Below are 72,089 nucleotides of genomic sequence, written 5' to 3' on the forward strand. Positions count from 1 at the left end.
TTTTATGGACCATCACACAAATCTACCTCCTTTATCAGATTTAAACTTGCACATGGTCTTCCCAGCCAATGGCCTCCTGTAGCAAACTAATTGTTGAAGACTCAGATTGCTGCCAACTTCAGGGACAATGATTTGGATAAACTTGAACAAAGCACCACAGAGGATTACCATTCAAGCCAAAAAGAAACTAAGATTTTTCAATTTTTAAAATCTCTTTCCCACTTTTTCCCTCTCCATCCTGAAATCTTTTTCTTCCCAGACTCAATACCTAATACCTAACCTGCAGTTTGGTTTTATTGCCGTGTCTGCCAAATTAAGGAAAGATAAAACTGTTTATTGACAATAGTGAAAACTTTTGTTTTGCATTCTATCCAGGCAAGTGTGACGTGCTGAATTTCAGAAAAAATAACTAAAATAGGATATATGCAGTTAAGGGGAGGGCATTGAGATACACAGAGGATCAGAGGGATCTTAGAGTTATGGTACAGAGTTCATTGAAGGTGGATTCCCACGTAGACAGGGTGGTTAAGAAGGCATATGATACGCTGGCCTTCATAAATCATTGTATAGGAGCTGGGAAATGATGCTCCGGCTGTTTAAGGCATTGGTGAGGCCAGGTTTGGAGTATTGTGTTCAGTTCTGGTCTCCAAATTATAATTATAATATAGATAAAGTGGAGAGGGTGCAGAGAAGATTCACAACGATGTTGGCTGGCTTACAGCATCTCGAGTACAAAGATTAAGGAGACTTGGACTTTATTCATTGGAACGTTGATGGTTGAGAGGGTATTTGATAGAGGTGTTTAAAATTATGAAGGGAATAGCTAGACTAGATGCAAGTAAACTCTTTCCCGAGGGCTGGGGAGGTTAGAACAAGAGGGAATAATTTAAGAATAAGGGGGCAAAAATTTAGGAGAAATGTTAAGAGGATGCTTTTTCACTCAGAGAGTGATGGCAGAACAGAATGATCTTCCAGAAGAGATAGCTACGGCAGGGTCCCTTCTGTAATTTAAGAGAAGGTTGGATGCGTACATGGATGTGAGGGGGTTGGAGGGTTATGGGCAGAGAGCGAGAGGGGAGAGCTAGTGGAGTTGTTCAAGTGAACCGGCGCGGACTTGAAGGGCCGACATGGCCTGTTTCCGCGCTGTAAATGGTTATGTCGACCCCCAATTTACACTAGGTAGTGAAACAAAATAAAGTGCAGAGTGGTATTAGAGAAAATATTCAGCTAAAATGGTGAGGGGCCATTATACTACTCATATGAAGTCTGATGACAGTGGGGAAGGAACTACATCTTCTCAACTGGCGGTACTTTTTTCCAAGTTCATCTACTACCCCACAGGAGAGAGATTGTGACCACAGTGGCATGGGTCTCTTCATTGCAAGGTTTTCAGTTTAAAACTGAACAGATGTGAAGGATTAATAAGATTCTCCCATATTTTATGTTCGGCAGATCAATAACAATCATCAAGATGTAGCAGCCGTGTAGCGGGCCAGGCGGGTGCACAGCGCAGTATCGTCAACTGTTGATGGCACGGTTCTGCAGGCGTGTGGAACCACAATATGGCCAGCTGAATACTCACCTAATGGACCGCTCGCGAGCGGTGCTGCGTGCCAAGGAACGGCACATTGACCTGTGGAGTCTTCTGCTAAAAGGCAAGGGATATTCACAGGGCTTAATTTAAACCTGCCGGTCCAGTGGATCAGTAGCAAACTCATAGTGATGTCCCACCTTGTCCCATGGGGTATATAAAATCTTGTAAAATCCGAATCAATCAGTCTTGTGTTGATTTATCTGGTGTGTGTGTGCACATTGCTTTAGTAGCCACAACAATAAACCACTTTCCTTGTAGACACATCTCTTTGTTTTCTCTTGAAACAAGAAAATACACAGACGTTGGGGTCAAGTGCAATATACAAAACATGCCTGAGAAACTCAGCAGGTCATGCAGCCTTGATGAAGGGCCCGGGCCTGAAGCATTGTTACCCTTTACTTCCTATGGATGCGTGTGACCTGCTGAGTTTCTCAGTCTGCAGCTCACAAATTTGATTCAGCTGGTTGTAAATCACTGTCTGTTTATATTTTGTATGCCTCTCAACAAGTGGTTAATGGTTCTTAAGTGCTCTACATTATTAATGATCAGAAATTAAAATGGTCTCAGATACATGACAGGACCGTAAATTAAAGAATGAGATCTTCCCACATTTTTCAATCAGCAAGATTTCAAACAAGCAGACAAATTGGAAAGAGTATTGACTCAAGTGTGAAGGCTTTTAATATTTTTGGATCTAAACGAATTGCTTTAATTTCTAAGCATTTGAAGCTTAGAGATGAAGCTGGAGATGTTTCTGCAAGAGCAGTTTCTGGGCCAGAAGCATAATTGAGAAGAGGAGAGGTTTCAATAAGAGCCAGCCAATTTACAACTCTAGCTCATGGCCACAAAGCAGCTGGTCTTTGTCCTCTGTTTACAGCAATGGATTTCAAATTGTCCCCTAAACTCGTATTCCAACAGAAGCAATCCCTATGCCATAAGTGCTCTGTGATTGGTAAGGGATTGCTTAAGGTGGGATGGGAAGATTGAGAATCACTGCTCCAGACCCAATTGTTACTGAAATATTTTGCTTGAGAAAAATTATCATTGGCCCAATTCCTTTGGAGTTCTGAAACCGAGCACATAATGAGTCAATTAGATAGGATTAAAACAGTGGTTTTCAAACTTCTTTCCACTCACAAACTACCTTAAGCAATCCCTTACTAATCTGAACACCTATGATATAGTGATTGCTTAAGGTAGAATTTGAGTTTTAGTTGCCCACCCATGGGCTACACGTTAGACAATTTCCTAACACGGGAAAATAGGAACTAGAGTAGGTCACCTGGCCCCTCCAGCCAGCCCCATCATCTTGTACAATCATGGATGTTCCACTTCAGGCCTTAATGCCTCTTCTGTAAAATTCCCAAATCCTTCAAAAGTTTCCCACCATTTAAATTGATGGTGGACTTTTCTTAATCCCCACCAAAAAACTGATGGTTTAGGTTAAATGATGTACCACAGATAAAGTTTAGAATTGGAACTTTCACAGAAGAAAGGCTCACTAGGAAACCCTAACTACAACGTACACAATCTGTGCACTTGCTTAATAGGGAAAGCCTGGAATCAACTAGAAATCATTGCACAATGCAATGGATTTAATTAAAGTTCACTTTATCCCCATGGGTGATTTGGATTCCTTGTCCAAAGGTGCAGATTTTTTGATCATGAAAGCCTTTTCATGCTTCAGTGATCTGCAGGAGCACTCAGTGGCTCTGTGCTGGGTTATCAATACCACCCACACCTTGGCTGAAGCAGACAGCTCCTGATATATCTTGCCAAGCTTTCACTACCACTGAAGTATGTTGCAAGAAAAATCCACATCTGATCAAAACAAAACTGAAACGGTGGATTCCTCTTCTGACATCTCCAGAAAGCTGTTGGTCAACCATCAAGTGGTTTTTGTACTGAATGAGTCATGGTCACAGCCAAGAGGAGCCTTCAGCAATGCAATTTATGGGTTGCTAGATAATCAACTGTCAGGTCATTTGTACTCACAGCCAAAAGAAAATGTCCCCGAGATTGAACAGTAATATAGAATGGGGAGCACAGCGCTGAGAGCTTCTGGGTCACAGCACTGGAAGTTGGTTCAATCCAGACCTCAAGTGTTGTCTATGTGGAGTTTCTACATTCTCTATTAGTCTGGGATCACATTAGGAATGGCTGATGGGACAGAGTGGAACTGCTTTTCTTCTCATGTTCCACAGGAGTGCTGCATCAACACAGTAGTCAAAAGAGCAAAGATGATCCTCACCTGTACTGAATACTCAGATTGGGGATAGTTTGTTGTCACTGAAGATTATCCAAGAAAAAAATTATTTTTCATCATTTGACACTGGGATACAAATCCAGCCTGATGCAATTTAACTTCTAATTCAGAATATGCCCAGTGCACACCAATTTAAACAGGGTATTTTTTTTAACTCCCAGATTCTAATTGCTTTCACTAATTGTCCTTTCTCTCTTATCAGCAGTTATATACCTGCAATTTCATTAAATGTTGGAACACAATGTGCAGTTCTGGTAATCAAGCTATAGGCAGGATGAGATTGCAGAGCAGATTCACTCGAGGTTGCCTGAATTGGATAAACAACATTTGTTTTCCTTGCAATGGAAGGAGCCAAGATGGGAGTTGATGGAGGCATGCCAATTATAAAAGAGCATGAATATAGTAATGTATTCCATGGTGGAGTCTCTGTGCAACTCTGAGAGCAACTGGATATGCACGAATGATAGCAAAATAGTGGAAGCGGTCAGCTGCTCAGACAAAGTGCTCCCATGAGAGGAGCCGAGTGATGTTTCAAGTCAAGGACACTTCAGCTTGAACTGGGAAAGTGCGTCCTCAGTTGAGATGGATGAGGAGTCCGAAAAAATCCTTTCGCAATGGCAAAAGCCAAGGGGTGGGAAAGATGAGGTCTGGGGCTGGAATCCTGTGGAAGGGTACAAAAATTACAGAGGACGTCCCATCATCAGCGGGCATTCACATTGCCAACTTGGATGAAAGTTACTGAGGCACCTGGGAGATGGTTGAGCTAGGACACTGCATTGAGCAAACTCTGCAACAATGTCCTGGGCGAGGTAGAGTTCAAGATGTAGCAACCATATCATTTAACTTTATGGTATGATTCCAGTTAGTGAAGTGTTTTCGCCCCAATTCATATTGGTTTCAATTATACCTCGACTATTTTTTTTTTAAATTTAAAGATAAAGTACATAATACAAGCCCATGCCACCAAAATACACTCGTGCCTCAAACAGCAAATACTCCCTTAATAACCTGATAAACCTAACCCGGAAAAAGGCAAGTTCTGATGTCACTACAATGAGAGCTCAAAAAATTTAAAGAAAACCTCATTACATTTGGGCATTTTCATTTTTATTAATCTTTGAAAAATCATCATTTATTGATATTTGTAACTTTGATTAATAGGATTTATGCTACAGAACTAACTATAGGGTCATGATGTCTCCTAAAAAAGATGCAATAACTCCAGCTCCAACTATTGGGCAAACTGGTCTCCAAATAGAGCAAAAAGACTGACACACAGTGATGCCGTCTGTAATTTTAGCAAAGAAGCTTGCCTGACAGAAACAGGATCAGAATTCACGTTGACGCCCTACTTCTCTAACCCACTGCTGCACGTGTATAATGCTGATCAAAATAAACGTTTTTTACCAGAATGATTTGCCACTTATAGCATTTGGATTTTGAGACAAACCTTTCACTCACCCAACAAGAATATTTTTAGAAAATATGCATTATAAATTAACAAAGTGTAAATTTCTTGAACCTCATTTGCTGAAAGTATGTCAACAGATTAATTATTTTTGCATTCTGGCCAGTTTTGTTCAGAACGTGGCCATGTGAAAAAGTGGCCAAAACTAGAGCAAAACCTGTGCTTTAACATTGCCACAGAAATGCTGTCAAAGCTCCACCAAAAGAATGATTCAGCCATGAGGGATCGATTCAGGGAATGAGAATCCAGGACCATTTCTGACTGGCAGTAATGCATGCTCCTTTAAGCCATTGGCAATTCATAACCAGCTGCATACCTTCCGGTCACATGATGATAGATCTAAAGAAAAATTAAACACAATTCAGCAAGAGGTGAGCAGGATTAAGCAGTCAATGTAAATTCTCAGCAGGTACAAGAAATTACCAAACAATCAGCATTGCAAAAGAAGTTACTGGAATCCTAACCTGTCTTTCAATGTCACAAAGTAAAGAACTAGCACCCAATCGGAAAAGTTCGGAGTCCAGCCAGCAATAACCCAGCTCTTCTTTGATCAGTGTCAGCCAGCTCAGTGCATCCTTCGCTGTGCGAATGCCACCTGCCGGTTTAAACCCAACCTGCAAAGCAAAATAGGATTGTGAGGGAACGCTATCCAAAGTGTGATCTCGCACGCAAGCCTCGGATTTCAAAATGGTGCTTGCCATTGGAGCCTGTTCTGCCATTCAGTAAAAATATTTACCCCGTTACAGCAATCCTTGACCACTTTAACCCTCTATTTTGACCATTGTTTTACAACATAACCACTAATGCTTTGTGTTACAAGCAGTCAGTGTGGCAAATTTTGGTTGCTGCAAGCAAGTCCAAATTGTATTCATCACATAGTCCTGTGAGGTCACTTTCAACTGCTTTTTATCTAAGCTGTGCTCCAGCCCAAGTCACTGACCAGCTAAATGAGGAGAAAGAAAAACTCCAATTGTTCAAAGGACATAACATGCAGAATAGTAACCAAAAATAATTTGAGATGAGTGAAATTACTGAAGGCTGTATAAAAATTTTCAGATTTTGCAACAGTTATCACCAAATATCCTTTCAGGAAATTCCAGTTTTATGACATTACAAGTACCCAGTGGCTCTTACACACACACAGACACAAAATTGTTATGAGAGGAAAATAAGACTAACTTAAATATGCCCTGGGCCCCATTGAGAATGGCTTCACTAGGACACAGAGATCTTTCTGAACTTTGTTCATTTAGTCTTTCTCAATTTAGATAATCCATCACTGATTCTTATCAGTGCAAGACTAAACTCCATTTGTCATGTTTTCATCCAATCACGATCAACATCCTGTTGCTTCGTTGAATAATCGAATAAGTTTTTTTCAAATAAGAACAATGCACAGATGTGAAAGCCTCATTGCCTCAGCTTCCCAGTTACAAATACAGGTACACGATCCTTTATCTGGAACCCTTGGGGGGAACAGTGTGTTCCAAATTTTGGATTTTTCTGTATTTCAGAAACCCCACCTGAATTGTGCTGCTGTATCCACCCCAACCCCCTTCCAGTCGCCCGGCCGCCTCCCTCAACTGCCGGCTGCCTCTCTCCCCACTTACCGAATTTTGGAGCTTTTCGGATTTTAGATGTCCGGATAAAGGATCATGTACCTGTACGTAGGCTTTCTTACAATTGTACAGCACTATGTCAGCAAGGCTGCACCTGGAATACTGTACATAGCTTTGTTCCCTTTGCTTAACAAAAGAATACAGTAGCATTGGTAGTAGTTCAAAGGAGATTCATCAGGCAAACAGCTTGGAATAGTATTTCTTGGGAGTTTAGGATAATGAGCATTCACTTTATTCAAGAGATTATGTGCCTGATGTGATGGAGGTCAGATCGTGAGAAATATTTACGGTCGTGTAAATGATAAATATTTGAAAGATTGAGGAATTGAGAGCTATGGGGAACTGCCACAAAAGAGGAGTCAAAATCAGTGTAGGTCATCAAGATCTTAATGAATGGCAGGACAGGCTTGTGGAATCTAGTGGTCTACACCAATTTTTTGATGTTATTAATTCTAGCATGGTAAACTCATAACACAAACCTGAACGTGTGGATCTGAAATGCTTATATTTAAATTATGGGATTCACATAAAACTGCAGAAAAATGTTAATCATTAATAATTAGTACATCTGTGGTCATGTCTCTGAGGGCGAAGCACATGAAGTATAGTAAAATCCCCATTATTTCGCACTCAAGCAACCAGCGAACACATCAAGGAAATCAGTAAATAAATAAAGTTTTAAATAAAACTTTACAATTGTAAAAGTAAATGTTCTTTGAACACACAACCTCTTCATGCCCATGAGAGCAAAGATTTAGACAGTGAAGCACCCTGGTCATGCCCCGCCCACAGCAGCTGTTTAAATAAAGTTGTGTTTGAATAAAATGGCAGCACCCAGTATGAAGAGCCAGCCCATGCCCCTTGCTGCTGGGTTGACTCTCCCAAAGTGGATCCCCATCCCTGCCTAATATATTGTACTAATAAAAATAAAAACTCCTGTTAAGTACATTGGTAAGGCTTTACCTGTAAGCTTAAGGAAGGGGGTCTTAATTATGACAGTGGGAATGGTTAGCTTAGTAGCTAATGCAACACTGTTATATAGAAACATAGAAGATAGGAGCAGGAGTAGGTCATTCGACGCTTCGAGCCTGCTCCGCCATTCAACGAGATCATAGCTGATCTTAAAGTTCAGTACCCCGTTCCCGCCTTCTCTCCGTAACCTTTAATACCCTTATACTGAAGAAATATATCTAATTCCCTCTTAAATAGATTTAGAACCTGCCTCCACTGCCCTCTGTGGCAATGAATTCCACAGATTCACCACCCTCTGGGTATAGAAATTCCTCCTCATCTCGGTCCTAAATGGTTTGCCTATTATCCTCAAACCATGGCCCCGGGTTCTGGATTTTCCCATCCTTGGAAACATCCCATCTGCATCCATTCTGTCCAGTCCTGCCAGAATTTTATACGTCTCTATGAGATCCCCTCTCAATCTTCTAAACTCCAGCGAGTACAATCCCAATTTGCGCAATCTTTCCTCATAAGTCATTCCTGCCATTCCAGGTATCAGCCTGGTGAATCGCCTCTGCACTCCCTCCATTGCAAGAACATCCTTCCTTAGATAAGGTGACCAAAACTGCACACAATACTCCAGGTGGGGTCTCACCAAGGCCCTGTACAGCTGCAGTAAGGTATCCTTGTTCCTCTACTCAAACCCTCTTGATATGAAGGCCAACATACCATTTGCCTTTTTTAACCGCCTGCTGTACCTGCATGCTCGCCTTCAGAGACTGATGTACAAGTACCCCTAGGTCTCTCTGCACTTCCCCATCTCTTAATCTATTGCCATTCAAATAGTAATCTGCCCTCCAGTTTGTATTACCAAAGTGGATAACCTCACATTTATCCACATTGTAGTGCATTTGCCATGTATCTGCCCAGTCCCTCAATTTATCTAAATCACACTGGAGCTTCCTGACCCCCTCTTCCGTGCAGTGTCTAGGGTTCGAATTCAAAGGAAGCTGCACCAAGGGTCTGTCTGGGACACTGGCGTAAAGGTGAGTTGGGTTGTCACTGTGAGGGGTTTAATTATTATGGCAGCACGTTTAGTGTAGCAGTTACTGCAACGCTGTTTCTACAAATTTTGCAAGTCACAGGAATTAGCTGATTAAAGTGATTTTTACACAAGACTACAAAACTGATTCTTTTTCCAAATAACTTTACAGTTTACACTGTCTTTTGAACAATGTATTCCTAATGTAGGTAGGAAAAAAAGCAAATGTAAAGACAGATTCTCCATAAAAGGTCAGAAGGCAAATGGACTGCTCGAATATGCTCCAGCTTCCATCTGCCGGGTTTGGGGGGGGGGGGGGGGAGGAAAGGGGGTACACTTAGCAGTGGAGTGAAATCGCTCTACCTCCTCCATAAAATGAATGGCACTGAAAGTCTATGATCCAGGAGCCACCACTCAGGGATCCCACGGTGATCAATACAACCTGATGAGCTGCTAATTATGGAGGGGCCAAGGCCCATCGCATGTGTCCCCCACCACGGAGCTCAGTCTTGGTCACATCACGAAGTGCCGAAGCAGCTTGGTGAGGCGCCAGAGTGGTGCTGCACCACTCACCCCACCTCCATCAGCTTGGGAAGCCGGTCGCTGACTCAACTGTGCATAGAGGGGATGTGGGATCAGCCTTATAGATCGTCATAAAAGGTGAATTTAAAAAACAGTGTTTTACCATAAAAAGGCCTTTAGTTAAGCTTTGGAGGAGTGAGACTCAGTCAGGCAGAAAATTTGCATATCCCCTTAGGTGCCAGATAATTGAGATTTTACTATACTTGGAATCTGGTTGACCAAGTCATATTTGAAACTATAGTTGCAAATACTTCCTTCATTGTGGTTGTACCTTGTAACCAGTCTTCCAGAAATAATCTCTGATGGCCCGCACCATCACCAGGGCCACAGGTAAAGTGGCGTTCACTCCTTCCTTTCCAGTGGAGGTTTTTATAAAATCAGAACCTTAAAATAGAGAAGGAAATGATCATTCACTATTATCCTTGAAGCTAATAAATGGCATCGCTTTGAAGAGAATTATTGTTGGATCCAATTCAGCATGATCATTTATAGAACAAGTTTCCGAACATAATTCAGTTGGAGGTAACTCTTTTGATGAAGGTTTTTATCTTTAGATTTCAGCAAATAATCTTGCCTGTTACACACGTGCGCTAATTCTCTTCTTATAGATGCATCAAAGATGTTAAACCAAGGACCTGGCTGCACTGCAAATAACGTCAAAAATACTGTTGACAATAGAGAAATGAGGCTTCCCTTCCAGAACACTGAATATGTAATCAAAATGAGCTATTGTATTTTGCCTGCCTCTGGAGGACAGAGAGCCCTCTCAGCACCTAGCATTTGCCCATCAACCACACTATTAGAATTTAAGTATTGGATCTTGCTGTGCTTAAATCTACTGCTACAATTAACTGCAACAATTCCCATCCTTCGAAGTAAAGACTGAACGTGAAGCACTTTGGGAGAACATGAGGATCTACTGAGATTTTGACAGAAAGCAACAAACGACATTTTTTTTTAATTTTGCAAAGTGCAAAATTTTTTTGGCAATAGATTTGCCCAGTTCTCATCAAATCATTTATGTGCAAATCCAGGGTAAAATTACTCTACATAGATCATTCATATTGAACCAATAAGATCCACCTTCCAGAAAAACAGCAATACAGCCCATTGTTTGCACTAAACTGTGTATTAAGTAATTTAAAAATAAACAGGCACCTTGGATGATATACACTGTTGGCCTTGTCCATGCTGGAGACATAAAAGCATTAGTCTCATGAAATATTTTCAACTGGATCAAAATATAGCCCAGCAAAAATCCATACATCATTTTTAGAGACATCAAATTTCTATGAAGTATTCTGGACAAGATCCTAAAGCAGCATTTCAGAGTTCAAAATGCAATATGTTATTGGGACCCCACCCCACTGGAGTGTCAAACTCTGACTCAGCATGCCGAAATGAGTGCAAAGTGACAGTTTTTAGTGTGTACAATCAAGGTCACAAGAAGCCATCTGCTCAAAAGGAAGCATACGTCTGCCTTGTAGAAGATGAAACTTCCATTGGTGCTGGGCTATTACACTTCCTAAGTACTTTCATAAGTCTCCATACATTGGATGCCATCCAACAGACGGTCCCTCTGTAGGAGTCTGGTTGGTCACAATGGTTGCCAAGTAAAGTAAGACTTGGGCATGATCGCTGGAGAATAAAACTGGAGAGTAAAATTACGTTGGTTTGGCCACAAACAGACTTCAGAATAAGCCTTCAAACATACTGCAATGAGTTTCTTTGAAGGAGGACATGCAGGAGAAAGTGAAATGAAGTGAAAAGGCCAACAAGCTGGACGAACTAACATGCAACATTTGCAATTGGGTTCATGACATTTGAGAAGAAAGAATTGCTGAAGGAACTCAGTAGGTCAGACAGCATCCCTGGGTAAAAATGGTTAGTCAACACTGAGTCATAACCCTTTTATGAAGATATTTTGAGGGTCTGCAGACCTTGACAAGCTGACAGCAGGTTGTGCCCTCCAATGTTCGCTTACAGAAAATAGCAGAGATGCTCTCACCCCCACCAATTAGTCTTCACTCCACAGATAACCGACATGGAAATTGTTTGTGACCTCTTCCAGCTGTACTTTTTTTTGGGGTGGTCGGGAGTCTAGTCAACTTTATTGTCATCTGAACCAGCATTCTCCAGTCATGCAGACACACAACCAGACATAACACATGCGACAAACAACGCACATGCAGGGACATGTATTCATATATACAAATAAATATACACAACTAAATAAATAGTTTCGTAAATACAAGAGTCTGGGATGGTTAGTGAGAGCAGTCCCTTTGGTCATTCAGCGTTCTCACTGCCTATGGGAAGAAGCTGTTCCTCAGCCTGGTGGTCCTGGGTCTGATCCTCCTGAATCTCTTTCCCAACAATAGCAGCTGATGCAATGTAGGGGGTGGAAGGGGTCCCCAAATGATTTTGTGCATCTTCTTCAGACGTTCCTGGTAGATCACGTTGATGTGGGAAGGGAGTAAACTTGCAGTCACTCCATAAAAGTGTCATAGTGAATAATGTAACCAGATTTCCACGCCAGGAAGTAGAAAAACTCAAAAGTAGTATTGCTTCAGATTTGTCAGAGTACATACAACCCTGAGGTTCTTTTTTCTGCAGGTCAGGCAGAATTTTCACTTATTAGTAGGGCAAGAAAATTGTATATAAATATATATATATATATATATATATATATATATATATTCAGAGCCAGCTCTTCAGCGCTTGACGTCCTGTTTTGCGGAAACTGCCAAAATGTTTGGCCTGGAAGTCAGCCTGAAGAAAACTGAGGTCCTCCATCAGCCAGCTCCCCACCATGACTACCAGCCCCCCCACATCTCCATCGGGCACACAAAACTCAAAACGGTCAACCAGTTTACCTATCTCGGCTGCACCATTTCATCAGATGCAAGGATCGACAATGAGATAGACAACAGACTCGCCAAGGCAAATAGCGCCTTTGGAAGACTACACAAAAGAGTCTGGAAAAACAACCAACTGAAAAACCTCACAAAGATAAGCGTATACAGAGCCGTTGTCATACCCACACTCCTGTTCGGCTCCGAATCATGGGTCCTCTACCGGCACCACCTACGGCTCCTAGAACGCTTCCACCAGCGTTGTCTCCGCTCCATCCTCAACATCCATTGGAGCGCTTACACCCCTAACGTCGAAGTACTCGAGATGGCAGAGGTCGACAGCATCGAGTCCACGCTGCTGAAGATCCAGCTGCGCTGGATGGGTCACGTCTCCAGAATGGAGGACCATCGCCTTCCCAAGATCGTGTTATATGGCGAGCTCTCCACTGGCCACCGTGACAGAGGTGCACCAAAGAAAAGGTACAAGGACTGCCTAAAGAAATCTCTTGGTGCCTGCCACATTGACCACCGCCAGTGGGCTGATAACGCCTCAAACCGTGCATCTTGGCGCCTCACAGTTTGGCGGGCAGCAACCTCCTTTGAAGAAGACCGCAGAGCCCACCTCACTGACAAAAGGCAAAGGAGGAAAAACCCAACACCCAACCCCAACCAACAAATTTTCCCTTGCAACCGCTGCAATCGTGTCTGCCTGTCCCGCATCGGACTTGTCAGCCACAAACGAGCCTGCAGCTGACGTGGACTTTTTACCCCCTCCATAAATCTTCGTCCGCGAAGCCAAGCCAAAGAAGAAATATAAATGTAAACCAATAAAGGACTGTAAAAAAAGTAATGAATATAAACAAACTGTGCAACACAAAGAGAATTTTTTTTAAAAGTGTACAAATAAGAGTTCTTAAATGAGTGTTTGTTGTTGAGGAGTCTGAGGGTGGAGAGGTAGCAAATGTTCCTGAACCTGGTGGTGCGAGTCTTGCAGCACCTATACTTCTTTCCTGATAGCAGCAGTGAAAACAGCGTGTGCTGGGTGGTGTGGATCCTTGATGATTGCTGCTGCTCTCCAACAACAGCATTCCCTGAAGATGTTCTCGAAAGTGGGGAGGGTTTTGCCTGTGATGCCCTGGGTTGCATCCATTACCTTTCAGAAGGCCTTACAATCAGGGGCATTGGTGTCCTCACACCAGACTGTGATGTAGCCAATCAGCACCCTTTCCTCCACACTTCTTGAAATTTGCCAGGGTTTCTGGTGTCATACCAAACCTCCACAAACTCCTGAGAAAGTAGTCGCACTGATGAGCTTTCTTCATGATGCCATTGGTGTGTTGGGTCCGGAAAGATCCTCTAAGATAGTGACTCCCAAGAACTTAAAATTTGCTCACCCTCTCCACCTCTGATCTCCCAATGATCACTGGATTGTACACCTCTGGTTTTCACTTCCTGAAATCAACAAATCAGTTCTTTAGTTTGGGCGACATTTGAGTGCAAGGTTGTTGTTGGTCCACCATTCAGCCAAGTTTTCATTCTCCATCCTGTATGCTGTCTCATCTCCTTCCTTTATACAACCCACTACCATGGTATAGTCGGCAAATTTGTAGATGGTGTTATTGTCGTACCGAGCCACACAGTCATATGTATAAAATGAGTAGAGCAGGGCTAAGAACACAGCTCTGTGGTGCTCCAGTACTGATGGAGATTGTGGAGGAGAAGTTCTTACCAATCCTCACTAATTGTGATCTGGAGGTGAGGAAATTCATGATCCAATTACACAGTAAGGTGTAGAGTCCAAGGTCTTGGAGTTTGCTGATCAATTTTGAGGGGGATGATGTTAAATGGCAAATTGTAGTCGATAAAGAACATCCTGATATATGAATCTTTACAGTCCAGACGTTTCAGGGCTTTGGGATAGCCAGTGAGATGGCATCCGCCATAGATCTTCTGCTCCGATAAGCAACCTGGAACTTATCGATGTTGCTGCTCAGTCAGGAGATAATTTGCTTCAACACCAGCTTTTCAAAGGACCATCACTGTTGATTTAAGTGCTACTGGTCGTTAGTTATTATGGCAGGTTACTATGCATTTATTGGGTACTGGTATGACTGATACCTATTTGAAGCAGGTGGGTACCACACACTGCCAGTGAGATGTTGAAGATATCCATGAATACATTGGTAAGTTTGTCAGCACAGATTTTTTAAATTCGGCCAGGTACTCTGTCCAGGCCAGATGTTTTACCCAGATTTACTGAAGTTTTAGGGCGAAGATAAATATTTAAACTGTCCAGAATACCTCTGCTTGCTGGCTGGCATGTTGGGCAAAACTATTGTTAGCCCCCCCCCAACCACCGTTCAAATCTGTTCCCCACCCCATGTCTCAGATGGAATCATTACTCCAAGAATTAGCAACTGGAATATTGAATCTTTGGAATCTTCTGAACAAGGGAGCAGGCAAAGTTCAAGGCAAGGATTGATCAATTTTAGAGTCTTAATGGAAGGAAGGAGGGAGGGATATGCCATTAGTGAAGGTAAATGTTGATGACTCACAGTGCTGGCACAAGAGGCCATCCAGCGAGATTTAGATGCATTTATTGCTGGCACATCTCTCAAGAGAAAGAAAAACTAGCAGAGACTCCATGTTCCAGCACAATCTTGCTAAGAATAAAAGAGAAACAGCCCCCACAGAGGCAGTGAGTGCCTACTCCTACATTCCATTTCTTATTTTAAACTGATTCAAGATTCAATTTATTGTCATGCAATAAAGACAGTGTAATATTACATTAAACTGGTTTTCTGCTAAGGCAGACAGAAATTGCCTGAAGCACATCTTACAGTCAAGAGAAAGACGAGCAAAAGAGTGTTTTCAGAATATCTTCCAGCACTCTTGCAGCCCCTTAGTCCAGTCCAAACCATCAGCACCCTGAGCTCCAGATCCAAACCTCCGACAAGATCAGGAAACCTTCAGCATCCTCAGCCCCCTCTTGCATCCCAATTCCAATACCTGGTACCCTCTTCAGCCAGTCTCCAACAGCCTAGTGCGAGACCCTGGAGTCTGCAGCCTGCATGGGTGCCTCACCTCAAAAAATGACATAGTCCAACATAAAGCATGGGAATTCAGAGATGAGATCATCTATCCCATTGAATGGGGGAAAAAAGGCTACTTTTTAAAAATAGTGAGATTGACATTCATTAGTGTTGAGAGGGAAATGGGTGTCATTGCACATCACTGAAACAAAGCATGCAGATCCAACAAGCAATTAGGAAGGCAAACAATATGTTAGCCTTTATTACAGGTGGGGTTAAATGCAAGTATAGAGAAATTTTGTTCCAATTATATGTAGCCCAGAGAGATCATATTTGGAATATTGTGTACAGATCTGGTCTCTGTACCAAAAGAGGGATCTACTTGAAGAGATAATGCATCTGATGCAAAGGTTTAGAAGAATAAGGGAGGGAGCAATAGGCTCAGTGAAATGTAAAATTCTTAAGGGGTTTACAGGTTAGACTTGGACCTAACATTTCCTGTGGCTTGGAGGTTTAGAACCAGCATTCAAAGATGAGAAAATATTTCTGCACCTTTGAAAGTCTATTGAAGAGGGCTGCAAAGGTTCAATGGATGACAATATTCAAGATGGAGACCGATAATTTTCTTAATAAATAAATATACTAAAATGGGGGATGACTGCAGGGTCGTGGTGCTGAGGTGAAAGATCAACCCTGATCATTTTGAATGGTGGAGCAGGGTACAAAAGTTATAATTGACTACTTCCACACCATTTCTTATTCTCTTATGTTCAGCAGTGAATGAATACTTTTTTTTTTAAATCACTGAAAATTACTCTTCTAAACCAATTTTTCCTCACTCAATTTACAGAATATTAAAACTGCGTGTCTTGGCCTTTTGACATGGCATCCAACTTTTAAATTGGTAAATGAAAGTCTCTGTTAAAATATATTTCTGTCGGCGTTTGTAGCTGAAAATTATACAATGACTTTTTGTGAGAGGCTTTTTACTTAATTTTATCATGGGCAAATTCATCTCAAGATTGTTTAATGCAGCCCACTACCAGACCTTTTACTTTTGACATTTAATAATCAGCTTTTGATGAAATAGATAGATAACAATGTGTCTTAATTACATCCACTACCAAATTCATTTGCTTCCAATTCTCCAAGGGTTTTGGCTGCAATTCTGCACCTCATCACTAAACAGGACAAGATTAACATTTTTCAGTTCATTCAAGAGACGTTCTGTGCATTATTTCCTTTGTACTCATCTTTCTTAATTATCACGTAATGGCTAATGCTTTTTAAAATACATTTTTTGAGAATTAAAACACAATTCATTTGCAAACCAAAGACTGTGAAGGGTGATATAAAAATTACCGACTCCGAAGATTAATCTATCAAATTATTACTCTAATTTTAAAATTCTAAGTCACGAATTATTTAACAAAAGAACAGATGAAAAAAATCCATTTGTAAGAAAGTTAAATTAATTTCCAAAGTAGATCAGTACGCAATTAGTTATAATCAAGCTTTAACTGCAATTATGATAAAATGACAAATTATTCATCAGCCCTTTGAGGACTAGCTTTCCTTTTCATAACTGATTCCAAAAATGTAATTCTGGTCTCACGCAACTGGAGAGCAGCAGTTTCTCCAATGAGAACATTCCTATTCAACAGTGCTGAAGGCGTGGGTGGGAAAGAGGTATTAGAAGGGGGAAGAACATTTTCAAAAATATCCGAAGCAAATTCAATATTATAAGTTTTTAATCCCTTATGGTAAAAATTGAATACAAGATCATCAGGATCCAATTAAAAGCAACTGTCTTAGCGATTTAGCAGACGATTAAGAATCAAAAATAAGAGATCATTAAACTCTGGTACATGATTTTTATTAAACCACTGCAAATTATTATCAATATTTGACTTAATTTAGATGTTCTTGAGAAAGCAAAGAGCATCCCCACCAAATCATTCAGGGTTTACCCCAAACAGAAGCCCTGGATGAACATTGAAATACAGAACCTGCTGATAGCTGGATCACAGACATTTAACCGTGGAGAGCCATGCCACTACAGAAGGAGCAGGTTGGACCTTCGGAAAGCCATCTCCCAAGCAAAGTGGATATCCGACAGCTGGGGCAGGGCCTAAATGACATATCCTGCTGCAGGACCAAATCCAGAGCAGTCGGATATGGCAAAGCTTCTCTCCCAGATGAGCTCAACGCCTTCTACATCAGATTCAACAGGAAAAATGAGGAAGAACCACCACTGTGCTCTCCCATGTCCCTTTATGATCCTTTCCTGTCCCTATACGAAGATGACATACCTTCAGGAGAGCAAATCCAAGGAAAGCATCCGACCCAGTTGGAGCACCCGGCCAAGTATTAAAAATCTGTGCTGACCAACTTGCCGATGTAGCCACTGAGATCTTCAACATCTCACTCCTTTAAAATAATAAATATTCAAAAAATCTCACTCCAGCAGGGTGTGGTACCCATTTGTTTCAAGCAGGCGTCAATCATACTGGTGCCCAAGAGTATGATAACCTGCTTAAATTACTATCGACCAACAGCACTTGCACCAACAGTGATAAAGTGTTTTTAAAGGCTGGTTTTGAAGCATATCAGTGCCCATCTGAGTGGTGTCATGGAGGCATTCCAATTCACCTATCAAAGCAATAGGTCTACCACAGATAATGTGGTACCTCACTGGCTCTACACAAAGCCTTGAAACAGCTGGTCAGCAAAGATGCATACATCAGGATGCTCTTTTTTGACTACAGTTCAGCATTTAACACCATCATCCCCTTAAACCTGATCAGAAAACTCCAAGGTATGGGACTCAACACCTCATCATGTAATTGGATCCTGGATTTACTCACCTCCAGACCATAATCAGAGAGGATTGGTAAAAACATCTCCACAATCTCCATCAATACAGGAGCACCTCAGGGCTGTGTTCGTAGTCCCCTTCTCTATGTGCTATATACCTATGATTGTATGGTTTGGTAGGACAACAATACCATCTACAAATTCACTGGCAAAACCACAATAGTGTGTTGTATAAAAATGGACAATGAGCCAGCACACAGGAGGGAGAGTGAAAACGTGGCTGAATGATGTACTAATAACAACCTTGCATTCCAGGTCTCCAAAACCAAGGATCTGATCGTTGACTTCAGGAAGGGAAAACCAGAGGTGTACTGTCCAGTGATCGGAGGGAATCAGAGGTGGAGAGGATGAGCAAATTTGAGTCAGGATCTCAGAGGACCTTTCCTGGACCCAACACACCAATGGCATCATGAAGAAAGCACGTGAGCACCTCGAGTTCCTCAGGACTTTGCGGAGATTCGGTAGGACATCAGAAACCCTGGCAAATATGTGGTGGAAAGTGTACGGATTGGCTGGATCACAGTCTAGTATGAGGACACCAGTACCCTGGAGCACAATACCCTGCAAAAAGTAGAGGACACAGTCCAGGACATTACATTAAAAACTCTCCTCACTATTGAGCACATCTACAGGGAACACTGCCATCAGAGAGCAGCAGCAATCATCAAAATCCACATCACCCAGCGCACGCTCTGTTCTCGCTGCTGCCATCAGTATAGGTGCCTCAAGACTCGCACCACCAGCTTCAGGAACAGCTGCTACCCCTTTTCCATCAGACTCCTCAACAACAAACTCAATCAGGGGCTTATTTTTGCACTACTGATTTTTTTTTCCTATCTCTGTATTGCAGTTAATTTGCTTACATTTTTTTAGTTGTTTACATGGGTAAGTTGAATCAGTTTTCAGTTGGACTGCCAATTAGTGGTAATTCTGCATGCCCATAGGAAAAAAAGAATCTCAGTGTTGAATGTGATGTCATGTATGTACTTTGGAAACATATGAAAAATAATTAGTCATTTTAAGTAAAAGCAAAACAGACATTATCTATAATTTTACCATTCAGATTACATTTACTTGGAGGATAAACTAATGCAAGAGATTCACTCCAGATTACCTAAAGTACATCAAATGTAATTGAAGTTATCGTCAACTCTCGGCACAATCTGCTGATTATTTTCAAAACGTGCATCAAAAAGATATTTTTCCCAGAGATGGAACACAATCTAAGAATGAAGGTAAATAATCCGCCCTAGAATTGTTCCTTCTTCCCCACCACCCCTCCCACCTTTAAAAGCTGTGAACATATGTTGTTTATGGCCACCACAATCTCCATCTCTCAGGACAAGAATAAACTCCATAGGGTTGTTAAATCAGCCTGCAACATCACAGGCACCAGACTCCACTCCATTGAAGACATCTACATGAGGTGGTGCTTTAAAAAAAAAAGCAGCCTCTATCCTCAAAATGGATCACTATTACCCTATTGGTGGGAACAACAGTAGAAGCACATCTCTTGATAATTAAAAGGGCCTGAACTGAAGAAAGCAAGAAAGAGCAAGGACTAGAGACAATAGTTCCTTCAGTGAACTGACAGTTATAATGGGTCAAATAGGACAAAAGAAATTCTGATTTTACAGCAAACCATACACATCTGCATGGACGTTCTCTTACAATAACAATTTCTCATTTTCTCCCCTTCTTTGATGGAGCCTTGGTTTTCTATTCAATGTTTTTTTGGAAGTTGCTCAGTGTATGTCATACTCAGTGTAAGTCATACCAGGAAAGATCAACAGACTCTCCCTCAGGTTTATCACACCATTTTCTAGTATTGCTGGGATCTTCTTTTGTGCCTTTTCCCATCAATGTCATTACATATCACCAATACTTAATGGATATTCAATATTATGAAGCACTTTGACAGAGAAAATATTCCCACTGGGAGGAGAATCAGAAATCAGAGGGGACAAGATTAAGATAAATGGTGGAAGAGATGAGAATCTATTCATGAGCCCCACTTCCAACTGAAAAGGAAGAAGATTCAAATGTAAGCTTTATAAATTACAAATTGTTGAAAAAGAATAAAAATCTCAGGGCTAATTGAAAACCGTGGTGAAGTTAGTTAAAATGAATAGGACTATCAGATATGTTTTTTTTTAAAATCAACTTTGCATGATTTTACAGTCTGAAGAATGTCCAACGTGCCCACATCGGTTGTTCACACACGAATGACCAAAACTCCAAATCAGTTTCTTTACGCGAGTTTAGACAGCATACCGGAGTGCAGCAAGAGGCGGGAATTGCAACGCCACTGCAGTGATGTCCTATTCATTCGCCCGTTGTTCACGGAATGCCTGCAGTTCACTTTAGGCTGCTAGCGTTCCGGGAAATTGACAAGGGATCTCGGAGGTAAAATGTCAGAACAGGTATGGCACATTCATTCCCGTTCCATGCTTTTTACACAGCATGTGTTCCGGGAAAATCTTCCTGGAATGCAGCGGCTGTGTTAAAAAACATGAGGCACAATGATTTACTTCAACATCTTGCTTCTATTTCTGTACAGCAAAACAGGTCAGAGCTCTTCCTCGCTGTCTGGTTCAGCTCGCATTCTAATGTCAACATTATACTCACAGCTCATGTAAATTTCTGTTCTTTCCCATCACTCTTTTTTTTAAATTTAAAATCACACCTTTCTGTGCAAAATGTCAAGGACTTGAAAAATCCTCCTGAGCCTCTGGCAATGTAGAATGAGCAAACCCCTCAGAATTTCAGGCCCAGCCAAATTATTTCTCTCACTTCTCAGAAAAGACACATTGCTTCACTGAAAGGTTCAGACATGGAACTGGATGCAAAATTAACGATTCTGTTTTGTTAATGTGTGACAGCTCATCAGCATTTTAAATTCATTGCAAACATGTTTTTACATTCTTGAAGAAATTTTGCTAAAGTAGTGAACTTTCATGAAAAATTCACATTGTGTTACTTTAGTTTGAAAATTCCTTCAGAAAGCTTGATGAACAATGATGTCTACCAGAGTCAACATGGAGACAGTAGGATCATGCAAACCTAAACCACAATTTTTATGATTTTTGCTGTAAAAATATTAATCAGTGCAGTGACAAAATAATTTGCTGATTTCAAATTAAACCCACATGATGTATAGTGACTGGAACCAAGACTAGTTCTAGATTTAACTCTCATCCAAATGTTGAGAATACAATTCTCCCTCTGCTAACATCAATTAACGAGTTGAAACATCAATTATGTTTTCAACGTCAAGAGACTTTATGCAAACATTGAATGGAAATTCATGTTACCTGCCATCATGGCAACCAGACTTGCTTTGTAGACATTTGTCAAAGATCCCAGTTCTCCTGTTCCAAGTATGGTTTTCATGTACACATTTTCACAAGCCTCTCGACATTCCTGAATTTCCTTGTACAATTCTAAAGTGTCAAACAAGAACATAAAATGCATAAAACACAATCAGGGAACTGATGCCAACTTCAAAAGTTTTAAACACAAGAAACACTGAATATGGTTAGGCCTTGGTAAACCAGGTGTTACTGTTTTGTTGACATTATATACTGAGAAACTTCTTGAACAAACTTTGAAATATGAAGTTTAATCTTGTCATAATATTTAAAAATTGCATCAGTTTAATTCAGTTTTTAATTCATCCCACATGTGATCTAATTAATACGCACATGGCCCCACTGACAACATTTGCAAACAACGCTCAAATTTACTGGAAAAATTCACCTTCCCTTTTTTATTTTATGCATCAGGGAAATTAGCTTTCCTTTGCTCCAATCAATATCCCATTTAATTCAATGCGATGGAATGACAGGAAATTTTGTGGTAGGTGAGGTATGATTTTCTTGTGTGCTCACCACAGTAAAGCTTAGCATCAAAACTAGTATTTTCAAAAGATCTGGTCTCAGTGCGGACACCATTTAAGATAAAGAACCTAAAAAAAAAGCTATCTCCTTTTTATGAAGCCTGGCTCAGAACATTGATAGACTATCACAGGAACACAAAATATATATTTTTAAAACTAATTACACCATCTAATCAGTTGTTACTTATTTATAAAGGAACAGCCCTCACCTTCCCATTCACCCTTCAGTACCAAAGTTCTGTTAATGACAATATCAATTTCTGTAGCACCATCTTTCAACGCCATCGTAATCTCCTGCAAACGTACAGATAGTGGTGTCTGTCCAGCAGGAAAGCCAGTTGCCACTGTTGGATATATTTTTTTTTTAAAAATGGTTTTAGTTTTCACAAAGAAACAAGTTGTCTTCCCCTTGGTCAGGAGCGTACTTCAGATGACTAAACAATCAAAACCACAAAAGAGGATCTGGAATTAATTGAAAACTAGGCAGAGAATGACTGAGGGCAAGATCACAGCTAAGAGAATTCCAGTGGTGGCGGCGAGAAGGCAGTGAAATCTCGTTTTAGAGAAGCAGGAAGGATAGATACAGGAGATGAAACACGATGGGCTGCAGATGTTGTGATTGCAGTCAACACACCAGAATGCTGGAGAGGCTCAGTTGGTCTTTTTAGCCTTTAAAGGAGATGATATATTGCCGACATTTCAGGTCTGAGCCCTTCTTCGGGGGGGGGGGGGGGGGGTTGGAAGAGAGAGGGGGGGAAAATAAAAAAATCAGAAAAGGCAACCTTGAAGAGCTCAGGCCCGAAACATCTTTGTCTCCTTTTGATGCTGAAAAGACTGGCCGAGTTCCTCTAGCATTTCAGTGTGCATACAGGAGCTGTCTGGCAGCAGATGAATACGGCAGGGAAAGAACCAAGCCTTCTGATTTGATATCAGGCACAAGCGAAAATTAACTCTGCAGGGAGACTTGAAGCTGGAGAAGATGAAGGAGGAAGAAAGAACTTACTACAGGGAAAGACGCATAGAGATAGACCTTTCAGTAAGATGTTACCCAAGGATGGCTGCAGAGGGAATCAAACAAGTCCTGAGTTAATGACAGGCTGCATTAGCGGCTCAGAAAAAAGTCTGAATGGTGGAGATAGAAATTCCTGCGTTGGAGAATGTAATGTTTAGTAATGCTGAGCAGGATGTGGAACTAGATGAAGTGATTTAATGCCAACACCCTAACATACACCCATCATTTCCATTGAACAGATTGTTACCATCATACCGGAGGCAACAGGAATATTGCAGTGTATATTCCTCAGTACTTGTACTGCGTCAGCCACTCTTGATGGATAAACACACACTGCACCAACAGTAATACCTATAAACAAAACAAAAACACTTTGAAGGGTAATTCCTTGAAAATAAACTCTGCCTACATTACAGGGAAAGCCTGTGTTAAGCGAAGCACTGCAAATTCTTCACACCACCTTGTGCCACATACTTTGATCTGCAGGTTATAAATCCTGACAAGGCCTCCTTGTTCAGACAATTTTCCTTCACTTGCCCTTTCTTGCATATTGTTTCATCCCATTAACAAATTCATTGGACTGAATGTATTAAAATCTGCAGAGACTTAAGATTATCTCTGACCAATGTTGTAAAAGGACCTTCAAAACTAAAAGCTTGAGCTCCCCTACAAAACAAGTTCTGGGTTCACACAGACCTTGCATTGCTTCCTGAATGCTCTACTTTTTGTAGGGGACACAAGGATCAAGGTGGAATAACAGAAACACAAGACTATTCATGTTCTGTATTTTAGTTTGGATTCCAGAACTGCCAAGTCAGAATCTTCACTCAATGTTGAGTTTACTTTGGAATGGGCAGAATGTTTTAAAAGGTGGCCAGAGGGTTTAAGAGGCATTCAAGAGGTCATATTTTTTTTAAATTTAAACTCACAGCCTTTCCGGCCCACAAACCCATGCCGCCCTAATACCCTAATTAACTTACAACCCCTGTACATTTTTAAGAGTGGGAAAGAACCCATGAAGACACGGGGAGAACGCACAAACTCCTTACAGACAGCGCCAGATTCAAACCCCAGTCGCTAATGCTGTAACAGAGTTGCACTAACTGCCATGCTAATGGGGCCACCTTAATATAAACAGATTAAAGGTTTTAGTGATTGACATGAATACCAAAATAGTTAGTTGATGCGTTTTATGCATCATTTATATTTGACACAAAGGATTCAGAAGAAAAAAAGATGGGATCAATACAAATATAAAACTCTTTAGGTATTATAACTTTGTTAATTCTAAAAAGGATGTACATCAGCCTACTGAATATGGCAGAAACAAATCTCATTCTCTGTCATGTCCATAAACTATGAAACAAGAACTCCTGCAAGAAGCTACAAACTTCAGTGGCTAATTTTGGAAAATGATTGAAAATTGTGTGACCTCCAAAGAGGTGCAAGCTCTAAGGGAGACAATGATCTCTCGTGTATCACGAGACACAACTTGCCCTCTCTGAAGAAGACTAATGCAATACACACTGGGTTGTGAACGGGGCTCAGGCTATCACCCAACTCACTTCCCTCCATTGACTTCATCTACAACTCCTGCTGCCTTGGAAAAGCAGCCAACATATTAAAAGACTCATCCCAGCCCAGCCACTCTCCATTCACTTCGCATCAGGAAGAGGAGTCACCATTAACAGACACCATTAAAGCGCTACAGCACAGAAAACAGGCCATTCAGCCCTCGAGTCTGTGCCAATCATCTCCCATTCCATAACCCTCCAGGCCTCTCCCATCCATGTACATATCCAATTTATTCTTAAAATACACGATTGAGCGGACACTCACATCATCAGATGGCAGCTCATTCCACACTCCCACCACTCTCTGAGTGAAGAACTTCCCCCTAATGTTCCTCCTCAACCTTTCCCCTTTCAGCTTAATCTCGTATTTCTCTCCATCAATCCATGAAAAAAGCCTATTCAATACATCCTGTCTCAACCTCTCAAAATCTTGTAAACCTCTCTCCAATCTCCCCTCATTCTTCTTCGCTCCAAAGAATAAAGTCCCAACCGGTTTAATCTTTCCCCGTAACTCAACTCCTGAAGACCCGGCAATATCCTAGTTAATCTCTGTACTTTTTCCCAATCTTTCGGATATCCTTCCTGCAGTTAGGCACTAAGAACTGCACACAACATTCCAAATTTGGCCTCACCAATGTCTTAAACAACCAACATAACATCCCAACTCCTATACTCAATACTCTGATTTATAAAGGCTAAGATGCAAAAAGTTTTCTTTACCACCCTGTCCACATTCAACGCCACCTTCAGGGAATAATATATTTGTATTCACAGATCTCTCTGCTCCTCCACACTCTTCAGTGCCCTAACATCTAGGTTTGCCCTTTCAAAATGCATCACCTTACACTCCATCTGCCATTTTTTGGCCCATTCTCCAAGCTGGTCCAGATCCCTCTGCAAGCTTTGAAAATCTTCCTCACTGTTCATAACACCTATCTTTGTGTCATCACCAAACCTGCTGATCCAATTCACCACATTATCATCCAGATCAATGATATATACAACAAACAATAATGGTCCCAACATGGGATCCCCTGAGGCACACCACTAGCCACAGGCCTCCAAACTGAGAAGCAACCATCCACTACCACCCTGTCTTCTCCCACACAGCCAATTTCAAATCCAGTTTATAACCCTCCTTGAATATCTAGTGTCATAACCTCCTGAACTAACTTCCTATGTGGGACCTTGTCGAAGGCTTTACTGAAGTCCAAGAAGATAACATCCACAACCCTTCCTTCATCTACCTTCTTGGTAACCTCAAAACTCTGCAAGATTCACTAAACACGACCCATCACGCACAAACTCATGCTGACTATCCTTAATCAGCCCACGACTGTCCAAATACCTACTTATCCTGCCTCTCAGAACTCCTTCCAACAATTTACCCACTACTGGCTCAAGGCTCACCGGCCTAGAAGTACCTGGCTTATTTTTAGAGCCCTTTCTAAACAACGGGACAACACGAGCTACCTTCCAATCCTCTGGAACCTCACCCGTGGCCAAGGACATTTTGAATACATCAGCCAGGGCCCCTGAAATTTCTACCCTACTCTCCCTCAAGGTCCAAGAGAATAATTATGATGCCTTTGATTATCAACTGATCTTTGTAGCTCTGCACTTTTGTACTGAGTCTTACTTGCTACACTATATTTATTGGTTTACTAACAACTTCTATCATTGCTTCTTGGTACATGCAACAATCATCATAATCTGACAATTCCTTATTCAAAAAGATAAGAGGTTATTTAATTGAAAACAACTAGGACCAGAGTCCATTAAACATTGTTCCAGCCCACATACCTTCATCCTGCATGTTTAAATGCTTCAGCAGGTCTTCCCTGATGGGGTGCTTGGCTTTGTAGCAGAGCCTCTGAATATTCGAAGGTGTGTCATCACCAGAGAGCGTGGTGAGGTCAATACAGGTGACGGCCTTCAAAAGCCATGCAGCCTACAAAATGACAAAAGGGGTACTGGACTAATATTGATGTGGATTACACAAAGAGAAAACCTGAGTGACAAAATACATTGCAGGGGAGAGTACTGCAGTACTCATTTTCTGCCACTAGATAGAGATCCCTCATTTATAACCAGCACCGTAAGCTTTACAACAGTAAAAACACAATGCGGGAAATACTTGAAGCCCAAAACATTCGTTATGCATCTTTACCTTTACAACATAAAGCACACGGTTTCTCCAGCATTGTGTTTTTACTTCAACAATGGTGTCTGCAGATATTCCTGCTTTACTTTTAGACTCCTGTTTGGCTCCGAATCATGGGTCCTCTACCGGCATCACCTACGGCTCCTAGAACGCTTCCACCAGCGTTGTCTCCGCTCCATCCTCAACATTCATTGGAGCAACTTAATCCCTAACATCGAAGTACTCGACATGGCAGAGGCCGACAGCATCGAATCCACGCTGTTGAAGATCCAACTGCGCTGGGTAGGTCACGTCTCCAGAATGGAGGACCATCGCCTTCCCAAGATTGTGTTATATGCGAGCTCTCCACTGGCCATCGTGTCAGAGGTGCACCAAAGAAGAGGTACAAGGACTGCCTAAAGAAATCTCTTGGTGCCTGCCCCATTGATCACCGCCAGTGGGCTGATATCGCCTCAAACCGTGCATCTTGGCGCCTCACAGTTCGGCGGGCAGCAACCTCCTTTGAAGAAGACTGCAGAGCCCACCTCACTGTCAAAAGACAAAGGAGGAAAAACCCAACACCCAACCCAACCAACTAATTTTCCCCTGCAACCGTGTCTGCCTGTCCCACATCGGACTTGTCAGCCACAAACGAGCCTGCAGCTGACGTGAACATTTACCCCTCCATAAGTCTTCGTCCGCGAAGCCAAGCCAAAGAAAGAAAGACAATAGTCCTGCTTGCTGCATTCCAGGTCCAATGTGTTTTTTAGTCCTCTCTGACCAAGATTATTACAGCATCACTGAAATAGGCTTCTGTTTTGAATAGTAAGAGCACATTTTTATGGTGCCAGTCCAATTCTCATTCAAACTATTAGATGTTGAAAGGATGTGTAAATATCCTATTATAGGCTAAAACAAGCCTTTACAGCTTGTAACACAGAGCATTTTAATTCTCGAACTACAATGTAGTTGGTAATCAAGTATTCTCAAAAGCAACTAAAGGATTAAATGCTAGCTCTCAGTCATTCAATCCATTTGATCCATCTTTTCAACACTGCATAAAATGACCAAAGATGGCCAATGTATACAATGGTAGCAAACACTGGATACTGTAAATCAAAAATAAATTTGAAACATCTTCCACAGGTCTGTTCACTAAAGTTATTAGAAGAGTGTGCTCAAGGAAGGGTCCACACATATCCTCACCTATCATCTTCTGAAACAATTAGCAAAATTGTGCAAGAAAAAAAAAGATAAAAATTTCAACTGAAATTTCTACATAAATGCACAAACATCTTCATTCTATAGTTATTGAATAGATATCTGTAGCAATTCTTTGACTGAACAATTTCCTATTCTACCCACCCTATGTTAGCCCTGGAAATATCTCCAATTACCTCTTTTTTTTAAAAAAGTCACCATGCATATGCATTTACCACTCCTACAGGTGTGTTGAAGGCCAGATCATCAGGTTGCTGGATATATAGTACTCTTGGTCTATAAAACAGTTTCTTCTGAAAACCATTCTCAGTGGAGGGTTTCTCTGCATTTCTTCACTGAGAACTATCCTTTCACCTTGACTGTTCCAAGGAGGATAATTCCAATTTCTCAATCTTCTTCAAATATTAGTTTTAAGTGTTCAAAATCTCCTCTGCACCCTCTCCAAGGTTTTGACATACTTCCCAAAAATTATTGGCTGGAAAATAATCTAACTAGCCATAAATAACGGTTCAGCACAACATCCTTGCTTTCAAACTAGTCTTTTCTTTTTAAAAATAAAGAATTATGTTGTTAGTTAAGGGTTTTTTTTAAGTTTGGGTCTCAATTATAATGAAGGAATGGTGATAGATTTCCACATTAATTTGGTTTGTGACTCAAAAGCCCAGCTTGCTTTCTGGTTTTCACTAGTTGTCAGAATAAAAGTCCTGAGAAAGATGCTTTCGTGACAGCACCTCTTGTAGTTAACACCACCACCAAAATGCATATTTAACAGATTTCTACATTAAACTTCATTTTGTGTGTTTCAGTTGATTTCAATCGTCCATCCATAAACTACTTGCCTGTGACATTGCTTAGCAAAGTTCCATCTTCAGACTGCAACATTCGATTCTCGTATCAAATATAGAGATCATTAAGTTACCAAACACACCAACGTTAGGAAAGTCTTTTGCTGGACTAAGTTTCTTCCCTCCAATGTGGAGATCAACAACTTCCCATTAAATTTGTCTTCCATTTCATAGCAAATTTCACATCCACATAGCTCTAACTCTGAGTTTCAACATCACCAACAAAACCATCATGGATAAAAGCCTACTTAAATACATACCTGCCATTCCTTAGACAAACACCTCCGTGTCTGAAGATGATCGGCACACCTCAGAACAGCAGGTTGATTCACCCGAATTCTGGAGATCCAGCCCAAATCTGAAAAGGCAGTTAGAAGATAAAAACTTGTCCTTCACAAGCCCATAAAACAATGCAAAATCAACAGGGTTTTATTGATGTAATCTTTAAAAGTGTTGAACATTTTCACAAGCATATCAACATGAAAACTGTTCTTCCATTTTAGATACTGGCCGAATGATTCACTTACCAAAAACCTGAACAATGTGCCTAAATGTCACAATATAGTTATCTGGAATTCAAGCAACCAGCCAAAAAAAAGAAGAAACAAACAAACAAATAAATAAGAATGATAAAGAATAAATAAAAGTTTTAAATTGTAAATGTTCTCCAAAGCAATACACAACCCTTTGGTGAAGATGGAGGAAAACATTCAGCCAGTGGAGCACTTTGGTCAAGCCCTGCCCACAGCAGCTCTTTGAATAAATTTGTGTTTGAATAAAATGGCAGCACCCAGGATGAAGAACTTGCCAATGCCACTTGGGCAATTCTCCCAAAGCATCTCCCTATCCCTGCCTAGTAAGACTCTTATTAGTAATAACATTAATTATATTAGCAAGGCTTTATCAGTTAAAATGGGGTGGGATTAAGTATGACAGAGACACTGTTAGTGCAATGCTATTATAGCACCCAAGGTTCTCATTTAAATTTTGTTATGGGAAACACCTGAATAAAGTGAACTTTACACGTGATTTTTTTTCCCCCCACAAAATTACTTCATATTTTGTACTTTTGTCTTTTAAACGGTTTATTTTTAATGCAGGTGTATTAATTAGGCATTGTAAGAGTGAGTCTCAGGCAACCAGACGATTCACATTTCCAGCATCCACATTAACCGTAGATGCCGTATACCAGGGGCTTTGCTGTACTGGCATTTACACACAATACATCGGTGCAAAAAAATCTTCCACTTCATACCAATTCTTAGGCAGCTTTGAGGTAATAAAAGGATGATTTGCTCCCACTTCAGTTTAGTGGATTGGGATGAGCCAAATATGGAAATCTCATCCTTCCACAAAGTTGGTGTGAGGGCCAGACAGTTGGGTTGACTGAGAAGTGGAGTGTTCCTTCCATGATTTAAACAATATTTCTCGGTATTGAGCAACACTGTTTGAAACACAGTTGTTGCAATACTACTAATGCACACAGGAGGGAGATTCCACAAGATGTTCAGGTTTCATTTTATGGCACTAATATTGGTTCCTTGTTAAAAATAACAACCTCAAACAATGCAATTAATTTCAGTCTATAAACTCACCACAGAACTTAGAAATAAATCTTCTTTTTCCCTTCCATGCTCATACCAAATTCAAAATTCCACTTTGTTAAGCTTGCATCAAAACAAAGACTCAAGTCTTATGTCAATTCACTAGTTGCCCAAAATTACAGGACCTTTTATTCAATCATGGTGAAACACAAACCTTTTCTCAGTAAGGAACCACTGCACAAATGGTGTACTTTAGTTAAAGTTCGTTTATAGACCAGAACAAGCTTCAGTTTAAAATGTCATTAAATCGAAACAAATGAGAGAAGGGCCATAAATACCTTTCTCCTTGCCAAACTAGGTTTTGATCAGATGTTAAATTTCAAATTAAGCTTCAAACTTTTACAGATTTTAGTTTACATACACCATTAAAAATGTATGTGGTCTCAAACATGCTGGACACTTATACCATGCCAACAACTTTTATTGCCAACTTCCCAAAAGCTTGCCACAAAGATTTATTTGCCTTTTATTTTTAATTCTCAGTTATCTCTGCTGCAGATGGCTGCTTGTTATGGTCCAATTTGCAGATATATACAATTGCAAATATCATTCGAACCACTTCAAAAAATTTAACAACTGATCCACAAATCTTTTGCGACCTAAATTTCACCAGTTAGCAATAGAATCTCTCAAAATTTGCTTCGAATATACTTAATTTATAAGCCCAACAGTCCAATGGTCTGTTTTGTTGTTGGGGAGTAATTATTCTATACCATCACCAACAAAGAAATCTCAAATGCTCTTTGATAACCATAATTATATTTGGCATCCACTAAACGTACAGACTAAACAAGGAGATTTAATATGACGCACAATGCTCATCAACATCAACTCTCAGGCAGAATTTCCATTTATATTTCAGAAAAAAAACACTCAAGTCACTTTTAAGATGTCTCAAATATTGATTAATGTAGACACTATTGCAGAAAGAAACTAATCTGTAAACACAAAAGTGCTTGACTACTTTTATGTATTTTCTACATCTACAGACTTTCACAGCAACCAATCTGTGCAGGACAAGCTACAAAATACTATGCAGTAATGATCAAGCTTGGGATGTTTGCTCAGGAATAATGGACAGGATTGAAGCTGGGTCACTGGAGCAACCTGCTGCACCACTGTACACGCAAGGTTTTTATTTCAGTAACTTCAGGGTTATCATGTTTGAGATTTTTTGTACTTATTAAAATTAATTAACTGAAGTTGATTCTCTCAGCCACAAGATTTGCTTACTTCCCTTCAAATCATAATTCCAAACCTTTGGTTTACCAGTCCAGTAATATGATCAACAAGATCTCTGAACATTTAACAATACAGCATTGTACAACTGGTCCTTCAGCCCTCAATGCTGCGCTGAACCATATATTCCTTTAAAAAAACAAATACTAAACCCTCATAAGCTTCTATTTTTCTTCCATCCATGTGCCTCTCTAAAATGTCCCAAATGTTTCAACCTCCACCATCATCCTTGCCAAGGAATTCAAGGCACCCACAACTATGAGTAAAAAAAAACTTTCCAATTATATATTTTTTTAAAAAACATAAATAACGTTATTTTTCCGAAAACAGCAGTTCAGTTTAGACAGCAGGCAGTCCACAATAACATCTAGGGGTGTCTCAGGTAAAATTTCGGAGCGGGAATGAGGGACTTATTCCCGTTCTGATCTTTTGACACAGACTGCGTTCACAGAATTTGGGAACCCTTCCCCCTCAGCGCGCCCCTTCCCCCTCAGCGCGCCCCTTCCCCCTCAGCGCGCCCCTTCCCCCTCAGCGCGCCCCTTCCCCCTCAGCGCGCCCCTTCCCCCTCAGCGCGCCCCTTCCCCCTCAGCGCGCCCCTTCCCCCTCAGCGCGCCCCTTCCCCCTCAGCGCGCCCCTTCCCCCTCAGCGCGCCCCTTCCCCCTCAGCGCGCCCCTTCCCCCTCAGCGCGCCCCTTCCCCCTCAGCGCGCCCCTTCCCCCTCAGCGCGCCCCTTCCCCCTCAGCGCGCCCCTTCCCCCTCAGCGCGCCCCTTCCCCCTCAGCGCGCCCCTTCCCCCTCAGCGCGCCCCTTCCCCCTCAGCGCGCCCCTTCCCCCTCAGCGCGCCCCTTCCCCCTCAGCGCGCCCCTTCCCCCTCAGCGCGCCCCTTCCCCCTCAGCGCGCCCCTTCCCCCTCAGCGCGCCCCTTCCCCCTCAGCGCGCCCCTTCCCCCTCAGCGCGCCCCTTCCCCCTCAGCGCGCCCCTTCCCCCTCAGCGCGCCCCTTCCCCCTCAGCGCGCCCCTTCCCCCTCAGCGCGCCCCTTCCCCCTCAGCGCGCCCCTTCCCCCTCAGCGCGCCCCTTCCCCCTCAGCGCGCCCCTTCCCCCTCAGCGCGCCCCTTCCCCCTCAGCGCGCCCCTTCCCCCTCAGCGCGCCCCTTCCCCCTCAGCGCGCCCCTTCCCCCTCAGCGCGCCCCTTCCCCCTCAGCGCGCCCCTTCCCCCTCAGCGCGCCCCTTCCCCCTCAGCGCGCCCCTTCCCCCTCAGCGCGCCCCTTCCCCCTCAGCGCGCCCCTTCCCCCTCAGCGCGCCCCTTCCCCCTCAGCGCGCCCCTTCCCCCTCAGCGCGCCCCTTCCCCCTCAGCGCGCCCCTTCCCCCTCAGCGCGCCCCTTCCCCCTCAGCGCGCCCCTTCCCCCTCAGCGCGCCCCTTCCCCCTCAGCGCGCCCCTTCCCCCTCAGCGCGCCCCTTCCCCCTCAGCGCGCCCCTTCCCCCTCAGCGCGCCCCTTCCCCCTCAGCGCGCCAGTGTCCTCATCAGGCTCTCAGTGCTCCTTCCTTTAAATTCAAACCCCGTTTGCCAGCACCGCAACATCATTGCATGAGCCACTACACTTAAGACTGTGCCGCCTTCATAACTAACACCCCTTCCCCAAATTTACAGTTAAAAGCTTCATAATATACCAATGAAGACGTACCAGGCAGGGATTGGGAAACGTTTTGGGAGAGTTGCCCCCACAGTGAACAACACCAGTCATCTCTTCATCCTGTACGCCGCCATTTTATGCAATCACAACTTTATTCAAACAGCAGTTGCTGGCAAGGCACCACTGGCTGAATGTTTGCTCCCAATGGTTAGGGTGTTGCTTTGAAGAACATTTACTTTTACAATTTTAAACTTTTACTTCAAACTTTACTTATTTATTGCATTTTACTATTCATTTCCTCAATGTTTCAGTTTCCAGTTGATTGAATACAGGATAATGGTGATTTTACCGTATGTAGCAAATGTAGCATACAACATATATAAGCTAAGAACTCTCAGGCAATGGACTGACTTTAAGCTCTGATGACTCCAACATTCCCAACCTCTCTGATGATGGGTCCAGCTCGAATGCTTAAAAAGAGGGGGAAAACAGCTGGAGAATTCCTACCAACATTCAGTCAGAAATTCCAAATAGTTGATCCAGCTTTCTTTCAGGATCCCCACCATCACATAAAGCAGGCTCTAGCCAATTTGATTAACTCCTTGTGATGTCAGGAAACAGTGAGCGTTGGATGTCACGAAGATAATGGGGCCAGCTAAAAAATCCCCAATATTACTAATCAGAGCCAGCTGTTCCTTTAACTAAGTTGTTGCAGTTCATTTACAACACTGCCAATGCACTTGACATTGAGGGCAAATCCAAACATCATGCTCACAAGGTGGAGAAATGAAAACTAGCTAATTATTGCCAATTCTCCTCCTCATTAAAAGATAAGTGATGGTGGCCATCATCAACAATGCAATTAAGCAGTGTTACCAATGTCTAATCTAGATTCCACCAGGACATTTGGCTTCAAATAGGGACCAAAGAGCCAAATTGAAGATGAAAGTGACAGCCCTTGACATCAGTGGTAAAACTGAAGTCAACGGGCCTCAAATAATAATTGCACGAAGGAAGGTGGTTGTCATCGTCAGAAGTCAGTCATTTCAGCCCGAGAACACCCATGCAGGAACTCCTCAGGGCAGTGATCTACTCCCAAAGTCTTCAGCCAATTAATAAGTGACCTTCCTTTCATCAGGTCATAAGCAGTGAAGTTAGCCGACGATTGCACGATTGGCAGCTTCTCACCAAATACAATGGTCCATGGTTTCATGAAGCAAGAACTAGAGTTTATTTAGGATTGGGCTGATTAAGAACAAGGGTGCCACAATTCTTCAACAAGAGAAAGTTTAACCACCTCTCCTTGTATTAAAGTTTGCTTTTCAATCTGAGAAAAAATTTCAGGACCACATTATTAAGAGTACCACTTTATTCGTTCTGCAAGACTTGCAAACTCAGTTAACACAGGGTGCCCTGATATCAAACAGCTGGACCTCCAGTGAGTGAGTCTGCTTGTATCCTGTCTTTATAACTTCAGTTATATTTTTCCCAGGTATTGGCTTTGTAAGTCACGTGATCGGGAGAACTCCAGGCTAGTGGAAGTTTACGAGCTCAGAGAGGGTTGCATGAGGCCCATCGCTTCTCTTAAAAGTATTTCCAACCCTCACAGCATTCTTTCACAAAGTAGGAAGGCACATTAATCAACCTGCATCAGTTCTGCACCACACAAGTGACGCACTTGAACATCTAAAGATATTACGATCAACATCTTGATATTAATCAAGAAGCTCAACTGGGCCAGCCTCCTAAACACAAAGTCTCAGCATTTCAATATCCCTCGGATACTGCAAAAGCTTTGCATTACTTGCACAAGACGAGTTCAATAGACATGAATGAGTACAACTTCAACAACTCATTAAACCCTGGAAGAATTCAGCTGACCCAGCAGTACCAATGGGAGAAAAACAAGTTGAGGCTGGATCACCTCATCACCCAGTCTCCATGAAGGGTTCTGACCAAACACAGTGACAACTATTTCCCCGCCACCACCCCCCCCCCCCCTCCTCCACTCCACTCCACTCCCACTCCCTTTATCATTGCTTCCTGGAGATGCCGTGTGGCCTGCTGAGAGCCTCCAGCACTTTGGTTGAATTGCACTGCAACCCCCGCGGGCCTCCCTGTTTATTGACAATTATTTTGCTGCTCTCTCGTAACTTGGCTACAGCCCTTTATTTCCTCTCGTCCTAACACGTTGACCATTATTCTCTCTTCCCCCCCCCCCCCCGCCCCCCCTTGGCTTCCTCTGCGCGGGTTGCTCCAGCACTTTCGTGCATTGCCCTGCCACCCCGGCGACTGCACACTCCCCTCCTCTTTTAGCCCGGACCTTCACCAAGTCCAGCCTCTCTCACTGTGGGCCCGCGCCTCCTTTTTGCATGGACTCCAACTTGGGGCCGGCCTGCAGACGCCCTCCCCCCTCCCTCCCTCCTTCCTTTCCCCCAGCCTGCAGACGTCCCCCTCCCCCCCCTTCCCCCGGCCTGCAGACGCCTCCCTCCTTTCTCCTGGCCTGCAGACGCCCCCCTCCCTCCTTTCCCCCGGCAAACAGACGCCCCCTCCCTCCTTTCCCCCGGCCTACAGACGCCTCCCTCCCTCCTTTCCCCCGGCCTACAGACGCCTCCCTCCCTCCTTTCCCCCGGCCTACAGACGCCTCCCTCCCTCCTTTCCCCCGGCCTGCAGACGCCCCCCTCCCTCCCTCCTTTCCCCGTCCTGCAGTCGCCCCCCTCCCTCCTTTCCCCCGGCCTGCAGACGTCCCCCTCCCCCCCCGGCCTGCAGACGCCCCCCTCCTTTCCCCCGGCCTACTGACGCCTCCCTCCCTCCTTTCCCCCGGCCTGCAGGCGCCCCCCTCCTTTCCCCCGGCCTGCAGGCGCCCCCCTCCTTTCCCCCGGCCTGCAGGCGCCCCCCTCCTTTCCCCCGGCCTGCAGGCGCCCCCCTCCTTTCCCCCGGCCTGCAGGCGCCCCCCTCCTTTCCCCCGGCCTGCAGGCGCCCCCCTCCTTTCCCCCGGCCTGCAGGCGCCCCCCTCCCTCCTTCCTTTCCCCCGGCCTGCAGACGCCCCCCTCCCTCCCTCCTTTCCCCGTCCTGCAGTCGCCCCCTTCCCTCCCTCCCTCCCTCCCTTCCCCGGCCTGCAGACGCCCCCCCTCCCTCCCTTCCCCGGCCTGCAGACGCCCCCCCCTCCCTCCCTTCCCCGGCCTGCAGACGCCCCCCCTCCCTCCCTCTTCCCCGGCCTGCAGACGCCCCCCCCCCCTCCCTCCCTTCCCCGGCCTGCAGACGCCCCCCCCTCCCTCCCTCCCTCCCTCCTTCCTTTCCCCGGCCTGCAGTCACCCCCCTTCCTCCTTTCCCCGGCCTGCAGACGCCCCCCTCCCTCCCTCCTTTCCCCGGCCTGCAGACGCCCCCCTCCCCATGCCCACTCTAACCGGCTTCTTACCCAGTGGAACGCCGGCATTTCTTGCTGCCATGATGCTCGACCCGAATCGCCACCTCCCTCTCGTCACTGCCGGCCACCTCGGGGCAAAAGACCCAATCACTGCAAACCCTCCCCCACACACACACACACAAAATTCCCTCTGGCGCGGCTAACGCGACAATTGACCTGAGGAGCGACCAATCACAGCAGCCCACCCCCGAACGTACACACACCCAATCGCAGAAGAGCAGCTGGGCTGCCCCTTCCCGGCACAGTCCAATCACGGGAGCTCCCGAGGACGGCCCCCGGCACAGCCAATCACAGCACCCCGTTGTCCTCTTCCCCTCTACCACCCTGCAGAACACCAGTCAGTCATCCCTCTGTCTGCCTCCGAGATGCTGCAGCTCCAAGCGCTATGTTCCTCCACCAGTTCAGTTTGGCTCGAGGGAAGGTGTTTGTAATGCAGCCCATATATCACCACCCCAGCCAACATGCTCCTCAAATCCCTCTTGGACGTGATTTATTTGCTATCGTATCCAATTAACACCCCTTGATGGTCAAGACTCCTTCCCCAGCCAGCATTGTCTGTATTGTTTTTCACTCATTCTGCTTATTCCTTGAAGAAACGTCTGCAATTTGTCTCCTAAAAGACCAGTTGATTTCCTCTGTTTTTACTACAATCACAGTGTCTGCAGACTTTCAATGTTTTCCTTATTTGCAAAGTGATCCATCTGATTTTAAGTTCCCCTAATCGATGGATTTCTCGTTCTAATAATAGTTCCATCTACATTACAACGCGTCTCCTATCCAACTCTCACTTGTTTATCGTCTAATACCTGCACATCTGCCCTGGCCCTCTCTATCCCCACCAGCCTCCATGTCCAGGTATCCATCCACTTTCTCCCTCCCCACCCTTGTGACCGCAGGAGGTGTTCTACTTGCACCCACATCTCTGCCATCACCATCATTCGGGGCCCCAAACAGCCCTCCCCTCCCCTCCCTCCCCCCCCCCCCCAAGTTAAACATTTCACTTCTGAATCCACAGGAATAATCCAGTGCTCCCATTGTAGTGGTATCCTCTACATTAGAGACTGGAAGATGGCTTTTTTTTCTGAGTTTATCTGAGCATCTCACTCTACCACAATCGCATGGTTCTCCCTGTGACCACCTATTTCCATTCCCTTGCTGACATGTCTGCCCATGGACTCATGCACTGCCAGACTCAGACCACCTGCCAAGTGGAAGAATAACACCATCTTCTGTGAGCACTCTCCAACCAGGTGGCATTAACATTTGAATTCTCCCATTTAACCCTGCCCTTTTTTCCCTTCCAGAAAAATCAATTCTTCAGTTTGACACCTTCCTCTTTTCTTATTCCTTGAAGAAGGGCTCAGGCATGAAACGTCAGTATTATATCATTACCTCCTATGGATGCTGAGACCGATTGAGGTCCTCAGATGGAGGAACATTACCCCACAAGATCACGCAAAATGGCTATGCAAGGTCATGTCATGTTTAAACTTTTTTTTAAATTAGATACTTAATTTCCAATTTGAATGTAATTTTTCAAACACTGTGGAGACCCTTTTTAAATTACTTTTATAAACTTTGATTTGTTATGGTAGAAGAATTGACTAAAAAGATGATTTATCACTGATAAGAATTGTCTTCCTTTTGTTTTTTTTATAGCTAAACAGCTTCTTTCTTGGTAATGGGTGTAGATTTTCCTTTTTTTTTAAGTAAAATATCAATACCATAGAATCTGTTTGATTAAACTGTGGAATACCTTGGATGAAGTTCCACAAGTGCAAAGTATCCTTTTGAATTTTAACATATCCACAATTTCAAAGTTAATAAAAATATTGAAAAAGCTTTATCAATTTAAGATAAAACATGCAAAATTATATTTCTTAAACTGCAATCTCTCTAATTTTCTTGCATTGTATGGTACAATCCCATGCCACCTCACATTCGTGATTTTTATTCTATGGAATTCACTCAAAACAAGGTTGCCCAAAGCAGACACTCTCAACCTCTTTCTTCCAGTTATGTCCTCCTTAGGATAGCACTAAATTTAGGGGTCCTTGTCCCTGTGAAGCAGTAAAGTTTTGGTTTCTTCCATGGCCACCCATTTCAATCACCCTTTCTGACCAACGACATAAAAATATTTTTTAAAAATTATGGTACACCAGGTGAAGAGAAAATAAAAGGCTTTTACTTAAAAGTGTTGTGGTCGCTAGCGGCCCTCATTGAGAATGGCTAGCCCAAACTAAAACAAAAATTCAATTTGACTTCCAAAAGATGAATAGAGAATGGAGAGGGGGTGTGAAAAATTAATGAGTCCCATGACTAAAGCTGTATTTGAGCCTTTTCCCACTGGAAGGCTTGTTTAAAATTTAAAGCTTCATTGGCAAACATATGATAATAATTACCAACTTGTATAGACAATAAACCAATGTATGCAGCAATCTTTACAATCGAAAAAGTTAATGGTTTGTGAATCTGGTTTGCTATTCATGTTGAAACAATGACTATAGGCTGTAACTTTAAAAGTAAAATTCAGATCTTGACCCACCAATTTATCAACATATTTTAAGAATTTTATAACAACAAAAATCAGTGTTCTGAAGAATGCCTTGAACAAGGCCTTCAACATTGCTCCAGATATCATTTATGCAAATTGTTCCAAATGGTGACAAATTGCAGATAACTTGAAATGAATGACAAATTGAACCAGTTTAACTGTAAATCAAAATTTAGCTCTGAACTTTTATGAATAAGCTTCTCAGGGACCACCAACCTTTATACCATGACAGATTTACAGCAAAAAAAAAACTGGGTGAAACTCAAGATTACATGTAAAGATCTGATAAAGATGCACATGATTTAAATTCACTGTAACTATCATTATAAAACCCTCGAACACATCTCAATACTCCAAAGCCAGTTCAGGCTTAGGGAAAAAATGATAGGTGTGCAGCCAACCATTCTAGAAATACATTTTCAACGACTTGACCATTAGGAACCAAATATGTAATGTTGGACACAAAAGGTCAGATGAGGTTGGATTCACCAGCCATCCCCATGCAATTACTGTAATTAATTACTGTCCCACTTTGAGAAGTCAAAGCAGACTATTTCCAAATCATTATACATCAGAACACCATTTTTTTTAGTTGCAGATATCAAACTATGACAAGGTCAAAGTTTTCAGGAGTACAGCAATGTTAAGGATGCTTTGCTTGATAACCTGCAAGGGCCAGTTCAACATTGCTGCAGATATCATTTATGCAAATTGTTGCAAATGGTGACAAATTGCAGATAACTTAAAATGAATGAAAAACTGAACCAGTTTAACTGTAAATCAAAATTTAGCTCTGAACTTTTATGAATAAACATAAAGGAAAACATTTGAATCCATATTACCACTAAAACCTCTGCACTTTGTGAACAGAAATTTGTTGATACTTATGTACAGATATCATTGAGCAGATTCAATTAAACACCAAGATGCAAAGCAGCTGCACTGAATATGCACAGGTCTACAACTTTACTCGCAGACACCAGGTGCTCATCTTTTATACAGTTAACTAGACGTCTTCAGAGTGAATTATTTGATATAATTCCATTTCGCTGTCTGCATTTGACATAACCATATATAATGGAAAGCATGTCCCTCTGGTTTTCAATTCACAAATTTCTCCACATCCTGCTCCCAAGTTGATAGTTCAAGCTTTTACTTCTGGAGGAGTGCCATAGACAGAATCAGAATTTTCAGACCCAAGCTCCTCTGTAATTCAAAAGACACAGGTGTGAAATATATGCAATTCAATGACAAATTAAATCCAAGTATTTCAGCCGATTTCTCGAATTGTACCCAAAATTTAGAAAATTAAGTGATTCAATGTCACAAGGTGACAGATGCAAGATGCAGTTTAAAAAATATGCACCTAAACACCAATATGTACCTACCGGGAAGTACACATTTCCATAATCCATAGGTTTTTCCAACAGTAGTCTGCCAGAGACGAAGGGTTCCATCTTCAGAACCACTGGCGTACAGCTCTCCATCGGGGCTGAACCTTACACAGTGAACTGGACCAAAATGACCTTTATAGGACTCTGATTTTAAAGAAAAGAAATGTTTATCTTAGAATGATGACAAAGAAATAGTAGCCAACCTACTTAATAACTAATGTATCCAACTATCAGAAGCACAGAGTTTTTATTTTCAGGTCATTATGAACATTGCAGTAATTGGAACTTTAATACTTGTTTGGTGCGAAGCTGTTATCATCAAGCACAAGATAAAATTAAAATCCACAAGTGAAGTGCACTACTGCAGCTAGAGAATTGGAATTAGAAGCAGAGTAATGCTTCTTTTCCTCAGAGAAGGAACAAAATAGTCCCAGAATGCTAGCATGTTTTTTTTTTACATCTAAAACAACATCCATGAACAGCAAAACCACGAAGCTTCCAAATGAGCAGAAACACAAGATTTCCAATGTAAAGATGCAAACAAAAAAGCTATTTAATTTATTCCCTTGCCACTGACTGAGTCACTGTCGAGCCACTGTCGAGTCTCCCAATTCACAGCACTTACTGGGATATGTTCTTACTAAGTGGACCTCAACGACTTTCAAAAAGCATACACAAATAGAAAATTTAAAGGAATTACTAAAGTGGAAGCTTTGAAAACAATTCTGCCTACCAGACACAGTAGTCACTGAGACGCGTTAAACAGAAAAGTCCAGAGATGCTGCAATTGTAGCGCAACACACAGATATGCTTGAAAAACACAGCAGGTCATCAGCATCCATAGGAAGCAAAGGATAACCAACGTTTCAAGGTATAAGTAGCAAAATGGAAAGTGCCTGAATAAAAAAAGAGTGGGGGCAGGGGTGAGGAGAGGAAGGCTCAGGAGCATAGGGCCAGAGGCAAGAGGTCATAGATGGATGTTGGCAGGAGAGCAGAAGACAAAAAGCTGAGAAGTGATACAGGGAGGGAGGTAGCTCTCTGAATGAAGAGGGAAGGGGTGGGCATCTGGGGGAGTAGACAGAGATATAGGGAGAGAGATAGGGGAGGGATCCAACAGCAACTAGAGAAGTTGATATTAATGTCATCTAGTTAGAGAGTAGCTGTTGTTCCTCCAATTTGTGGTAGCCCCATTTTGACAGTGCATGAGACCCTAACCTTTCCCCCGAATGCTATTGTTTTATGTCCCTTATGTGAGAGAGTCTGATTCACTGTGGCGATTTTCCCTTGTTGGCAAATAAAGACTTTTGCTACAAGCATCTGTGTCTTGTTGAACTGTTCCTTAAGTGATGTGAGGGAAATAGTCGCATCGGACGGAACTAATCAATAATTATAAACTGTGCTTTATGTAAATATAATGTGGAGGAAGAGGAAACAACAGTACCCACCTCCCCTCGACTTGGTGCAGGTATGGGACTAGATTAGTTATGTAAAATGATGGTTGGTTAGTGTGCACCCATTACTGACACACATCTTGATATCGATTCTCCAGTATCGGCTCTGAATCGTGACCTGGACTGGAGCTTGGGTTCATTCCTTGGGGAAAAGACAGCGAGCTGCTCCACGTATTATACCCCCCCCCCCCCACTGGTCCAAGTATGCCCAAAATAGGGCAGATAATATCAGTCAGTGGCAAGGTGTTTATTTTTAAAAGGCCAAATACAAGGCAAATGCTCAGCATGGGTGGTCTTGACCTTGAATGACAGATGTTCTGGCTTCTGATCAGGTTCCTGTTGGAGCAATCACATGACCCTCAAAACTGCAGCCCCTTCTAACTAACGTATTTAACAGAAATGAAGACCTACCCAAATCCTCGCCTGTATTGTAGTCAAACTTGTACAATTTGAAGTCATCACCTCCTGCCACAAAAACATCTTTCTCAGGGTGAAGAGAAGCAGAGTTGATTGAAGCTGGTGCGTCAAAAGATTTGATCAGCTCTAGACTGGAAAATAAAAAGCACCAAACCTCAGAATGCACCCATATTTTTGGGACTAATGCAGGTGTTATTCTCCAAACATTTTTAATTTGGAGAAAACTAGATTCCCAAATTTGGCTTGTTTTCACTCTTGTAACTTGCACCTAGAAAGACCACAACTCTTATGGATAATGGAAATTTGGAGGGAGGATAATGGAAGAAGGGAAAATGGGGTATCAGAAATAACCAAAAGGGATAATGGCCCAAAAATATTCTAAGAGCAGAAACTTCTCAATTTGGTGTCAAAAATTGGACTGATCAAGAATCTAATGCAAGATCTTAACCCAAAACATTCACTTACACCCCATGTTTCCAAAAAGTACTGCTTGATCAGCTAAGTTCTTCCAGCATTTTCTGTCCCAATTCAAACATCTACAGTCTCTTCATCTCAGGAAAAAAAACAATGTATGGACTGTTAAATCCTATTTAGAATTAAACTGCAACAAAATTTCAACTCATGATGGTTCAAACATACAATATAGAGGAGCAAAAGGAAATAGGAGTTGACCCTCAAGTCTGCCCCTATCCCTCATTTAATATGATCATATCTGATCCATGCTGACCTCAATGCCTCTTCTATGCCATTTCTCCAATTCAAAATTGATTAATTGCACTAGACATGTGTTAGGTCTGCTTTGTTCATGAATGAGTGAGACAAACACCAGACTGAGTCGAAATCAGGGTTCTTTGTTCTTTATTACCGGATTGTAACACTTGCAACTAACCATGTTAGTCGGAGAATGCATTCTGCCGTTATCAGCAAAATGGTAATTTTTTATACCCTTGGATACATGCTTAGAACATCATCATATCATTACTTGTCCAATGACTAAAACTGTTGCTATCCTTTCCCTGCTAGCTTCCTGCCTCTCAATCCATCAATGTCTCTCTTATCTTGTAAGTACAAGGATGCATTCACATCTTGTTACAGCCCTGTACATTCCCATCTCATGATGTTTTACCTAACAGGAGTACAAGGACACCTCCCCTTCTTGTTACTGCCCTGTACAGGGTAACTCCCTACACATTCCCATCTCATGATGTTTTACCTTACACATGAAAAACAGTATGCTTCAATTGCCAAGAAATAATTCAACTTGCCTGAGTGCATTGTGAAAAGCAATTGTTTTTCCATAGGTTAACACTAGTATCTCGCCATCAGGTATGTATTCTACACTGCTTACAGATGAAGCTACATTCAGAGTCTTCACTTCAGTCATACTAATCCTGTCCCAGAGCCTATAAAAGTTAAAGTTTCAAATTAGATTTACAATTTGCATTTCATTATTTTCTATTCAAGCATTAGAACTTCATGAATCTTGTTACCACAATTTTCCAGCAGAGTAAAAAAGCAATTAAGATGCCAAAATTATTGTATGTTGCACCCTTTTCAAAGATTGCCAAGTTAGGCCTGTTTCGGCACTGTAAACTGTTATATGGTTATAGAATATTCAATAGTTCTAATTATGATAGGAGTGAAGAACCAAATGTATTAATCAGATTCAAAACAGAAGCTTCAGAATTGGAATGTGACATTGATCTAATCAATTTTTCAGAAAGCTATCCATCTCAGTTAGTGCGGCGGGGAGCTGGCTGCAAGGTTCTCCTTAGCGGTTTCCTGGACCAATGCTGGAGTTGACTCAACTCTATCCATATTGAGGAAGGTCAAAAGCAAAGGGATGTCATACCACGAGGCCAGAGACAACAGGGATTCGTTATGAGGCATGGAAAGAAATGCACAGCCGGATATGGGGCAAATATGGGAGATATACAGGCCCCTTGCTGTTGGAAAACATGTGGGAACACAGGTAATAAACAACAGCAGCTACTTGTGCTAGTTAGAGGAAGATACATTGGAAGATGTGGCATGATCCTCAACTACTTTCTGTCTCACAGGGATTTTCTTTCCTTGTTTTTTTGCAAAATAGCATTGGACCATGGGAACTCTTTACTACCTTTGAATGGCATGCAACTTAAAGATTTCCATTATATTTTGGTAGATGTGACAATAATAAATCATTACATCAATAAGAACTAGTCCGTAAATTATTACTTCAACAGAATCTATGCTTGAAGCAGAAAAAATGCAATTCTCAAATCTTTCACTAGTAGGTATGGGAATACACACATTTTATACTTCATATATACAATATTGTGAACATTCCCAGGTATTCCTGGAATATTTAGGTTTTAGAACTTGTATACCACACTTGTATGTTCCAAGTCAAAGATCCCCACTCAACTCCAATGGGCAGGGTAGGGATAGTGAGATTCCTCCAGGGAGGAAAGAATAATTGCAGCGTATCCTTCAAACCACTGGCCCATTACCTCACTTTTACTGGAGCTGACCCAAATGGTATTTTGGGTTGCCTGCTGCAACTTTCTTCTTCTCCCCCTTTATGGCATTAAAGGCATTTTTTTGTACTGCTTTCATCCACACCTATCCATTATCAAATTTCTCCTAAATCTGCTCCAATCTATTTTACCAGGTCTTTGAAATCTAGCCTGATTTACATGAAAAATTCAAAGCACAAGGACAATACTCAAACAGGAAGATAGCAGAAATTGAGCCATATACAGCTGTAAAAGTATACAGATCAATGAAAACTCGTTTGCTACAGGCGACCGATTGACAAAATAACAGTAAAATAATGATGGATAATATCTGAATGAAGCAAACCACACAGTTTTGGAGCAAACCACACAGTTTTGAAGCTGGAATTTTCCTGTTCCTTACCATCTCATTAGAAATATTTAATGCAAAATAACTTTGAAATAGGATATAACATTTTCTCAAAACCACTGAAATATTAATTTTACAGTTTAAATAGTCCATTCTCTGGCCTCATTTCCTGGAAATTTGAATCAGAGTAAACCCTCAATTTCATACACTAAATTGCCCTTGACATTGTAAAATATCTAAATGAGTAGGCCATTTCAAACTTGACCACACTTAAAACTTCTCACCTTACAGTTTTGTCATCAGCTGCCGAAAGTATCTGCTTGTCCCCATTACACCATAGTGCTTTCTTGATACCAGAACTATGGCCAGTGATCTCCACAGGCTCTGTCAGAAGAAGAAGAAAAAATAATTCATTAGAACACCATTTGCAATGACAAACACTTCACAGTTAATATTCAGACACTGACTTTCATGAAGGGTTCAAGCCTGAAACGTCAACTACCTTTTGATTCCTATGGATGTTGCGTGATCTGCTGAGTTTCTCCAGCCCTTTTGTGTATTTGTACTAGACCCCAGCATCTACAGATTTTCTTGTTTACCTCTGGCATCGAACGCTATATTATTCTTTCCATTGCATAACGCTGTTGCAGCACCAGCAATTTGAACTGAGGTTCGAACCCCGCGCTGTCTGTAAGGAGTTTGCATGTTCTCCCTGCATCTGTGTGGCTTTCCTCCAGGGATCCAGTTTCCTCCCAACATTTGAAACGTACTAGGTTGTAGTTTAATTGGGAGTAATTGGACAGCATAGGCTTATGGACTGAAATGGCCTGTTACCGTCCAAATTTTAAAATGCTTCCAGTTTTCCAAATTCAACTTGGACATCTTTTTTTCATCTCATGACTCCCCATCACACCAGCAGTAATTTAACATATTCAATTAAACAACTTTCCCAACCAAAAGCATTAAAACACAGTTCAGTTGCTTAAGGAGTGAAACACGAAAGTCTGCAAACATTGTGATTGTAAAGACTTGCAAGTTCCTAATCAGGTATAACTTTACCAAGTCTAACCATGAACACAAAAATAGCTTCTAAAACACAACTTAACCTGGTACTGTATTTGCACTGTTCTTTCATTAGTGAAAAGGACATTACCTGTCATTTTTAATCTTTTTATTAATTTTCCACAAAAAAGTAAAAACATGGAATAATAATATACAGAAAAAGTAATATACATTGTCCTTGAATATAAACATCAAGTACTTCCAAATTAATTCAAAGTTTTCATAAATTGATAGTTACATTGAGTAAGGAAATAAAGTTAATGCATAAAACAAAAAAACTGAACTCCGATGGGAAAAAAAATTTTAACCCTCCCCCCCCCCAAAAAAAAACAAAAACAACTGGTCAAAATCTATTCTGAAAGTAATTTCTAAATAGAAAAGAGATTCTTCCTGAGTAAATACAACGCACTTGGAGAGAAAAACAAACTGGAAGCAGTTCAATCTTGTTTGTTCGTTGGAGTCGCACGAAAATATTGAAGAAATGGTTGCCAGGTTTTTTTTCCCGAAGTTAAAGCTAGTGTCAAATGGCTGACTTCTAATTTTTTTCTAGATCTAATCATGGAGGAAAGCCATTGAAGTCGGGGGAATTGCAGTCTTTCCATTTGAGTAATATAGGTCTCCTTGCCATCAAAAATGAAAAGGTGCAAAGCCTGATCCTAAAACTGTGATCCCAAAAATAGCTGCAAGTTTGGCTATAAATCTAGGTCCAAAACTTTAGCTAAAGTTTCAAAAACATGACCAGGTTATCATTTTAAACACCATGATGATACTAAATTTAACCTTTTGTAATCCAATAACAGCAGCAGTCACCAAACATTCATGAATTCAACAATGGCAGAATGGGGTTCTTAGAAGTAAAACTTCTCACTACCCACAGGAAATCCTTTCCTCAGCAACAATGCCTTACCTGACTCAGATTTGTTCAAATCATAAATGCGCAAAACTTTATCTTGTCCACCAGTAAGCAAGTTGTTACTATCCTACAAAAATAAAAATCTTGTTAATTATGTTAAAAATAACCATGGGTAAGAATACCAACTAAATTAAAAGCAGATATTACCTGAGTAAAGTCCACAGTTTTGACAATATGTTTGTGGGCCAAAGTGATCATTTCATCACCTGTCACAGCATCCCACACTTTGCTGAGGAAAAAAAAACCAGACTAAATAATTCACTGCAAGAAAAAGTAACAAGTGAAACAAAATTTTCCACATTGTCGATCTTTAATTTGTCAAATCTGTAAACCACATTAAAAATGGCTGAAGTAATATCCTCTCAGTTTCCTTATATTGCAATGCATGTACAGACAAATAAGTCATTAATAGTTATTCGCACTGCCCTAGTATAATACTCACGCTGAAAAATCGGCTGCTGCAGTTGCCGCTCTATTGGCCTCTTTATTTAATGTGGCTCCCCAGACAGCACCTTTGTGACCTAGAAACGTTCCAATCCAATCCCCTGTGTCACCCTGGCGCATCATAGGCTTGCCATCTGAATGGAGAACAAACGTTCCAATGAATTTTAACAAAAAACTCATCCTATTACTTGGTTAGTGGCTTCAGTTTCACAAAGAACAGAGCAAGCTGCAAATAACAAGGAACTCGACTAAAAGCTTGGTCAAAAATGTTGTTTTGAAGAGAATAGCTAAAGTTCTCGCTGCCAAAGTTGGAGAAAGTAAATACCAGATACCTGTTGTAACAATTTTGTAGAACTGAAATTTGGGGGTAGAAATGTTCAAAAAGCAAAAGGAGAGACGAGAAAAAGCAAAGTAAAACATGAAGGTTTGCAGACACCGCGATTGAAGTTTAAAAAAAACCCCACAGTACAGGTGTGCACCCACCCACACTTCATTCAGACCTTGATGAAGGACTCGAGCCTGAAACGTTGGATTTGTATCTTTATCGGCTGAGCTTCTCTAGCATTGTTTTTACTGAGAAAAAGCAAAATCATGAGGGCTATTGAAAAAGACAAGCAGTCTGAAAAACAGGATGTGGAGCCCCCCACCCCCCTGCACCCAGGAACCACCTGGGATTCCAGGTAAGTCAGAATATTTGTCCCTTGACAGACTGATGAATCGAATGAAACCTTTTCCTTCTTTTCTTTTTTTGTCTCTATCTCTTCAATTCTATTGACTATTTCTCTCCCTTTTATGTTGATTTGAAAATATAAATAAATAAACAGGATGTGGAGAAAGAGATCTGAGGTCCATTTTACATGCAATGGGAGGTGCAAGAGTAACAAGAGCATCAAAATATTCAAGTCTTGCAGTAACAAAGCGACAGACTGGCATTTCAGAAGTGAGTCAAGAAAGAACTGCCAGAAAGAAACAGGTAGATCTTCAGAATGGAGTGAAAGCAAAAGTATAGTCAGGTGGTTGCAGGGAAGCAAATACAAAATACAGGAAAGATGTCATGGTACTCAATCATGACATCCACTTGGGAGCACTTGACATGACAACAAATACTGCCAGTCAGGAACTCCAAAATTTACATTGTGACAATTTTTTTTAAAAACATTGCATTTCCAAGTCAGAATTTCAAAGGGTTGACTTGGATAAATTGAAGGTGTTGGTCAGAATCTAGTGTCACGAACAATCACAAAATGTAGTGTTTTGTGGCAGCATCACACAGTGCAAACATTCATATTATGAACTATCTTACAAATTTATATATTATACACACATGTACGTATATATATAATATAAAAATAGTAGTGCACGAAAAGTAAGGTAGTGACTTTGGTTCAATTATTCAGGAATCTGATGGCAGCGGGGAAGAAGCTGTCCCTGTGCCACTGAGTGTTCATATTTAAGCTCCTGTACCCTTTTCCCTGATGGTAGCAGAGTGAAAAGGTCATGGGCTGGGTGGTGGGGGGTCTTTGAAGATAGAGGTTGCTTTTTTAAGACACCGCCTCATGTAGATGTCCTCAATGGAGTCTGATGGCTGTGATGCCATAGGCGAGTTAACAACCCTCTAGAGTTTATTCTTGCCCTGAGATTTGGCACCTCCACACCAGCCAGTGATGCAGCCAGTCAGAATGCTCTCCACGAAACACTGTAGAAGTTTTCGGTGACGTACTGAATCTCCTCAAGCACCTCACAAAGTATAGCTGCTGGCAAGCCTTCTTCGTGATTGCATCAACATGGAAGCTCCAGGACAGATCCTCAGAGAAGTCTTCCAAGGTGCCAGCTGAATATAGTTTTTATATTTTTGGCACAGGTCCCAGGTTTGGGATCTAAAATTTCAGGGCATTTCTGCGACTCATTTTATCAATAACCAAAACTGCAGCCACTGGATGCCAGTGCTGGAGGGAGGGTACCTTTAGGGTAATGGAAGGACTCCCAATTAAGCAAGATTCTTGACCCTGGTTGGCTGCGTCTTTTTTTTTAAGGGGTCCTCAATCAAGCAAATGAAGAGCATTCCTACAATGCCTTGTCGATAGCACTACACTTCAGGGAATGATAGTTTACAACTTTTATGTGACATTCCAGCAATTTTGCCCAAGAATGTTGATGATTGAGAATTCACTGTCGGAAGTCATCCTCACTCATCGGCCCGTGGTTTTCTGTTGTCCAGTGTCCCGCAAAACTGCAAACATTCAAGTGCTACCTGCAGATTTGCTGATGACACCAGTTGTCAGCAGAATTACAGATGGCAATGAGGAAGCGTACAGGAGGGAGATATATCAGCCAGTTGAGTGGTGTCACAACAACAACCTTTGACTCAACATTAGCAAAATCAAGAGGATTGTGGACTTCAGGAGGAAATCAGGACACAAATTAGTCCTCATCGAGGGGTCAGCAGTGGAGAGAGATAAGAATTTCAAATTGCAGGGTGTCAAATCTGAGGATCTGTGAGGAGTTGGTACATCACGAAAGACTTTTGAAAACAGGTCTACCATTGATAGCATTCTGTCTGGCTGCATCACTGTCTGGTACGGGGAATGGGGGGGGGGCCAACGTTCATAACAGGGAAAAAACTAGAGGGTTGTTAACTCGGCCTGTGACATCACAGGCACCAGTCTTCACTCCATCGAGGACATCGACTTGAGGCGGTGTCTTAAAAAAGCAGTCTCTACCCTCAAGGACCCTCTTCACTCTGCTACCATCAGGAAGGTGGGACAGGAGCCTGAAGATGAGCGCAAGGACAGCTTCTTTCCTTCTGCTATCTGAATGAACAATTAACCACAGGCACTGCATAACTTTGTCTTTTTCTTTCTCTTGTACTAATTTTATTGATATTGAAATGTGGTTTATAAAAATGTTTGCCCTTGATGCTGTTGCAAAACAAATTTCTGGACGTCATGACAATAAATTCTGATTCTGAAAACTGCCCTGAAAGTCAGCAAAACACACAGTTTTGCTTCAAACATCCAGGGAGGCAAAATAAATACATGATGAATTAACGTGACTTGAAAATGTATTGCTACCTCAGCAACAGCAAAACCCTCACCCAAAGCACACCTTTGCATGCGCTGATTAAAAAGAAGCCGTAAGGTGTGATTCCACTGAAAGCCAAATCAACCACAGGCCTTGTGTGGCCACTGCAGGAGAGAGGAGTTTGTCTCATTGCCATCTCGAGTCACAAGACACAGCTACCAGGCAGCACGGCTCAGCTTTGCTCCCCAAAAAACTAAAGGCAGAAAGAGAAGGATTCATGGTCAGACTTTGGCCACCAAAATCCCCAGGGCTAAACACTTTTGAACAATGACTGCAAGACTTGAATCAAATGTCCAACTCCACACCCAATTCCCTGTACCTCACACAACCCCAGATCCCCATTTCCCTTTCTACAGTAGCCTACTGTATGATACTGCCTTGCCCCTGCATCCCCTCCCTTATCCCCTTCCCTTAACCCCTGCGTCCCCCACTACCATATCCCCCAGGTCCCCCCCTTATTCCCCGCACCCTTAACCCCCTTATTCCCCGCACCCTTAACCCCCCCTCCCCCCCCCTCCCCCCCCCCTCCCCCCCCCTCCCCCCCCTCCCCCCCCCCCCTCCCCCCCCCTCCCCCCCCCCTCCCCCCCCCTCCCTCGACCCCCCTCACCCCTCCCCCGACCCCCTCCCCCCCCTCCCTCCCCCCCTCCCTCCCCCCCCTCCTCCCCCCCCCCTCGACCCCCTCCCCCCCCCCCCCTCCCTCCCCCCTCCCCCCCTCCCCCCTCCCTCCCCCCCTCCCCCCTCCCTCCCCCCTCCCCCCCTCCCCCCTCCCTCCCCCCTCCCCCCCTCCCCCCTCCCCCCCCCTCCCCCTCCCTCCCCCCCTCCCCCCTCCCTCCCCCCCTCCCCCCTCCCCCCCCCTCCCCCCTCCCTCCCCCCCTCCCCCCTCCCCCCCCCTCCCCCCCCCTCCCCCTCCCCTCCCCTCCCCCCCCCTCCCCTCCCCTCCCCCGTCCCCCCCCCTCCCCTCCCCCGTCCCCCCCCCTCCCCTCCCCCGTCCCCCTCACCCCTCCCTCGACCCCCTCCCCCGTCCCCCTCACCCCCCCCTCGACCCCCTCCCCCCCCCTCCCCCCCCCCTCGACCCCCTCCCCCCCCCTCCCCCCCCCTCCCCCCCCCCTCCCCCCCCTCCCCTCCCCTCCCCTCCCCCCCCTCCCCTCCCCCGTCCCCCCCCTCCCCTCCCCCGTCCCCCCACCCCTCCCCTCCCCCTCACCCCTCCCTCGTCCCCCTCACCCCTCCCTCGACCCCCCTCACCCCTCCCTCGACCCCCTTCACCCCTCCCTCGACCCCCTCACCCCTCCCTCGACCCCCCTCACCCCTCCCTCGACCCCCCTCACCCCTCCCTCGACCCCCCTCACCCCTCCCTCGACCCCCCTCACCCCTCCCTCGTCCCCCTCTCCCATGTCCCCCTCATCCCCCTCTTCCCTCCCTCCCTTAACCCCGCGGCCCCCGTCCCTTTTCCGCCCTTCCTCACGAGATCTGCCCCCCTTCCACTCCAAGCCCTCACCTACCGCCGCGGGGGTGATTCCCGGCCGAAAGGCAACGACCACCACTGAAATCTCGCACACGGCCCGGCTCCACAACGGACGTGACGTCGGGGGTCACGTGACGCCGGCCCCCGTGCGCCAACTGGGCATGCGCCTTTGGTCTGTTCTGCTCCAGGCAGGGGAGTGGACCACTCGGCCTTTCTGCTGTGTTCTGCCACCTCGTCATCGAATTGTCAGCGCAGCCCGGCATTCATGCTTCTCCCCAGTAATCTCCACAAGGATTGACCCTCCTGGGTAGTCCACAACCCAATGGCAGGAAGATTGAATTTTACAGTTTCTGGTAACCCATGGCTGACAGGGTTTCAAGATTTGAGATTCCTTTATTGTCATGTCATAAAACAGGTGTAATATTCCATGATATTTGCTCTAGTCTGTCAGATTTGCCATCAACAGAAATAGCCTGGCGCCTCTTATAGTCAGAGAAAGAGAAGCAAAAGAGAGTTCCCCCCACAAGAGTTTCTGAATGTTCAAGGATTCGCCTCCAGCGCTTCCGCAGCCACACAGACTTCTGTCCAACCATCGGCGACGCGAGCTCCAGATCCGAACCTCCCGCACAATCACAAGGGGCTGACATCTTGCATCCCGGTTTCGATACCTGGTACCCATTTAGCCAGTATCGATCCGGTTTCCCGCAGCCTTCGTGGGTTCGTCGCCTCGAGTCGCCAGCAGCCCCGCCGCCTGTGTGGTCTTCAGCGGCAAAGCCCCACACTGGTCCGCTGGAATGGTTACTGTCCTTTGCTTCTCTTTCTCAGATAATGGAGAGGGGGGGGCAGCTATAGTCTCCCTCTTTTCCGGTGCCCTGCTCCAGTTCTCGGCTTCCCTGGAGTCTGGAACCCCTCTGCCAATCATAGGCATCTTGGGCCCATACCCCGCAGTCATGAGATTTTAAACTAAACCACCGTCTGCACTAGAAGCCTATGGAGGAATGCTGTGTCTCCTCGCTTTCCGTGGATCCTTCATTCTCTTTCCTTTCCATCCATCTTCAGATCAACTATTTTGGTTCCCTTTCCCATATGATTGAGGGAGTTTATTGGCAAATACAAAATAACAATATATAGATGCACCAAAATTCTTACTTGCTGCAACCACAAATGTATGTTGCCTGATTTATTGAGTATTTCCAGTATTGATCTTTTATTAATTTCATATTTCCAATGCCAAAAGTTTTTGTTTTCATGCTTTGGGATGTTTATGGACCTTAAGACACAAAATTACACCCATGACACATTTGAGAATTCTAGAGCTGCTGGGTCAGAGGTAAGAGGTTTAAGTTTCAATCTTGAGATTTGAGCACAAGAATTCAATAGAATAAATCTACATGAAACATTGCCATCGGATAGCAGCAGCAATCATCAGGAATCCACACCACCCAGGACATGGTTCATTCTCACTGCTGCCTTCAGGAAAGAGGAATAGGTGCCACATGATTCATACCACTAGGTTCAGAAACAGTTTAGGGCGGCACAGTTAGTACAACACTTTACAATGCCAGCGAACGACACCAGGGTTCGAATCCCACGCAATCTATAAGGAGTTTGTACATTCTCCCCGTGTCTTCGTGGGTTTTCTCCAGGAGCTCAGGTTTCCTCCCATCCTTCAAAACGTAATTGGGTGTAAATTGGGCGGCACAGACTTGTGGGCCAAAGTGGCCTGTTACTGTGCTGTATATCTAAAATTGAAATTAAAGTTTCTGCCCCTCTGCCATCAGATTCCTAAACCAGAAACTCATTGAATGATTCTGATTGTTACTTTCCACATTATATTTTATTGAATTTTTCTTTCAAATGTCTATCAAGGTTGGACTCTGCCCATCCATTAGTGCACACCTGATGTTTGGCCGCTTTAAATACCTTGTAATTACCTGGGCTGGATCCTCCAGCTGACGCTACTAAAAGGTCCAGTAACTCTTTCTCTTTTGATCTTTGGCCCTGAGACAAACCCTGCTGTTTACAATGGTGGAGGAGTCACTGGTAAGATGTGCACGACATAGGGATCTGGGCTGTTGTATACTGTTGTAGTTGTAGATAGCATCTGAGCTATGTCTACGTTAGACAAGGAACGGCGGTAGTGTATTGTAGTCCATGGTTGTGATAAGTCTGTATAAACAGTTGCGAGTTTCGGTAGCCTACTGTATGATCCTCCCTTGCCCCCGTGTCCCCTCCCTTATCCCCTGCACCCTTATCCCCTGCACCCTTATCCCCTTCCCACATGACTGTATTGTACTGTGCTTGTGAAAGTGTAAACAGTTGCTGGTATCAGATATCGCCTCCAACCGTGCATCTTGGCGCCTCACAGTTCGGCGGGCAGCAACCTCCTTTGAAGAAGACCGCAGAGCCCACCTCACTGACAGAAGACAAAGGAGGAAAAACCCAACACCCAACCCCCACCCACCAATTTTCCCCTGCAACCGCTGCAACCGTGTCTGCCTGTCCCGCATCGGACTTGTCAGCCACAAACGAGCCTGCAGCTGACGTGGACTTTACCCCTCCATAAATCTTCGTCTGCGAAGCCAAGCCAAAAAAAACCAAAGAAAGTATTATGTCCAATGAGACTAGTTGCACTGTGTTGTGTGATTGAAAATACTTGCATGTGTTATCCCCTTGCATATGTTTCAATAAAGATTATTTCTGCATTCAGCTTGTGTCCAGATCTGCTATTCTTTGAACCCACCGAACTTTTCCCTTCCCACACAATGAGTCTTGGCTGGACACACACACACACAGCCACGATATTTGAAGTGATACTAACCTGCATGTTTTGGGTCTCCTGCTTTGTGAGTGTGTTATGGCATACATCCTCATGAACAGGACCGAGAGGAAGGACTCCACAGCTAGTAAGGCAAGAAAGTAGAATTCCTGTGTGGACTGATGATAGTGTGGGGTTTAGCAAGTTAGCAGATTTACTGGTGGCCCATGGGAGACCAGTAGACTGGGCTGACAGGTTGGACCTGTTGGAGGAGAAGATTGGGCACCTCAAATTTCAGACTTCAAATTTATTCTCAGAAGATATATTTTTTTCTTTTTTTTCGGCTTGGAGGATGAAGATTTATGGAGGGGTATGTCCACGTCTGCTGCAGGCTCGTTGGTGACTGACAAGTTCGATGCGGGACAGGCAGGCACGGTTGCAGCAGTTGCAAGGGAAAATTGGTTGGTTGGGGTTGGGGTGTTGGGTTTTTCCTCCTTTGTCTTTTGTCAGTGAGGTGGGCTCTGCAGTCTTCTTCAAAGAAGGTTACTGCCCGCCAAACTGTGAGGCGCCAAGATGCACGGATGGAGGCAATATCAGCCCACTGGTGGTGGTCAATGGGGCAGTCCTTGTACCTCTTCTTTGGTGCACCCCTGTCTCGGTGGCCAGTGGAGAGCTCGCCATATAACACAATCTTGGGAAGGCGATGGTCCTCCATTCTGGAGATGTGACCCACCCAGCGCAGTTGGGTCTTCAGCAGCGTGGATTTGATGCTTGTGGACTCTGCCAACTCGAGTACTTCGATGTTGGTAATGAAGTCATTCCAATGAATGTTGAGGATGGAGCAGAGACAGCGCTGATGGAAGCGTTCTAGAAGCCGTAGGTGATGCCAGTAGAGGACCCATGATTCAGAGCCGATCAGGAGCGTGGGTATAACAACGGCTCTGTACACCCTGATCTTTGTGTGTTTCTTCAGGTGGTTGTTTTTCCAGACTCTTTTGTGTAGTCTTCCAAAGGCACTATTTGCCTTGGCGAGTCTTTTGTCTATCTCTTTGTCGATCCTTGCTTCAGATGAAATGGTGCAGCTGAGGTAGGTAAACTGGTTGACCGTTATACATATATGACATCACATATAACCCTGAGATTCTTTTTCCCGAGGCCATGGCAGAATTACCACTAATTGGTAGTGCAAAAAAAAAGCTACATAGCGTCAACATGTAAACAAACAAATAACTTTAAACAGATAACAAATGAAAACAAACTGAGAGAACAAAAAAGGAAAAAGCAATGTTGAGATTTCCTGAGACTGAGGGCATATCTCTTGAGACACCACAGGGGAATTATAACAGAGTTAAGTCAACAAGATCTCCAGAGTAGAATCCCTCCAGCATCACTGTTGGGCCCTACAGGAGGCAGTGCAGACTGCACAAGTCCAATGACCCAACTTAAAACGCAGCAGCTGCAAGCAGCTTGTTGGTCTGGCTGGCAGCTCAATCAAGTGAAAGTCTGAGCCATTTTCTAGCTGGGGGGGGTGGGGGGAGGAATTGATGTGGTTGGGTCATGGGGATGTGTGGATGAACAGTGATGACTATAGGGAAGCTGAGTCTAATAACATGAATCCTTCCCCCTGTGTGCCTGAACCTTGGCAAGCCTGACTAGTGATCACACAGTCCCAGACCCTCCACAAGGGAGCCCCACTGACCCTCCAAAATGGAGAAGTGGCCGAAAATGGAGGGGACCTTATGTGGACGCATGCATGGAGTCACCGTGAAAGCATAGGAGAGACCTGAGATTACTACGCCAAGGAGCTAACCGGGTTAGGGAACTGATGCCACCAGCAGACAGGCAAACACCTAGTTTCATGGCTGTTACGGCTGTGGGTCAAGGGGGCCCCAAATGTCTGCCTTTCTCATCTAAAAGCAAGCACCCTAGGCAGTCTGTCTGATCAACAGATGATTAGCAAGCACTCTGGGTGCCGCCAGAAGGTTTCGGTGATGGAACCCCCATATAGGATTGGGTGATCACTGTGATGCTGGCCAGGTTCCCTTCCCTTCTAGAATGGGAGCTAAAGGGCCAGCCACAGTGGCACACTATCAGTAAAGGGACAAGGGTCATTAGGGAGTGGGCACTTAATCATGGGCAATAATAGGGGCATCCACCAGTGCCATTTCCCTGAGAACACGAGGGTGACTGGTGCCCTAGTGGGCTACTTAGTCACCACCGTGCACCCTGACCTTAGAGGGGTGGTCTTGCCCCTCATGGGAATGACAACCAGGAAATCCGTCCAGGAAGCCATTAGCCACCTGGAGAGATTAGAATACATGGTTGGAGAGCACCCACTCAGGTTTGCATGGCTGAGGCAATGCCACCTTGCCGATGACCCACAGAGACATGTACATGGATCTAATGATCATAGAATTTCCACGTCCACCATGTATGTTCTCTGGAAAGAGTATTGCAGGGGGAAGTCCCGTAAGGGTGGAGCTCCTAATTCACCACACTATCCAACCCAGACTACCCTCCCCTCCACTCCTCCCCCACCACAGGTAGCCCCTGTCTCCCTCAGGTCAGAGCTTAGATCCCTGCTGCGAGAGGAAATAGTCCATATATGGCAACAAGAAACATCGCCTGCAAGGTGGCAGACCTCCATCTCTCTCCTGTAGGATGGAGGCCAGGGCCCCTGGCAGATGTATTCAGCAGTCCTGAACCACCCAGGTGACCTGAGGCCATATAGTCTGGTAGCCATAGCAAGTGCTGGATGGTGCAAGTAGATACCAGTGCTGAACACACTATATCCAGATAACCCCACAGGTTTCCCTAGAGGAGTAAGGAGGTTCCATTAGCCCTGCCAGAGAGGTTACCCTCTGACCTGACCTGTGTCTTTTCTGTTCGCAGCCTCTCCTAAGTGCATTCTAGGCATGAATGCACTCAAGGGACAGTGGCTGCGCACTAAAGGAAAGTTCACCTTTGGGGTTGCAGGCAACCAGTGTAATTCGAGACACTAAATGGATACCAATTGTCATTATTCCGCCCTCCCACAGTAATCAGCACCCGACTTTACTGGGTGCCGCGGGGTGGTGGGGGGGGGGAATACAGAGATTGCTGAGACTATCGAAGCCTCACTACAAGAGAAAGTTTTCTAAACCACCGTTTACTCCTTTAATAGCCCGATTTGGCCCATACGTAAGAAAAAATGGCACCTGGTGGATGACCATTGATTATAGTAAATTTAAAAATGCCCCTCCTCCTCACTGCCATCCATGAGGTCACCTTGCGCAAAGACATTGGGAGAGAGATACCAAACACTGGTATGCCGGAATCAACCTCGCTAATGCTTTCTTTTCAATTCTCCTCAGTTCAGAGTCACATGACCAACTTGGGAAGGCAGCCAAAATACTTTCTGTGGCCTGCCCCAGGTCTTTCTCCACAGCCCCATTCTGTGCCACGATCTAATTGCCTGAGATTTTTAAAATACGAGCCTTCTCCCCGGGTATTGATTCCACACATTGTATCGATGATATCCTCCTCCAAAACCCCTCAGAAGACACAGTGCCATAAGCTCTGGACATTTTAATTACTGCACTTCATGTTGGGCTGGCCATTAACACTGAGAAAGTGCAAGGCCCCAGTCAGACAGTCCTGAATCTAGGAATACAGGCCATAGAGAGATCCCAGCCAACACCAAAAATAAAATTCGGAATATGAAGGAGCTCACCAATAAAGTAGAAGCCCAGAGCTTCGGCCTTTTAGGCTTCTTGTAGTGGGTCTCCAGGGGAAAAGCTACCTTTCATTGGGGTCCTGAGCAAAAGATGCTGTTGAGCAGGCATTACCACTAGACACCACCACCCCCCCCCACCCCACCAACACCAGACCTTCGAGCTACAAGTTTCCACCACCAGTACAATGGCCGAGTGAAGTCTCGGGCAAAAGATGATACAGATTCCCACTTGGCTTCTGGACCAAGACCCTCCTTAAGGACGCCTCCCACTACAGTCCATTCAAGCAGCAGCTACTATTATGTTACCTAGCGCTCCTCGCCATCGAGCACCAAACAACCGATGAGACCATCAAACTCTGACCTCACCTCCCCATCATGCAATAGGTCAAGAACGCCAATGGCACCTACAAAGAGGGCCATGCCCAACAGTCCTCCGTAAGTGTAAGTGATACATCGTGGACCACACCAAGGCCAGCACTACACAAGCAGGTCATGCCCCTCCCCAAAAGCGACGCTCCCCCTCCCCAGGTCTCTATGGAACCCCCTTCCCCCGTAGCCTTGGGCCAGCTTTTTGACATCCTCGATCCAGACCAGCAGCAACAGGCCTGGTTCACAGACTGCTCCAGCTAATGAAAAAGTAGCAAGCACCTTTGGAAGGCAGCAGTGCTACACCCCGCCACAGGTAAGACACATACCCAAGAGGATTTGGGGGAGGATCCAGCGTACTGAGCTGGCTATGATACCACTCATACTCTGAGAAACCATAGGCCCTATCCGTATTTACACTGACTTCTGGGCAGTGGTGAACAGCATGGCTGTTTGGATGGTCTGGAAGCATGACATGGGCTAGCAAAATTATTCGCCGGCTCCGGGGTCAGCAGCACTGGCAGTTTATCTGGGAGCAGGTTGGGCAGAGAGTGCTCATAGTCCAGCATGTGGACCATGCAGCACAAATCTGCTCAGCTACCCTCACCCCAATCATACTGACCTCTGCACTGGCAACATGGGCGGACTGCAAGAGCGGGCATCTGGAGTCCCAAGGCATGCGATGATGGGCAGATGGTCCAGGAGTGACAGTCACACATGACAAGGCTAGAACTGCACTGGACAATTGCCCCACCTGCCAGCAGATCAAACCATGGAGCTAGCCAATGAGCCCACCAGGCCAGGTGCGGCAAGTCAACTATGTCAGGCCACTCCCATGCCAAAATAAAATGAAATATGTCCTCACAATGGTCGGCTCATACTCGCCAGTCGACCAGTTAAATTCACGCCGCATTGGGCGGGAAGGTGGGCTCTCCACTCTCACCTGGGATCCTCCAATGCCCCAAAAACAACGAAATAGACATACAAAACTCCAAGGAGTTTGCTGGAGCCTGCTGGAATAAAGGGAGATCATTGGGCTGATGATACCAGGCGAATCAAATCTTTGATTCATCACACTAATTAATTCACCAGATGTGAGTGCGTTCTCCCAGACCCTCCCCAACAGAAGAAGACTACCCTTCAAGCTACTCCTCTTTCAGCCTACACTGATCGGTGCTGTGGGAGCCTACGGATACGTACGCAGCGCCACCGCACCAGACTGCGAAACCTGCATCACTGCTCCGGCACACGCTTCTGAGGGTTTTCCACCTACTCCGATTCCACTCGAAAACTGCTATGGGAGCTGCGCGCATGGACTCTTTTATCCAAAATGTTTCAGTAATGATGGCCTCCCCTTCTCACTTTACCACGTTGCTTCCAATAATCCTTGCTGGGGTGGGTGGTTCAGGAATCTTTTTTTCCCCCTCCCTACAATTTGGCATACAAACAGTCCTGACACTCCCAGTGGGTCCACAAAGGAAGCACGCCTTGGCAATGTGGTGCACCCACTTAAGTCAGCATCAGTCCAAGCAATCAGTGGAAATGTGAGCAGGAACGGCATTTGGCACGAGATGGCTAATGGGCCATTGCCTAGCAATGAGATGCTCCTATGTGAATCACGGGTACGTCCTGGGTGCGCACCTGCCAGGATGACCCCTGGCTTCCCATGGGACGGCACAGCAACGGCCATCTGGGATGGGGGAATCGCCCAGTAGGATGTTCACCATGGTGGAAATGCTGGCCAAAGAAAGAGCGGTGGATTAAGGGGAAGCCGGGTGACCTTGCACCACCTGGTCGCAGACGAGGGTGGTACCGGTGCTGTTGTCAGTGAGATGTGGTGCACATACACACTGGGCAAGTTGGCGAGAACGTATATGACAAAAAAAACATGGGCCAGTTCACTTAGCATGAAACTTCAGGGGGAGAATAATGACACTTTTGGCCTGTGGGGGGTTGATAGGTCATTGTCATTTTCTGAAATAATACTTCACCATCTGTTGTGCCTATCTGTTTATTCACCAGGCACTTGCACTGTAACAATGTATTACCTTTTATAATAATGTTTTTACTTGGTTTCTTTTACTGCTTGGTGAGTGGTGTGAATCCCGAGGGCTGGAATGTTGTGTGGATTGTGGAGGATTATGGCCCATGTGCCTCTCCATCTGGAACCTGGTGGGAATGTTGATTTTGGAGGTTCATGTGACCTCTCCTTCTGGAACTGTCAGAAGTTGCATCACCAACCAATCAAGGTTGGACTCTGCCCACCCATTAGTGCACACTTGACCACTGGCCCCTTTAATCACCTAGTGCTTACTCCAGCTTACTCTATTAAAAAGTCCACCACATGGAGTAGCTCCTCTGTTTTTGCTCTTCGGCCCTGAGACAAGCCCTGTTATGGACAACACTGGCAAGGTGGTGCACCGGCCATGCCCCGCCTGCAGTAGCTGCTTGAATAAAGTTTCATTAAAGTTGTGTTTGAATAAAATGGCATCACCCAGGATGACGAGCCAGATAGTGCTACTCGCCGCTGGGGGCGACTCTCCCAAAGTGTCTCCCTATCCCTGCCTAGTAGGAGTCTGTATATTTATTCATATTAGGTCTATAAGTAAGGTTTTATTTGTAAACTTGGGGAAGGGAGGTAGTGTAGTGGCTAGTGCTCTTACGGCACCAGCGACCGGGGTTCGAATTTAAATTTTGTAAGTTATTGGAATTACTTGATTAAAGTGAACTTTACATACTTAAGGACTACAATTACTGATTTTTAAAATTACATTTTTCACTGACTTTTGTCTTTTAAACAGTATTCTTAATGCTGTTGTAGTAGGCACTGAAAGAGTGAGTCTCAATCAATTCCCATTTCCGGCATCCGCGATCCCATTGGTGCTGAATAATGGGGATTTTACTGTACATGGGTGTGTTATCCCTGTTGTAATCCTCTTACATATGTTAAGATTATTTCTGCATTCAGCCTGTGTCCAAGAGCTGCTATTTTTTGAACCCACCAAACTTTTCCCTTCCCACACAACACCTGTGGTTATTTAAACCAGAGCTGAGGATATTAAGAAGAGACTTATTAAAAGCCCTCAAAACCAATTCAGGTGAAAATAAGGAGAACTAAAATAAACTGTTGCCATTGCCAGATGGATCAAGAATCAGAGGTTATGGCTTTAAGGTAACTGGCAAAAGAATCATAAGGGAAATTAAGAAAAAGTATTCAGACTGAAAATTTATGAGGAAATAAATCACTGCCGAGGGTAGCAGATTTAATCATGGCTTTCAAAATATAATGAGATAAATACCTGAGTGAATTATGGTTAAAAAAAAACAGGAATTGGACAAAGGTTCAAAGATTCAAAGGCTCTGTTTATTGTCCTGTAATAATACATTAAAAATATACATGATTTTTGCCTGCTGTAAGGAAATAAAGAGTTGCCATGAGTCCCGAACAATAAGAGAAAGAGAAACAAAGGAAGTCCCTACAGACTCACTCAGTGCACGTGGATTCACCTTCAGTGCTCCCACAGCCTCTGTCGCTGCATAGTCTCCAGTTCAGACTATTGGCAACCCGAGCTCCAGATCCGTGTTGCCAACATGATCAGGCAGCCCTCAGCACCCGAGCCCTTTCGGAATCCTTTCTTGCTCTTAGCACCCCTCTTGATATGATCAGATATTTCTCAGAGAAGTTGAAAATCATGTTGGAGCTGAGTTTTGGGTGTAGTATTACTGTTAACATCATTTGGAGAATTTTATGCCAGCAAAAAAAGACAATGGACAAATAAAATCTCCGCTGTTAAGTCTGAAGTTGAATACCTCATCAGGATATCCAATTTTACTCTTCTTCAATTTGGGCCAATTTTCAGCTGCATGGTCCTATAGCTAAAAATCTGGAGGGTTGGAAGAAGCTACAGAAGGTGATGAATGCAGCTCAGAATATCATGCAAAGTTCTATCCACGTCTGGAAAGTCAGCCAACATACTCAATGGCCATCCATTTCAATTCCCCATCCCATTCCCTTACTGACATGTCTGTCTATAGTCTCATGCACTGCCAGACTGAGACCACGTGCAAATTGGAGGAACAGCACCTCATCTTTTGTCTGGGCACCCTCCAACCAGATGACATTAGCATCAATCTCTCCAGTTGTGTTCAAAATAAGTTCGACAGGGGAAAAGAGAATGAAGGCTGGACACTTGTTCTGAACAGACAGTGGTCTTTATTTACACAAGGGAATTCACAAAAAAAGGGCACACACTGACAGACTAATGTACACAGTATCCAGGAATACTGTGTTATACTGAGAAAAGAACCTTTAACCTATTCAGTACCCCCCCACCCACAGGCTTGGTATACCCAGAAATGAGGGTTTTACTTCTTCAGCACCCACCACCCACCACCCACAGGCACAGTGCGCTGCATAACTAAATGAGTATTACACATGAACCTAATCTCCAGGGTTGCCGCTGCCCGAAATCTGGAATGGACCCATTGTAGTTGACCTTCTGGAACTGCCTGTAGCTCACAGTCTGGGGTTCAGCAATGGTTAGAACTAACAAACACATACATAGCAAAGATGGAGACACCACATGACCCTACACAATCCACACTATACCAGTTTTGGTTAAACCCCTGTCCCCTTCTTCTTCCCATTGTCACCTTTCCCCCCGCTCTTTCTCTCTCTCCCCTTTTCCCTCTGTCTCACAGAGCCAAATATGCAATTAACAACTTATGTTAGTCCAGACTCCTCCCCCTGCCTGCCTGCTTTGTTCTGATGCCTACCTGTTGTTTGCTTATTCATTGAAGATGATGCCACCATCATCACCCTGTACAAAAACAAAGGCGAGAAATCAGACTGCTCAAACTACAGGGGAATCACGCTGCTCTCCATTGCAGGCAAAATCTTCGCTAGGATTCTCCTAAATAGAATAATACCTAGTGTCGCTGAGAATGTTCTCCCAGAATCACAGTGCGGCTTTCGCGCAAACAGAGGAACTACTGACATGGTCTTTGCCCTCAGACAGCTCCAAGAAAAGTGCAGAGAACAAAACAAAGGACTCTACATCACCTTTGTTCACCTCACCAAAGCCTTCGACACTGTGAGCAGGAAAGGGCTTTGGCAAATACTAGAGCGCATCGGATGCCCCCCAAAGTTCCTCAACATGATTATCCAACTGCACGAAAACCAACAAGGTCGGGTCAGATACAGCAATGAGCTCTCTGAACCCTTCTCCATTAACAATGGCATGAAGCAAGGCTGTGTTCTCGCACCAACCCTCTTTTCAATCTTCTTCAGCATGATGCTGAACCAAGCCATGAAAGACCTCAACAATGAAGACGCTGTTTACATCCGGTACCGCACGGATGGCAGTCTCTTCAATCTGAGGCGCCTGCAAGCTCACACCAAGACACAAGAGAAACTTGTCCGTGAACTACTCTTTGCAGACGATGGCGCTTTAGTTGGCCATTCAGAGCCAGCTCTTCAGCGCTTGACGTCCTGTTTTGCGGAAACTGCCAAAATGTTTGGCCTGGAAGTCAGCCTGAAAAAAACTGAGGTCCTCCATCAGCCAGCTCCCCACCATGACTATCAGCCCCCCCACATCTCCATCGGGCACACAAAACTCAAAACGGTCAACCAGTTTACCTATCTCGGCTGCACCATTTCATCAGATGCAAGGATCGACAACGAGATAGACAACAGACTCGCCAAGGCATATAGCGCCTTTGGAAGACTACACAAAAGAGTCTGGAAAAACAACCAACTGAAAAACCTCACAAAGATAAGCGTATACAGAGCCGTTGTCATACCCACACTCCTGTTCAGCTCCGAATCATGGGTCCTCTACCGGCATCACCTACGGCTCCTAAAACGCTTCCACCAGCGTTGTCTCCGCTCCATCCTCAACATTCATTAGAGCGCTTTCATCCCTAACGTCGAAGTACTCGAGATGGCAGAGGTCGACAGCATCGAGTCCATGCTGCTGAAGTTCCAGCTGCGCTGGGTGGGTCACGTCTCCAGAATGGAGGACCATCGCCTTCCCAAGATCGTGTTATATGGCGAACTTTCCACTGGCCACCGTGACAGAGGTGCACCAAAGAAAAGGTACAAGGACTGCCTAAAGAAATCTCTTGGTGCCTGCCACATTGACCACCGCCAGTGGGCTGATATCGCCTCAAACCGTGCATCTTGGCGCCTCACAGTTTGGCGGGCAGCAACCTCCTTTGAAGAAGACCGCAGAGCCCACCTCACTGACAAAAGGCAAAGGAGGAAAAACCCAACACCCAACCCCAACCAACCAATTTTCCCCTGCAACCGCTGCAACCATGTCTGCCTCTCCCGCATCGGACTTGTCACCCACCAACGAGCCTGCAGCTGACGTGGACATTTTACCCCCTCCATAAATCTTCGTCCGCGAAGCCAAGCCAAAGAAGAAGGGCTCAGGCCTGAAACATAGGTAATATATCTTTACCTCCTTTGGACGCTGCGAGATTGGCCAGGTTTCTCCACCATTTCTGTGCAGGTTTACTACAATTACAGCGTCTGCAGACCTCTGTGTTTCTCAACATTCTCATGGCACTTTGGAAATAATCTCCTCTCTTCTTCCATCGGGGAGAAAGCTCAAGTTTGTGAAAGCAGACTTAAAGACAGTTTCTTCCCCGTAGCCATCAAGTTTTCAATTAATCCACAACAGTGCTCTCATGCTGCTGTTTGGTGCTATAGGTGCCTAACCTTTTATCCAGGATCATCGAGACCAGACACCTGCCATTTTTTGGTATCTTCCAGATTTCAGAATCATTTTGATTTCAGTCCCATTAAGCCCACCCACCAGAGTCGCGATTCCATCTCTCCTCTCCCTCTCAACCATCCCCCCACCTGAGTCTGCTGCTGTTTCTCTCTTCCCTCTCCTCCCCCCCCCCACCGGTTGTACCAGCGCCAGGGGAACGGCCCCCTTCCTGGTACCCCTGCACTGGTGCTGGTACAACGGTTTCAGCTGTGTGGAGGATTATGGGTAGCGACAATGGCCATTGAGCCATTGCTGGGCTGACTGAAAGCGACGCAATGGTGGACGGCATCTATATATGGCGATTTGGAGGCGCTTATAAAGTACCAGAACAACATGGGATATTCCAATGTAAGTTGAGCAAGGGTCATGCTCGCTGGATAGGGTACTTATAAAGTAATGATACCACTAATTAGAGACACGGAACGTGACGGGAGACAAGGGAGTTGAGCAAGGCACCAAACTCCATCTTTGATGAGCCGATGTCATCTACCGAAAAAAGTGCTGGTGTTTGGAAGTTGCTGGTGTTCCGAATTCCAGATAAAAGGTTAGGCACCAGTAATTGATGTTTCTTTTCATCATAACTCTATACTCTGTAAAGTGTGCCCTTACACATTTGTGTGAATGTTTGAGATGAGCCATCAGTGTATTCACAAAGGAATCCTTCTCACTTTATTAGGTATAGCGTGACAAATAAACATAAACTTATTTTGAAGTTAACTAATATCTAGAATCTCTGGTCTTGTAACATTTCCATTGGCTTGATAAAGTCACTAGATTATTACTGTCCAACTGGTAATGATGGACCAACATTAAGTTCTGTCTTCAGCTTTAGTTTATGTCACAAAGTTTCCCCATGGACCTAATGCTTGTCTCATTAAACTTATAATCAGTCATGAGTATAACACACAATGCTAAATGTTACCTATCCTATGAGATCTCAATGGTGGTAAATATGTCTATGTTGTTATTACAATTTTTCTCTGGAATTCCAAATAAAAATTGTTCCACAGGCAAACTATTTACCATTTATTTATTGCTTATTTATTTGGAAACTTGGACTTCAGAGTTTTGAGCAAAGACATGCATTAATTAATGACTGTAAAATGTTGGATTGTGCACTCAAGTTGCCAAATGAATAGGGAGTTAGTGGGATTGCGAGAGGGGATCATTTGCAGGGCCTCAGGAGAAAAAAGATGAAGGGAAAATGAGCTGAAGGGATTGACCTGCTGGGAGCTGGCATGGATTTAATAGTTACATTTCCTTTCTGTTGGTTATATTTCCTTTCTGTCATTTAAGTGAAGATTGGATGTGTACATCTAGCTCCCTCAACAACCCTTAAGGCTAGAGCTGAATGAGGTCTTCACCCGGGAAGAGAGTTTTTCAATTGAACAACTGAAAAGTGGCAAAGCAGCAGGTATGGATGGAATGCCCCCAGAGGTCTGGAAGGCTGGCGGCAAAACTTTGCATGCCAAACTGCATGAGTTTTTCAAGCTCTGCTGGGACCAAGGAAAGCTGCCTCAGGACCTTCGTGAAGCAAAATCTTCGCTAAGATTCTCCTAAATAGAATAATACCTAGTGTTGCCGAAAATGTTCTCCCAGAATCACAGTGCGGCTTTCGCGCAAACAGAGGAACTACTGACATGGTCTTTGCCCTCAGACAGCTCCAAGAAAAGTGCAGAGAACAAAACAAAGGACTCTACATCACCTTTGTTGACCTCACCAAAGCCTTCGACACCGTGAGTAGGAAAGGGCTTTGGCAAATACTAGAGCGCCTCGGATGCCCCCCAAAGTTCCTCAACATGGTTATCCAACTGCACAAAAACCAACAAGGTCGGGTCAGATACAGCAATGAGCTCTCTGAACGCTTCTCCATTAACAATGGCGTGAAGCAAGGCTGCGTTCTCGCACCAACCCCCTTTTCAATTTTCTTCAGCATGATGCTGAAACAAGCCATGAAAGACCTCAACAATGAAGACGCTGTTTACGAATGTCAGTCTCTTCAATCTGAGGCGCCTGCAAGCTCACACCAAGACACAAGAGCAACTTGTCCGTGAGCTACTCTTTGCAGACGATGCCGCTTTAGTTGGCCATTCAGAGCCAGCTCTTCAGCGCTTGACGTCCTGTTTTGCGGAAACTGCCAAAATGTTTGGCCTGGATGTCAGCCTGAAGAAAACTGAGGTCCTCCATCAGCCAGCTCCCCACCATGACTATCAGCCCCCCCACATCTCCATCGAGCACACAAAACTCAAAACGGTCAACCAGTTTACCTATCTCGGCTGCACCATTTCATCAGATGCAAGGATCGACAACGAGATAGACAACAGACTCACCAAGGCAAATAGCGCCTTTGGAAGACTACACAAAAGAGTATGGAAAAACAACCAACTGAAAAACCTCACAAAGAGTAGCATATACAGAGCCGTTGTCATACCCACACTGCTGTTCAGCTCTGAATCATGGGTCCTCTACCGGCATCACCTACGGCTCCTAGGATGCTTCCACTAGCGTTGTCTCCGCTCCATCCTCAACATTCATTCGAGCGACTTCATCACCAACATCGAAGTACTCGAGGTGGCAGAGGCCAACAGCATCGAATCCACGCTGCTGAAGATCAAACTGCGCTGGGTAGGTCACGTCTCCAGAATGGAGGACCATCGCCTTCCCAAGATCGTGTTATATGGCGAGCTCTCCACTGGCCACTGAGACAGAGGTGCACCAAAGAAAAGGTACAAGGACTGCCTAAAGAAATCTCGGTACCTGCCACATTGACCACCGCCAGTGGGCTGATATCGCCTCAAACCGTGCATCTTGCCGCCTCACAGTTCAGCGGGCAGCAACCTCCTTTGAAGAAGATCGCAGAGCCCACCTCACTGACAAAAGACAAAGGAGGAAAAACCCAACACCCAACCCCAACCAACCAATTTTCCCTTGCAACCACTGCAACCATGTCTGCCTGTCCCGCATCGGACTTGTCAGCCACAAATGAGCCTGAAGCTGACGTGGACATTACCCCTCCATAAATCTTCGTCCGCGAAGCCAAGCCAAAGAAGAAGAAAGGATGTGTACATGGATATGATGGGGAGAGAATGGGAGGGGGGAGCTAGTGGAGTTGTTCAAGTGAACCGGAGCGGACTTGTAGGGCTGATATGGCCTGTTTCCACGCTGTAAACTGTTATATGGTTGAATGTCTTTTTAATTGTTGGAATTGTACCTGCCTCTTACACCATTTCTGGCACCTCATTCCATATGCTGAGCTCCCACTGTGGAAAAACCTGCCACCTAAGTCCCTTTTATATGTTACCCCTCTAACCTATAACTTAGGACCTGCAGTCTTGGACTTCCTTATCTTCCCTAAGATTGTAGCCATCGACTTATCTGTACCCCTCATAATTTCATAAGCCTAACTCCTCAATTTACTTTGCCCCATAGAAAGCAATCTAGCTAATCCAGTCTCATAATTCACACTCTCCAGTCCTGGCAACATCTTTGTGAATATTTTCTATTTCCTCTCCAGCTTAATCATATCCTTCCAATAATATGACAACCAGAAAGGCACACAATATTGCAGATGCAGTCTCACCAGCAGCCCATACAGCTGTAATATGACATCCAGTTCTTGTTTTCTCTGCGACCTGTTTGGTGAGGGCAAGCATCCCTTATGCCCTCTTCACTACCGTGTCCAGCTGTGTCATCATTCTAGGGAATGATGCACTTCTACCCCTAGATCAACCTTTTTCTGCCCATTCGCATACCACCTATGCCATAGATGCTTATGGTTAGTAAGGGATTACTTAAGGTGGTATGTGTCTGGAAAAAAAAGGTTGAGATTCACTGTCCTCGATCTCTCTCTATTCCACAACACTTCCCAGGGCCCTACTTTATCTGCCAAGGATACCTCATCCCTCTTTTACCATCTTAATTTTCTTCTTAACTTCATCTCTTAAGGGATTCACTATACCTAATATATCCCTCTTTTTTTTCTTGACCAGAGTATCAATACCCCATATTTATTATTCAATTGTACCAAATACATGAGGAGTAAATGTGAGAAAAATTCGACCACCACATGGCTGATCTTAGTCTCACATCCACAATTTTGATGAAGCATCCTACATTTAATCATAAATCATTGATATAAACTACAAAAAGCAGGGTGCCTCACTCTGAACCCTACAAAACCCTGCAGCAAATGTGGTATCACTCACCAGAACTCATTGGTACCCACCCCTGTGACCACAAAAAAAGCTACACTTGCACCTAGCACAACACCATCTTCTGCTTTACTACATGATCTCACCACCAAACACATCTTCCCCTCTCCACCTTTCAAAGGGACTGCTCTCTCCATGACTCCCTTATCCATGATTCCCTCATCCACTCAACCCCACCCACCATTCGCTCCCTTGATACCTAACCCTGTGACCACAGGAAATGATGCACTTGCGCCCACACCTCCTCCCTCATCACCATTTAATTCTCCCAAACAGTTCTTCTAAGTGAAGCAGCACTTTATTTATGAATCTGAAGGGGTCATCTACTGCATCCAGTGCTCCCATTGTGGCCTGTTCTTCATCGGAGAGACTGGAATGCAAACTGAGAGATCACTTCGTTGAGCATCGTCTGATGCAAGAGGGAACTCCCAGTGGCAACCCATTTCAATTCCTTGCTCCATTCCCATGCTGACATTGTTTCCGGCACTGCCAGACTGAGACCACCTGCAAATGGGAGGAACAACACTTCGTATTCTATCTGGGCGCTCTCCAAACAGATGGCATTAACATCAATTTCTCTGGTTTCCATTAGCCTCCCTTCCACCACCATCGCTCCCCTTTCCCTATCCCTATGTCTCCTTTACTCTAGATCTGAATCTCTCTCTTTCCCTTTCGCAAATGTGAGGTTATCCACTTTGGAAGGAAAAATATAAGATCAGAATATTATTTAAATGGCAAGTGATTGCAGCATGCTGGCGTACAGAAGGACTTAGGAGTGCTTGTCCATGAATCGCAAAAGTTTGTTTTGCAGGTGCAGCAGGCTATCAAGACAAATGACATGATCCCACCACCAGACGTGATCCCGCCTCCAGACACATCTTCCCTGCTCCTCCCCTTCTCTGCCTTCCAAGCCTCCCTTATCCACTCTGCCTCCCCATCAATCACCACCTTGGCACCTACCCCTGTGATTACAGGAGGAGCTCCACTTGCTCCCACCCCTCCTCCTCCCTTACTGCATCTGGTGTTCCCATTGTGGTCTTCTGTATATCGGAGAGACTGGGTGCTGACTGCGAGATCGCTTTGTTAATATCATTTCAATTCCCCACTGACATGTCTGTCCATGACCGCCAGACTGAGACCACCCGCAAATTGGAGGAACAACAACTCATCTTCTGACTGGCACCCTTTCCTCTTGCTCTTTGTATTAAGATCACTTTGAATCCAATGTTTCACTTCCCTTCAAATTCCATGAATTTATATTTTTCTAACTGTTTGCTATGTAGGCCCATGACGAAGGACTCACAAGAATTCATGTATCTCATTTTAAATGTGCTACAATCACCAAATCTTCCTTCAAGGGTTCAATAATCAGTCACAATTCTCATTTAACAATCCATGTTGACTGTCCTTGGTTATAATACCTAAATTCTGAACACACAGCATCATTCATTATATTTGGATATAACAACACCCAGTACCTAGGGAACTCATTGCTGTGTATTGAAAGCAAACCCAGAGTCTATGAACTGTACCATTTTTAATTGAAACAAACTTGCTGTGTAAATAACATTGTGGCAACTCTTTACTCTGTTTAAGATGGTATAAGTGAATTTGCCATTATTTCTTGCTGCAACACAGGTTGCATGGCAATAACAACATCAGGTAGATCAAAGTTGTTCCACTTCACCTTTATGAACCGAAACATCATCTCATCACAACTTCTAATAATACATTGCAGCTTTTGGGAAATCAATGTATG

General features: G+C 44.1%; 2 protein-coding genes across 4 annotated transcripts; both read right to left on the reverse strand.

Annotated features, from left to right (window-relative positions):
• Positions 1–4,945: 4,945 nt before the first annotated feature.
• On the reverse strand, positions 4,946–37,002 carry dera (deoxyribose-phosphate aldolase (putative)). The gene is made up of 9 exons (XM_069909352.1): positions 36,868–37,002; positions 29,240–29,337; positions 26,574–26,721; positions 23,452–23,547; positions 22,394–22,528; positions 21,601–21,729; positions 9,794–9,906; positions 5,793–5,942; positions 4,946–5,667 (listed from the first exon to the last, which is right to left on the reverse strand). Exons 1-9 carry the CDS (start codon positions 36,896–36,898, stop codon positions 5,611–5,613), a joined length of 957 nt encoding a protein of 318 aa, XP_069765453.1. The 5' UTR covers positions 36,899–37,002; the 3' UTR covers positions 4,946–5,610.
• Positions 37,003–39,202: 2,200 nt separating this feature from the next.
• strap (serine/threonine kinase receptor associated protein) lies at positions 39,203–52,644 on the reverse strand. 3 transcript variants are annotated; one of them, XM_069907552.1, is made up of 10 exons: positions 52,539–52,644; positions 51,064–51,232; positions 47,957–48,092; positions 47,662–47,743; positions 47,509–47,581; positions 45,824–45,923; positions 43,958–44,095; positions 42,687–42,823; positions 40,819–40,968; positions 39,203–40,636 (listed from the first exon to the last, which is right to left on the reverse strand). In XM_069907552.1, exons 2-10 carry the CDS (start codon positions 51,173–51,175, stop codon positions 40,575–40,577), a joined length of 990 nt encoding a protein of 329 aa, XP_069763653.1. In that variant the 5' UTR covers positions 51,176–51,232; positions 52,539–52,644; the 3' UTR covers positions 39,203–40,574. The 3 variants fall into 3 exon arrangements, with proteins under 3 accessions (XP_069763653.1, XP_069763654.1, XP_069763656.1); XM_069907553.1 differs by having other exon boundaries at positions 52,535–52,638; XM_069907555.1 differs by lacking the exon at positions 52,539–52,644 and having other exon boundaries at positions 51,053–51,154.
• Positions 52,645–72,089: the final 19,445 nt, after the last annotated feature.

Source organism: Narcine bancroftii, chromosome 13 (genome assembly GCF_036971445.1).
Source record: "Narcine bancroftii isolate sNarBan1 chromosome 13, sNarBan1.hap1, whole genome shotgun sequence".
Taxonomy (NCBI): domain Eukaryota; kingdom Metazoa; phylum Chordata; class Chondrichthyes; order Torpediniformes; family Narcinidae; genus Narcine; species Narcine bancroftii.

Coding starts and splice junctions, on each gene's coding strand:
- dera (XM_069909352.1), bottom strand. CDS start 36,898: ATGGCAGCAAGAAATGCCGGCGTTCCACTGG. Junction 23,548..26,573: donor TTTAAACATGCAGGATGAAG/GTATGTGGGCTG, acceptor TTTTGTTTATAG/GTATTACTGTTGGTGCAGTG. Junction 22,529..23,451: donor CAATATTCCTGTTGCCTCCG/GTATGATGGTAA, acceptor TATATCCAACAG/TGGCAACTGGCTTTCCTGCT.
- strap (XM_069907552.1), bottom strand. CDS start 51,175: ATGGCAATGAGACAAACTCCTCTCTCCTGCAGTGGCCACACAAGGCCT. Junction 44,096..45,823: donor GCTGATGACAAAACTGTAAG/GTGAGAAGTTTT, acceptor TAACTTTTATAG/GCTCTGGGACAGGATTAGTA. Junction 40,969..42,686: donor CAATACAGGCGAGGATTTGG/GTAGGTCTTCAT, acceptor CTTTAAAATCAG/AGTCCTATAAAGGTCATTTT.